Source organism: Triticum aestivum, chromosome 5D, assembly GCF_018294505.1.
Source record: "Triticum aestivum cultivar Chinese Spring chromosome 5D, IWGSC CS RefSeq v2.1, whole genome shotgun sequence".
In the NCBI taxonomy this organism is placed as follows: domain Eukaryota; kingdom Viridiplantae; phylum Streptophyta; class Magnoliopsida; order Poales; family Poaceae; genus Triticum; species Triticum aestivum.
Window position 1 is genome coordinate 294,319,310 of NC_057808.1, and position 63,532 is coordinate 294,382,841.

The 63,532-nt window shown below is 45.1% G+C and overlaps 3 protein-coding genes and 2 pseudogenes across 5 annotated transcripts; 1 reads left to right on the forward strand and 4 right to left on the reverse strand.

Moving 5' to 3' along the window:
- Positions 1-14,305: 14,305 nt before the first annotated feature.
- LOC123121278 (uncharacterized) lies at positions 14,306-15,675 on the forward strand. 2 transcript variants are annotated; one of them, XM_044541182.1, is made up of 2 exons: positions 14,306-14,808; positions 14,880-15,675. In XM_044541182.1, the coding sequence occupies exons 1-2, from the start codon at positions 14,656-14,658 to the stop codon at positions 15,537-15,539; spliced, it is 813 nt and encodes a 270-aa protein (XP_044397117.1). In that variant the 5' UTR covers positions 14,306-14,655; the 3' UTR covers positions 15,540-15,675. The 2 variants fall into 2 exon arrangements, with proteins under 2 accessions (XP_044397117.1, XP_044397118.1); XM_044541183.1 differs by having other exon boundaries at positions 14,329-14,826; positions 14,925-15,675.
- Positions 15,676-16,606: 931 nt separating this feature from the next.
- LOC123121279 (ras-related protein RABA1f) lies at positions 16,607-19,375 on the reverse strand. Its single transcript, XM_044541184.1, has 2 exons — positions 18,976-19,375; positions 16,607-17,549 (listed from the first exon to the last, which is right to left on the reverse strand). Exons 1-2 carry the CDS (start codon positions 19,191-19,193, stop codon positions 17,117-17,119), a joined length of 651 nt encoding a protein of 216 aa, XP_044397119.1. The 5' UTR covers positions 19,194-19,375; the 3' UTR covers positions 16,607-17,116.
- A 2,074-nt stretch (positions 19,376-21,449) lies between these two features.
- On the reverse strand, positions 21,450-25,223 carry LOC123121280 (pentatricopeptide repeat-containing protein At4g02750). 2 transcript variants are annotated; one of them, XR_006459651.1, is made up of 3 exons: positions 23,736-25,223; positions 22,290-23,441; positions 21,450-22,105 (listed from the first exon to the last, which is right to left on the reverse strand). XR_006459651.1 is itself a non-coding variant. In XM_044541185.1 (2 exons), exons 1-2 carry the CDS (start codon positions 25,179-25,181, stop codon positions 22,635-22,637), a joined length of 2,253 nt encoding a protein of 750 aa, XP_044397120.1. In that variant the 5' UTR covers positions 25,182-25,223; the 3' UTR covers positions 21,450-22,634. The 2 variants fall into 2 exon arrangements, 1 of the variants encoding a protein (XP_044397120.1); XM_044541185.1 differs by having other exon boundaries at positions 21,450-23,441.
- A 1,297-nt stretch (positions 25,224-26,520) lies between these two features.
- Positions 26,521-48,439, reverse strand: LOC123124706 (probable flavin-containing monooxygenase 1; annotated as a pseudogene).
- A 3,728-nt stretch (positions 48,440-52,167) lies between these two features.
- Positions 52,168-55,024, reverse strand: LOC123124707 (probable flavin-containing monooxygenase 1; annotated as a pseudogene).
- Positions 55,025-63,532: the final 8,508 nt, after the last annotated feature.

Consider the following 63,532-nt stretch of genomic DNA (forward strand, 5'->3'; position numbering starts at 1 on the left):
AGCTCTCGGTGGTTGCAGCTCGGCCGGCAATTTGCATCTCGTGTGGAGAGCATCTTGCCGGAGCGCACTTCGGCTCATACTCCGGCTGTGTGCGGTATTAGCTCGCCAGCGGCCAGGGATAGCGACAGTCGGCGGGGATCAACGGGGAAGCGAGGGGGATGTAACACGAAGTCAACACAGAAAAAAAAACAAAAGGATAAAGTGGGGTCGCACTAGCTTTTGGCCATATGATGCCCCTGATCGAACGCCCCGCGTGCGTCCGGCTGAAAGTTCGGCCGGCGCGCCGGGCGTAAATGTTTACCCTGTTTGATTCATACGACAGCAATTCATAGGATTTTTTTTCTTAGAATAGATTTGCACTATATTCGATAGGAAAATTCCCATCCTGTCCCACCTCTTATTTAGAGTTCTACATTTTTCTTGTGTACAGTCAAACATCCATAGAATCATATAGTAGTGAGTATGGCATGACATTTCATTTTTGTTTTTTCCTTGTTTCTGTGTTACAGAAATTCTGCGAATCAAAGAGGCGCTCACATTTGCTTTAAATTCGGCAGGACCGAACTGTTGAAAAAATGTCAATTTGGGCAACACTCACTCACTGTCTCCAATTCCACCCAACATGCTATCTTGGCCTCTAGGAAGTGTACGTACGCACATACGAGTACCAGCCTAGAGCATCTCCCACAGTGAATGCCTGTGCCTCTGCCTGCGCGTACCATGCAGTACCTGGGCCTCGCCCGTTTCACACGCTATAGCCCCAGGGACTGGCCCCGGTACCCTGCCTTGCCACGAATTTAACTTTCTCGCGTCAGCTCGTCACGTGAAATCGTGTACACCAGTACTGCATACCGTGTCTTTGCTTTGCTTGTGCTTGATGGTTCTTGCAGGCCTCTGCAGCTGCACCATACCTCGCACTCGCAGGCAGCAGCCGCACTCCACCGTACAACTTTCACATTCCCTAGCTTCACATCGATTCCAGCTTTTACCAGCGAAATGGACATACGATTCGAAGTAGTACTACTCATCTGCGCAAGATACGGCTGAGTTTGACTCGTTTTCACAGTGGATTCATTGCAGCAATACCGAACTTGGTTTGCAAAATGCATGCTTTCGTGTCTTTTTTTCCTTCAAGAAGCAACAAGGGGGAGAAAGAAAAAGGAAGTGGATGGACGAGGACAAGATGAGGCAGCAGGCATGGAAAGAGAAGCTGAACCAGGGTCATCACTTTTCTCTGACTCTGTTTCTCTCCGGTCTCAACCCGCGTCGCTTCAAGCTTCTGTAGCTTTTCGCAGCAGAAGTGAGAGACGGATGGATGGACCTGTCCTGGCCCTGGCTGCGCCGCGCGTGCCTGTGTGCCTCTGTCTTTCACGTGAGCTAGCTGGGTCTCTACCTCCACAACAGTGCAGTCGAGTGACTGACATCGTAAGCGAGTGATCAACCATGCCAAGAAGATTACCCGGATCACACACACGATCCAGCTTTGAATATTTCTATGAAAAAATATAGGCCAAAACCGGAGCCAATCAGCAATAATCCAAACTCCCAATCAGCAAATCAATTTGTGAGTGAGCGGGTACATCCAGCAGGACGGGAAGGGAAAGTGAGGGCTACTCCTGCTCCTCCCTCGAAGTCCTACATGTAGCTACAGCATGCAGGCAACAGATGGCGTGGGATGTGACTGTGCAATCTGACGAGGATAACGAGACGGATTGGGAGTTCCCTCTCCCTTGGATTGCATCTCCTTGAGTAGGCGAGCGCGCGATTGCATCTACTGGTTCTTGCCATGCATGTGATTTGACCTCGACGTGCCAAATGGGCGGCGGGTCACTGTGACCGGTGGACCAACAGGAGGAAGAAGGGCATGGCTTTCGCGGTGATACACTGATACCCTCCGGCCCCTTTTGAGATTCTCGACCGAAAGGGAACGTATCCAAGGCAGCAAGCAATCGAAGAGACCGGGGTCCGGGCGTCTAGCCCATTTGGAAATACTGAAGTCATGCCAGATTGCTAGTGCCAAATGATCAAATAGCTTCTGGCACAGGTGAGACATATTGTAGAGAGTGCTGCCAAATCAAAAACAGATGGAACCGAAGCTCCTACGTGCTCCGATGCCAAATGCATTGATAGAATAAAAAATGTTACCTCTTTCCTAACTTCGGCTACTTTCTCCCTTCTGCAATTTTGGAAGACGATATTTTCTATGTTAATTGTGTCAGCGTTTCGACCCACTCTGCATATATTTGGCAATAGTTTTTTTAAGAAACTTTCAATTTATTCATTTTCAATCATGCCAGTACAAAAAAATAACAGAAGTAATAAAAATTACAACCATGCCCGTGGACCACCTAGCGACGACTACAATCACTGGAGCGAACCGAAGGTGTGCCGTCGTCATCGCACCTCCGTCACCGGAGCCGGGCAAACCTTATTGTAGTACACAGTCAAGAAGTCATCGTGCTAAGGTCCTATAGGACCAACGCACCAGGGTAGTAACCATCGCCGATGAAGAAAGTTGTCGATCAGAAGATCAAACCTGTAAACACCTGAAAGAAGACCGGATCCAAACAGATCCGCCGAAGACCAGCACCGACCAAATTCCACGAGATCCGACGAAGACATACCTTCACACGTCCTGCGACGATGCTAGACGCACCATCAGGACGGGGATAGAACATGAGAGACATTATTCCTACTAAGGAATATCACTGCCGCCATACAGCCCAAACCAAGACGTTGAACCTAACAAAAACGAGAACCGGATCGCACCCGCCGGCAGAGGGCGAGGGTGGGTGGGTGGGGGGGGGGGGATCCTCTGCACCTCCATGGCCTAGAGACCATCAAAGATGGAGCGGACCAGCGGCAGCACCGATGGCAATAGCTACATTAAGGAGAACGAATTGGCACCAGTGCCAAATTCTAACAACATCACAATTTTGGCAGCATCACGTTGTGGATGCCCTAATCTTTCTGACCATCGACATTTAATATGCAACAAATAGAGTACATTGGAATGAAGCCATGAGAATGCAAAATGATGATAACATATTGGAGCCTACAACAACAATTCATACATGTAAATTTATCGCATTTTTCTTTCAAGTTTTTACTTCCTTCGGACGGAATTAGCTGATGCTTATATATCTAGACAGAGAGAACACATTTCTGTACGAAAAAAATCGTGCCGGCAATTTTTGATGAACCGAGCGTTGCAAAACAAACAAATTCAACATTCCACGCCCCATCGTTTTTTTTTCAAGAACTAGTAAACGTCTATAGCCGACAGGGCTGGGCGGTGGGCCAAAAAATAGGGCAAAGCCTGTCTCTCTCCTTTTAAGTCAAAATCATTAGTTAAGTGTTAACCACTGCAAAGATCACTCGCATGTTCTCACGTGCTGCTGACAAGAGGCGCACTATATATACGTCACTTGTCGTAACTTGAGAGGTTTTTTATCGCAAATTCGTTTACCCAAAATGTTTTACCCCTTAAGCCATGCGTCCAAATCTCGAAATGTTTTCACCGTTGGATTTCTTGTGTCGAGATTTTGAAACTAGAACCTATGTTTATAGGTTTAAAAAAATCACAAAAAATGGAAGAAAAACCTGAAGCCGAAAGCACGTTCTTTTTCTTTCACTTTTTCCTCTTTTCAAGAAGCACAACCGTACTTCTCGCGGAAACAAATATTGTATATGCTACCATGAGAATCAAATTTATGCTTATTATGAAAGCATATTTTTTCCTTTTTCAAGAAGCACAGTTATGCTTTTCACGGAAGCAAATCTATGCTTCTCATGAAGGAAAACACTTCAGTCCCGCCGGCTGATTTGCTCAGGGAATCGGCCTTGCACGCTGTCGTTCGATCAAGTGTGATAGGACAATGTGGCTAGATGGTCCCATCGCTTCTGGAAACATCGCGCACAACCAATCCATCCTTTATCCTCACCTAGTCAGAGCACCACTTCACCTCAATCTAGTTCCGTACGTGTTCTCTTCCTCAAAATTACGGTGTGGCGTTTCAAGCTTCCTATCTGTTGCACGAAGGTTTTTTTGTAACATCAGTCATGTTGCACAACTTTCTTCCGTAACGCCATATGAAGGTGAAAAAAAATAATGCCATATGAAGGTACCAAAAAAAATCGCAACATTACCACTATTGAAAGTAATTCTGCAACAATACCTTTGTTGCGAAAGTTTTCTACAACAAAACATTTGTTGCCGAGATTTTTGTAACAAGACCTCTATTGCAAGATTTTTGCAACAGCAGCTCTGTTGCAAAGGTGAAAGACGGCACCCTCACACACGATGGGTCGCATCCGACGGCTCGTGAGGCGCGTAGCATGCCCCTTTCATGAAAGCACATATTTTAAGTTCCAACACTAAGTGCCCCTCATTAGCGCATACGGTGCTACAGATTGCGCTGAAGCGCTCACGTACAAGCTACATGGGCCGACCCAGCTTAGCTCCCTACTAATTCTCCCTTCACGCAAGAGCACCAAATCCTATTTTGCGGCCCTTAGCACTAAATACAGGCTATTCCACAAACTGACTCACACCACTCTTCATCCTTGACTCGGCTCATTTACTTTTTTCTTCTCATTTTCTCTATACGCTCAAAGCTGGGACCTCCTATATGCCGCTTGATGCGGCAAACTGGCGGCCATTCACACAGGAGGCGGCTGGCCCATTCACTGTTCTTCGCGAGATGAAAATATCAAAAAAAGAAGAGTGCGCTAAGAAATCGAACAAGTGACCTGCGAGTGATGCACGCAATGCACAAGCCACCGCGATACGTGAGGTATTGTGAAAAATTTGCAGCACAAATGTAAAAGAAACTACCGGCACCGGCAAAAAATAAAAACAGTTCACGTAATAATCCCATACATTAAGTTGGCGAGGGATCAAACACAAGACCTCCTGCCAAGGAATCGCATCCATAGCCAGTTTAGTAACTGAGATTTTGTGTGTAAAATGGCAGCCAGGCGTATATTGATTATAGAAAATGCAGTAGATTAAAACTTTTTAAAAACAATTCAAACATCTTTGAAACACTATACTTTTCAAAACGCAAAATTATTTGGGAAACTAAAATAAAATAAAAACAAATAGGAACCGAATTTGAATACGAGAAAATGTTCAGAAATTATGAACTACTTTTGTAAATGCAACGATATTTTTTAAACAGTATAAAAATAGAAAACGTGAATATTTTCCAAAATTACACAACCCGACCATTTTTTGTACTTGCGAATTAATTTTGAGAATATGAACTTTTTTTAATATATAAACAAATTTGGAAACAGGACCATTTTTGAAATTCACAAACATCTTTTAATTTGTGGACAGAAATTAAACCTGCGAACAATTTTTTGAATTGTGAACAAATATTGAACCATGAAAATGTTTTGAATATGTGGACAAATTTTGAAAACGAAAATATTTTTTGTATTTGTGAACAAATTTGGAAAGTAAGAAGAATTTTTCAAACTCCTGAACGTTTATGAATTTTCTGAACAAAAATTGGAAACAGGAACATCTTTTAATTTGTGGACAAAAAGTTAACCATGCGAACATTTTTTGAATTGTTGACAAATTCTGAAACAAGAAAATGTTTTGAATATGTGAAAGTATTATTTGTATTTGTGAACAAATTTGGAAAGTAAGAAGAAATTTTGAAATTCCTGAACATTTATGAATTTGTAAACAAAAATTGGAAACAGGAACATTTTCTAATTCGTGGACAAAAAGTCAACCATGCGAACATTTTTTGAATTGTGAACAAATTTCGAAACATGAAAATGTTTTGAATATGTGAACAAATTTTGGAAACGAAAATATTTTTTGTATTTGTCAACAAAATTGGAAACTAAGATTTTTGAAATTTCTGAACATTTATGAATTTGTGAACAAAACTTGGAAACAGGAACATTTTTATAAAATTCCAAAATATTTTCCAAATTCGGAACAAAATTTAAAAGGTGAACATTTTTGAATTCCGATTATTTTCTGAAATGAAAAAAACAAATTTTGAAATTCTATTTTTTTGGAATTTCTGAATTTTTTTGAAAACAGGAACATTTTCTGTAAAGTGAAAAATAAATTTGAGAATGGGAACAATCTTTAGTTTTCTGAACAGTTTTTAGAAAAGAAAAGTAATTTTCAGAAATGAAAATGAAAAGAAAAATAAAAAAAAGTAAAAAGTAAAGGAAATGAACAGGAAAAAGAAAAAAGAGTGAAATGGAAAAAATAAACAGGAAAAAACTAAAAAAGTAATAGTGGAACAAAATAGAAAAAAAACCGGTCCAAAAACCTTCTAGAAGTTTCCCAAAACCCTAAAAAACCTGCTGGAAACCTCTAGAAGGTTCCCAAACCCGTAATGCTGGAAACGCTTAAATGGACTGGCCCAATTGGAATGAGAGCTCGATTCTCCTGTGCGAACCAGCGACATTTTGAGGCAGAATGCGGCGAATATGGTTTTCCCTCAAAGCTTGTCGCCCACGTTAAAGAGTTGATGGTGCAGGTGTGCAGCCCGGTTTAGGGAAGCTTTTAGTAGCTTCCAAGCCGGTTTTCTTTTCTGTTTTTATGAGGTTTTTCTTCTAGTTTTTCTTTCTTTCTTTGCTTTTTATTTCCTTTTTATGTTTATCTATTTTCATTTTTACCAGTATTTCTAAAACACGCAAATTTTGTTTTCAAATGTGCGATATTTTTCAAATGATTGATTTTTTCCATTTCACGAACTTTTTCCAAATTTATGATTTTTTTTCCAAATCCACAAACATTTTTAAAAGGTTTTAAGAAGTTTTCTTCAAATTTTTGAACATTTTTCTGAACTTGTGACTTTTTCAAATTTGTGAACTGTTTTAAAACTCATGATATTTTTTATTCATGAACATTTTATCAAATCTATGAACCTTTTAAAATTTTACCAAAATTCATGATTTTTTAAAAAAATGTATGTACTTTTTTCAAATAGATTTTTTCAAAAGAGTCAATGCTCATCGGCCAATCGGTCAAAGGTCATCTGGTGGCCAATCAACCATTAGCCGATTGATCGCAGGAGGGACCGAAGATGGCCGGTCAAAGTGATCTATCCTATTTGTTTGGCCAGAACTAGAGCGTGATGCATGAGCGCTAGTTGCTACAACTGGTGCTGAAGGCACTAAATAGGAGTACTCCGCATGTGCTCCTATTTCTGAGATCACGTGTGTCAATTTTTTATTAGAACCTAAGTCAAGTTTCATTATTTTTTATAAACCATTTACCAGAGATCTAAAACTTGGCTCTGATACCAACAGTAACACCCGAGATTTCTACCAACCCTGAAGGTGCTACCACACTAACAAAATTCTACAAATTCTAGAAAAAAACTTGAAATTTCGGCAAAGTTTCCTTTGTTTCTTGGACATCGATGACATGCAGTTTAGATATATTATAACTAAGTAACAATTTTAAGTTCGCATATCCAAGCACGCAATTAAAAGTATCACACGACTCAACAAAAAATCAAGATGAAGTTCTCCAAACATCCACATGCTCACACTAGACAAAAGTATCCATGCTAGGTAACAAAGAAGTTTCTAAATGATAGCTATGAAATAATAGCAACTATATGATGTGATGTATTCGTGTGATGGTGAACTACTCCTGCCCTTACATGTCATTGCTTCGAATACCTGAAAACCAAATACAAACCAAGCGAAACAGAAAACAAGTGTGAGTATGGATATACTTAGCAAAATACAATTATTGCTGAAACATTAATATGTAATTTCAGAAAGGGGGCTCAAAATAAGTGGTAAACTCCAAACATGACCATAAAACCTTGGTCAACTGAATTATCTCAAATGGGACTCTCCAGAATAGACACATATCCTGTCGTTCTCTCATCGAAGACTGAAGCAGACATAGCGGACCCACCACAACGGCGGAGACCGGAAGGGTCGACATATGCCTAAACTAAACGCTGAATGACATGGCGGACCCTTCACAGCGGTAATTACCGGAAGAATCGACCGATGCCCACACTGAACTCTGAATGACAAGGCGGACTGTCCACAACGGTAATTTACCGGGAGAGTCGACCAAGTCCTGAACTGAACTACGAAAGTTGACCACATGGCTTAAGAAACTGACTTGCAAATGAAGAAACCTCTAAGCAGCCAAACAAAAAAACGAGGACCAATGATGACAACAAAGGATAAGAAAAGCCCATCATGTACTTGCCTCTAATTCAATGGAGTAGAACCACGCGTTGGCTCAACTCCGGACTGAGCAACACCAAAACCTGAGAAAAGGCAACCACCTTAGTGGCCGGAACGTTGTTGGCAGCGACGACGTGACCGGGACGAGATGGGATGGGGACCGACGACAATGCGGCAAGGGCAGCAGCAAGGACGAGTGCCCTAGGCTGCGGCGGCGGCTATGAGGGTTTGGGCGTGGATGCTCTGTTTTGGGCGTGAGGCCTAGGATAAAAGAGGTTTTATTTTTTCCCTTCTCCCTGGTGCTCTTATCCGTACCTGAGTTGGACTTCTACTCTTCTTTTTTTTCGAAATTATCCAAGGGCAAGAATTACCTGATTCGCTAAATATTCACTCGAGCTCCATTTTGGACAAGTATATACATATTTTGGGGCCGCTCAACGAGGCAAACTCAACCGCGGTCTCAAATCTCACGTCCGGTGTTTGGTTAAAAAGTCAGTGTTTTGGTCAACCCTCCGAACTTGCCAAAATTTATATTACGAAATCATGGGATATTACAAAGGGTTACCCCTTACAATGGTTACTTTTTATCTTCTCAGGTGTTACCAAGTGGGACACTGCATGTGCGCTACTAGTGCAACCTGCAAGTTCATGTTTTATTTACGAAGATTCATTTTCTGAAAACATTTTATCTCTTGAAATGTACGTCCAAATCACGAAATGTTTTTATCATTGGATTTATCGTGTCAAGATTTACGAAACTAGATCATATATTAATAAGCTTCGATGTTCCGTTATTGCTTTATATATAAAGCGGGGCGAAAGCCTCGAGAGTAATAAGTTTCGACAATTTTTTTCACGAAACAAACTAGGAATCCGAAAAAAGAAAACTGTAATAAAATAGAAACTGAAAAAAGCAAAAAAAAAGACAAATAAACAAACCGTAAAATAGACAGAAAACTAGAAACGAAAGCACGGTCGTGCCTTTTCACTTTCTTTAGGAAGCACACATGTTTTTTTTCTTTTTTTGAAAGCGTAGTTGTGCTCCTCACGGAAGCACAGACTGTATTTTTCCATTTTCATGAAGCACAATTATGTTTTCTCGTGAAAGCACAAACCGTGCTTTTCTGTTTTGGGGGGAATCATAATTGTGCTTTCCCCTTTCAAAAAGCATAGTTGTGCTTTTTTGGGGGAGCACGGGTTGTGCTTCTTGCATAAGCACAAGGGTGCCTCTCATGGAAGCACGGGTTTTGCTTCTCACGGAAGCACTACTGCGCATCTCACAGAGAAGCACCACTTTCCACAAAAAGTTCCATAAAAACGTAGAAATAAGCAGTCAAAAACCCAAAAACATGCTGAAAGAAAAAAAAGAAACCCCGAAGAGGCGCCAGAGCGACATGTGGGGGCGTCTGGGCACACCACTTGGCGCGCTCCAGGGCAAGGAAACTTACCGCTATGGTTGCCCCAAGTGTGGGGCACGATGCCCAATTTTCCTTCGTTCATTTTCTTTCTTTCTTTCTTTTGACTCTTTTATGTTACTTTTTTTACTTTTAAAAATATTCATGAATCACGAATGCAAAAAAATATAGAGGATTTCAAATGTTCATGAATTGATAAAAAATATTTGAATTGTTCACAAACTCTAAAAATGCTCACAATTTTGTAAAGAAAATGCTAGTGATTTCAAAAACTATTCACGAATTCAAAAAATGTTAGTGAATTCAAAAAACCTTCAAGAATACAAAACATATTCGCGTTTTTGAAGAAAAAAATCATAATTTAAAAAATATATGCCAATTCAGAAAATGTTCTTTAATTTGAAAAAGTGTTCATGAATTCAAAAAATGTATCTGGTTTCGAAAATTGTTCAGGTATTCAAAAATGTTCATGAATTATAAAAAATGTTCTACAATTTTAAAAAATGTTCAAGTTTTATGAACATATAAACGTATTTTAAAAACAAGTCACGAATGAAAAGAATGGTCATGATTTTAAAAAAGAGTTCATGATTTTAAAAAAACATTCGCGGACATGGAAAAAAACTTCAAGAATCTGAATAGAGGTTCATAGATTAAAACAGATAAAATATCAAAGAAAAAAGAAAAGAAAAAAGAAAGGAAAAAAATAACAAACCGGTTCAGGGAAGGTACTAGAACCTTCCAAACCCGGAATGGGCCAACCCATACAGAGGACGAGGTGCATGATCCGAGGAGCGTAGGCGTTTGATCGCTATTCCCGGGCCTTCAGTTAGTCGCCCGGGTGGTTTATTTCCATGTGAATTTAAATATAATGTTCATGAATTTGAAATGTTCACAAATTTCAGAAGTTTTATCAATTGGAAAAATATTAGGGATTTGAAATTTTTTGTGGATTTTAAAAAATCCATGAAATGAAAAATAACCCACAAATTTCAAAAAGTTCATGTTTTTGAAAAAAGTACATGTATTAGAAAAAAGTTCAAGAATTTGAACAAATCAATAACTTTGAAAAAAAATCATAAATATGAAATAAAAAATGATCAAGGAACACAAAATTACTAGCGAACCGATTTTTTTTGCAAATTTGAAAAATATTCTTGAATTTTAGAAAAATGTTCACTAATTTGAAAAGAAACACGAATAAGATTATTTTTCACATACTTGTAAAAAAGTTCCCAAATGTAAAGAAATTTCATCATTTGAAAAAAGTTCACGAATTTGAAAACATGTTCACAAATTTAAAAACGAAAAAGGGAAAGAAAAACAAAAAACAAAAAGGGCAAACAGAAAACTGAAAAAACCAAATAGAAAACTGAAGACAAAAAGGAAAGAAAAGGAAAATGAAAAACTCATTTGGGACCTTCTTGAAGCTTCCTAAAACTATCAAAAAGGGAAGCCAGATGGGCCGGCCCATCCAACACTGATTGCTTGCATCGTGGTCACTCGCTAGCGAATGTTTGGAGTGTTAAGCGCTGAATAGGAAACAAGTGCAACTACTATGAAGTCGGAGAAAAGAATGGGATCTCCTATTTAGCTGAAATCATCACTTAAGGGGTGCCCCTTGGCGTAGATTCTCACGTTGCCAAAGCAAAGGGAGCGAGGAACAGTGCCTCTACCTTAGTCGGAGAGCCATTGGATAAAAAAGCCAAGCACCCAGATCGACCTAAGTATTGTAGCACGCGAAGTGTTCATATGGTCCTGTTTAGATAACTGTTAAATGGTACTGTTCATATCACTGTTTGGTGATCCTGTTTCATCAGATCTTTGTGGGGTCGTTCTTGATCAAACGAGCGAAAGATGTGGAAAGGTAGATGCATTGTTCCTCTTTGCCTTCCCTTCGGCAAGGCAGAGAACCCACAACATTTGCAAAGGTCAACCCATCTTGCCTGGTGCTAACAAGTGACGCATTGCATGCATGCCACTTCTGGCAACCTGGCGAGTTTTTCTGTTTTTTCACCGATTCATTTTTTCAGAACATTTTTATCTCTGTGCATCCAAACCACGACCCATTTTCATTGTTGGATATCTCGCATCAATATTTTTGAAACTAGATCCCATGTTAACAGGTTTCAACGATTTTTTTTCATGAAAAAAGGGGAAAGGGGGGAAATCACAAAAAAACAAAAAAGGAGACTAAAAATCAAAAACCAAGGAAAAAGATCAACAACTTAAAAAAACAAAGCAAAAAAATACAGAACCCAAAAGCACATATGCACTTTTTCACTTTTTTGTGGAAGCACAACTGAAAGGGAAACAAACTCGTGTTTCTCGTGGAAGCACATTCTGTGCTTTCCTTTTCGGGGAAGCACTGTTTTACTTTTAGTGGAAAACTGGAAACACAGACAGGTCTTCTCAAGGAAGCATGTCAATATTGTTCCCTTTTTGAGAAGCAAATCTATGCTACTCGTAGCTAGGCAATCTAGATGTAAAGGATTTTCAAATCCTTCATGTAAACCATGATTGATGTTAGCAGGTTGTGCTTCTGTTGAAACTACAAGTTGTTCTCTTTATGAAAACACATGTTGTGCTTTAAAAAAAAATAGAACTAGGAAAAACATGAAAAATCGAAAAGCCAAAAACCCTAAGAAAAGCAAATAAAACACAGAAACGTGCAGAAAAAAATGAAACCCCCGATAGTGCATCAAGCGCGTGACACGTGGAAGCGGCTAGGCGCACCATTTGGTTCAGTCCCGTGGCTAAGTGATCTCCGCGAGTGCCCTCCAAAAGATACCCCTTAATTAATTGCTCCCTATTTAGCACGCAGGGCGATGCAAAGCGAGCAAACACACATTCTATTGGGTAGGCCCAATTACCCGCTTGGCAATTTTCTTTTTGGTTTGGCATGAAGCAGTCTACTAGATTAGTTTTTCAATTTCGCGAAAATACTAGACTAGTTTTGAGGTGTTTTCCCCCTAAAAAACACGACTACAATAATTCTAAAATTGTTCACGAATCCCAAACATGTGCATGATTTTTTTTGATGAATTCAAAAAATGTTTGCAAATTCCAAAATTTGTTCTCAAATTTGAAAAATCTTCATATATTCATATTTTTTTCCTTAAAATTCAAAAAATATTCACGAGTTCCAAAAATGTTCTCAAATTTAAGAAAACATCCGTGAATGTCAAATTTGTTCCCTAATGTAAAAAATGATCTAAAATTTAAAATAAAAAACAAAAAGGAAATAAAGAATGAAAAAAGGAAACCAAAAGAAAGAAAACACATAGAAAAAGAAAACCCCGGTTATAGAACCTTCCTAAAACTGGTGGGAAAAAGGCACGTGAAAAATCCAAATATTGGTCGGCCCATATGCGATCGATCGGGAGGAGGGGGTGCACGTTTGCTCACTATGCTCCGACCCACGTGATAAAGAGTACTATTAAAGAGGAGTCGTAGTCTTTTCTAGTTCACTATGCTCCGACCCACGCGCTAAACACAACTTGAGAAGCTCGTCATGGGAGGGAACGATATGGATGGCAAGGAGGTGGCCTATGACGGGAAGGGCAAGGAGGCCACCTCTGACAGGAAGCGCAAGGAGGTTGCCTCGGGCAAGAAGGGCAAACTGCTGAGGCTCGCGGCCGACATCCCCCCGAAGAGGATTAAGAAATACGGCTATTACGAGGAGAACACCGGCCCAACACAGTTCTACAAGACTGTCTTCGGACCTAAATTGGAGATTCTGCAGCTGCCCCCTGGCTTGAGCAAGTACCTCGTCCCCGGCCCAGAGCTATTCAGGCTGACGACGAACAACAAATGCTCTTGGAAGGTCACCACCAGGATAATTGGCGGTACACTCGCCCTTGATAAGGGTTGGGCCGACTTCTATTTAGCCCACGAGATCGGGATCATGTGTCTTCTCATCTTGAAGCTTGGGAGCCCTGCGAACTTGCAGGTCCGAGTCTTCAGTGACGCAGGCATTGAGGTGGTGGCAAAGTGCGGGCCACACCCTAAAGCATTCGATATGGATTTTGAAGGTGCTATTGAGGGTGCTGCTGGTGCTGAAGGTGGTGTTGTGGGTCTTGCTGCTACAGAGGGTGGTGCTGATGGTGCTCAGGATGGGATCACTGCTATCTTTGCTATGTTAATCCAGTTTGAAGACTGTGGTACTATTGTGATGTTAGCCTGTTTGAACTACTATGGTTATGCATTTATGCTTATCCTATGGTTTAGCTTATGGTTATGGTTTATGCTATGATTATGGTTACCGCTATGTATGCTGCTGCTGTGTGCCCATGTATTGGTAACCTCACCACTCCTAGAAGAGGTTACTACATCATTTGAGTTGTATGTAACCAAACAGCAGCTCTTTGCATCTCGGTAGAATATGCAGGCAACCAAACACAGGTTCCGGTGTTGCTGCTCGGGCAGATTGAAGAGCTTGCAGACAAACAAACAATATGCAAAACTTAATTTTTGACCTGTATTCACTTAGCCAGACTGAGTTGGGCTACAGATGCAAAGTGCCCAAGATAGGTGCAGGTAACCAAACACACCTTGTTCCACTTGGCTTGTGGTTCACCTAAAAAAAAACTTGGCTTGTGGATGTACGCATGTTCCTTAAGAACGGATTGTTCTGTGTAATCCTTGAGTGCAAGCAAACGCCTCTCACTTGAGTGCAGGCCGTGCTGATAGCTTGTCGGATTCAGGTTTCAAAATAACAAAAATGGCCATTATTTCTCAAGTTTATTTCCAGGTATTTCTTTGAAGCAACCTGTACAAACACATTTGTTTCATTTAATTAGCTGGAAATCCGCAAGCAACCGGCGAATTGAAAGCGAGCGTGCGTGCATTATTACAACACAATTTGGCAGGGATCACACACAACCCTAAGCAAATGGAAGTACAATTAGTTGTACAATCTCGTGCCATCATCATGGATAAAATCAGATTTTTATAAGCAAGAGAAATGTGCATGCCAAAGAGGGATCACAAGACTAGAAGAGAAGAGAGAAGAACACGTACACATGCTGACCGCTAGGCGATGGAGATGATTCACAAGGGATCCTTGGACTTGGTGCTGGTCCCTTGTGGGCTTGCGATCATGCTCGGCTACCACCTCCTCCTCCTCTACCGCATCCTTCGCCATCCGCACACCACGGTCATCGGCTACGAGAACCACAACAAGCTCGCCTGGGTACAACGCATGGTGCAGGTGGAGGATCTCTTGTTGTTGATCCTGTTTAATTTTTTCTTTTCTGTGATCAGTGCTGGTTCTTCTGGCTGATAGCCGCGGTTCATGCCTGCCCGCAGACGACGGCGCCGGAGGAGGCGGCCCTGGCGCTGAGCGTGATCTCCGACAGCATCTCGGCGTCCACCACGCTGGCGTCGCTCTGCATCGCGCTGGGCTCGCTGATCGGCGCGTGGGTGAGCAGCAACGCCTCGCCCTCGGCGCCGCTCACGGCCGGCGGCGACGGCGGCGCCAGCCAGCCGGCGACGACGGGGATGGCGTCGGCCAAGTTCACGTCGCTCCTCGTCTGCTTCCTGGCCTCCTTCGCCTGCTTCATCCAGTCCGCGGGGCACTACGTGCACGCCAGCTTCCTCATGTCCGCGCTGGGGTTGGACGCGCCGGCGAGCCACGTGCAGCGCGCGGTGATCCTGGGCGGCAACTTCTGGGCGCTGGGGCTCCGGGCGCTCTACTTCGCCACGGCGCTGCTCATGTGGGTGTTCGGCCCGGTGGCCATGCTCGCCTGCTCCGTGCTCACGGTGGCCGTGCTGCACCTGCTCGACACCAGCTCCATGCCGCTCCACCACCACCAGTTCGTGGACAGAACGAGCGTCGCCGGGGGAGCCAGAGCGGCCAGCGCTCCGAACCCGGGGCTCCATAGCGCGGTCGCGGTGTTCTCGCCGGCACCGTATCTCAGGTGACGGAGGAGAGAGTTTCTGGTGTATGATGTTCAAAGATTTTCTTATCTTGGCTAAAATGAGTATGAAGCTATCTTGATAGGTTTCTGAATTGGAAAGAAAAAAAAATCGATACATTTGCTCGATGCTTCACAAGCCATTGCTTTTCAGTTGATGGGAGTTAACAGAGGGTGACGTGGTTGCCATGTTTTTTTAGCTAGAGTTGATGTCAAGCCTCAAGATCATCTAAACTTCAGAAAATATTGGTTAAACCAGACAAATCGAGGGTATCGAAAGGATGTGACTAGGCTACTGACAACCTCAGTAGAATCATGCTGCAAAGCATTTCAAACAACAATTTAAACCTCAGTAGGATCTTGTTGTAAAGTATTTCAAACAACAATTTAAATGTTTTCTTTTCTTTTGAAACAGTCTTGTTAGGTTGGTCATGCTCTGCTCGTTGCATTTCACTGGTTAAATTTTGACAAAGAACATTGCATCGACACCCCTCATCAACCGTACTCCACCAAGTTTAACAAATGCTATTATCTTGGTTATATTAGCATTAAACACAAGAAATCATTGAAATAGTCCATGGAAAATCTGCTGCAACTAGACTGCAAACTATTCATTTAAAGACGCCAACCACTTCCTGCATACCATCAACTTCCAGGATCCAATACATTGACAAAAACCTTTACAGTTCTGAAATTTGCTGATGTACTAGGAATTACCAAAAGGTCAAAAATAGATCTTCTAAGCCCACCTAACAGACTAGCAATTTTGCATGGCAATATGCAACATGATTCCATAGTTGCCAACAAGAACAAACTCTAGCTGTTTTTTAACCCTCTATCAAGGTAGTTTAGAAAGTAAAATACTCCCATCTAAATAAGAGATTTTGAACTATATATAAATCCGGAAAGTAAAATAAATAAGTACTTCTTTAAACAGTAGCATAGTGAATACTATAGGCATAAAATGGTACCACCTCTGTAACTTTTTATAAGACGTGTTTAGAGTCCATGACAGTGTCAAAAAACGTCTTATATTAAGTTACAGAGGCAGTAGCATACGAAAACATAGGGTCATAAGAAGCATGGATCTTCAATGCAAATTCTGTACATCTGGGAAGGAAGATACACAATATAACAGTGTAAAACTGGCTACCAGTTACAGATGACATTTACCAAGTAGACATAACCTATTGTGATACAGAAGATACAGTATAATCTCTGAGGGCTACATAGTACACATCCATTCAGCAGGAAAGCCAAGAGAAGTAATGAACCATAGCTCCCATTACAACCTTTATCAGGTTAGGCTGCGCAGTGAAATGTTGAGAGGATTCTTGTGTCAATTGAGGTGGGACAATACAGCAGCAAAGAAACCATAAAAGGCAACCACAAAATCACTGACATTCCAAAGTTAGCATGGCCCCCCTTATCAACCTGGGGTTAAATCTTGATATCTAAACGAAATTCTTGGTGCACCGGTATAATCTCACAAACAACCAGGTTAGGAGGCAAAAAGGATGTCATATTTGCAGTTACCCATATAATCAGGTGAGCATATGGTCCCTCTTCACAAGCAAAACGAATTTAGGATGAACAGCACCCTGCCTTTTTCACAGCAGAGACATCATCCTTGCCACCAACGTTGATGGTTTGTCCTCTCGGTGGAGCAGCAGGGTCATCGCCTATGTCGAGGGCCTTCTTGCTGACTACACGATAGATCTGAGTCAGAACCTCAGTGAAGGCAGTCTCAACGTTCATGGCCTCCAGTGCAGATGTTTCCATAAAGAAGGTGCTTTCCCTCTCAGCGAAGGCCTTGGCATCGTCCACTGATACAGCCCTAAGGTGGCGTAGATCAGCTTTGTTGCCGACAAGCATGATGACGATATTTGCATCTGTGTGATCCCGGAGCTCCTTCAACCACCTCTCCACATTCTCAAAGGTCACATGGCGTGTCACATCGTACACGACAAGCGCACCAACAGCCCCTCGATAGTATGCACTTGTAATTGCCCGATACCTACGGAGAAAGGAAAGAGAACACATTAAAATCCATGCTACAGCAGAACCAAAATATCGAGAATTGATGTAGATTGTGCTTGTGAAACTGGTGTTAGGTTGAGAGCTAATTGAGTAAACCATGTTGGAACAGGTTATACAGACCAAATTCAGCAAAATCCCTACAGCAGAGTGCACATACTTGTCAAACACACGCGAGCCTCTGTGCACGTCAAGAGCAAGTATTTGTCTGTAAACATCAACTGAATAATCTATGCATGAACAAAGGAATATTCTTAGCAGCAACATACTTTTTGGACAACAAGTAGGGGAATTAAATAATTGATCTATCGCTGGACAGCAGATAAGCAGCGTTTCCTTTAGAGCCAGGTTTGCAAATACATGGTTCTCACATCCCTCTTACAGATGTTGCAGCTTGCACTATATCAGTTTTTATATCCAAAAATGCCAGGTGGACGATAGGATTTAAGTAACATCGGTTCACATATCTATACATCATTATCATATATGACAAAACAAACATCACTTATTCCAATAATGATTTCACATAGAATTTGCTGACAGCAACCAAAATATTGAGAATTGATGTGGGAATTATGCTGGTGAAACTGGTGACAGATTGAGAGCTGATTGACTAAGGCATGTTAGAAATGTCATACAGAACATTCTCGATAAATCCCTAGAGCAGACTGAACATGTGGCCCTCCTTGCCACATCAAGTGCAACTATTTGTCTGTAAACATCAACTGAATAATCTATGCATGAGCAAATGAATATATCCTTAGCAGCAAGATGCTTTATGGACAACAATTAGGGGAATTAAATAGTCGATCTATAGCTGGACAAACAGATAAGCAGCGTTTCATTTAGAGCTAGGTTTACAGATGTTGCAGCTTGCACTATCACAGTTTCTTTATATCCAATGCCAGGTGGACGATAGGATTTAAGTAACATGGGCTCACATATCTACACATCATTATCAAATAGTATTATGACAAAACAAACATCACGTATTCCAATAACGATGTCACATAGAATTTGTTGACAGCGATGGTTAGAGTTAAATTAGAATATGGGTCCGGGCAATATAAAATGGTTTGTTCTTCCAGAGAGAACAAGGTACCCCTGATTTAGTAACATTTATTGAGACCAATGAAAATCGAGGATTGTACAGAACAACATGCATAAGGAAGGTCACCGTTGCCCTGTTTCTGCCCAATGCGAAATGTGATGCGATGAGAACTAGGAGAATGGGCATACAATAACAGAATACAATAAGTAGTGTTGCTCTCATTCTTAATACGATACGCCATTTTCCATTAATCGTGACTATGGTTGAGCAAGATGAATCTGCCAGCCTAGAATGGATCATTTGGTCGTGTTTTTTCTATCTACCAAACAAACTCAACCAACCAACAGATGTATACCTCTCCTGCCCTGCCGTGTCCCAGATCTGGGCCTTGACGACCTTGTCGTCGACCCGGATGCTCCTGGTGGCGAACTCGACGCCGATGGTGGACTTGGACTCGAGGCTGAACTCGTTGCGGGTGAAGCGGGAGAGGAGGTTGGACTTGCCGACCCCGGAGTCGCCGATGAGCACGACCTTGAAGAGGTAGTCGTAGTCGTCCTCCGCCCTGTAGGCCATGGCCGACCCGACCCGACCCGACGACGGCCCCCTTCCTTCCTGGCGGAGGCGGGCGGGGAGGCGCTTCCTGGGGCGGTCGTCGAGGAAGGGAAGGGAAGGGAGAGGAGGAGCGGAGCGGGGCGCGCGCGGTGGCGTATATGAGAGGCCCGGGGGGAAGAGAGGTGGGGAGAACGTTGTGGGGAGCGAGGCGACAGAAAATAGAAAGAGGACGGGTGCGCGCCGCGCTGTCCCGTCTCGTGTGTCGTCTCTCTGTCACGTTTGTTGTTGTTTGGCTCGCTGCCTCGCTGGCCGACGGGAGCTTGTTTTGCTAACCAACCAACCCAACCAACACATGCGCCCGTAGGCGCCGCGAGCACATGGTCTTCTTCCAGCACTCCACACGAAGGAAACCTCGGCTTTTGTCTTTGTCAGGCAATTCCACACCCCATGCTTGGGCAGGGCAGCTGGGATCATGGCTGGCTGCGTTGTTTGCATGTGATTCACGCCCTTCCTCATGTGGAATGAGTGAGTTTGGATCATCAAATCGCTCCGCCTGCCTAGGCTATTTAAATCCGACCGACATCACCCCAAACCCTACCCTTCCCATCACTTTCTCTGACCATCCCAGCTCGCCCGTCGTCACAATGGCCAGGACCTCTCGTGCCAGGTGGAGGCGGCTGTCACCACAGCACTGCACCGGAATGGTGAGGTCCAGGTCGCGGAGGCCTGGCGCCAGGCCCACATTCCGACAGGCCAAGCTCCGAACTCTCTAGAACAGAGCTTAGACGACTCGCAGATGGAAGAGGCGGGGGAGGTGTTGTAGGCACCCGAGTTGGTGTCCGGGTTCACCCTGTTGCACACGAAGCAACACTACAACCGGATTCTGACGGAGGCGAAGGAGGAGCAACAAGTGCCACCGGCGTCCTTGTTCCGTGTGTTGTAGGAGGAGCGGCGGTACAACCTATCGCTCGAGGAGCATCAGCTGACGGAGAACTAGCTCTCAACAGAGCGGGCGTTCAAAGATGTCGTTGCAGCCATGGTCGTGGCGAACCAGGGCATCGTCGACCGTGCATAGCGGCTAAATCATCCACGGCGAGCGTGGCAGCTCCGCATCAGCTGGCGGAGAACTAGCTCTCGGCGGAGCGAGAGTCCAAAGATGTCGTTGCAGCCATGGTCGTGGCGGACCAGGGCATCGTCGACCGTGCATAGCGCCTAAATCATCCACGACGAGCGTGGCAGCTCCGCATCAACAAGGCGGAGTGCACCCGCCTCTTCGACGTGCTGGAGGCGGAAGCCAACAACCCACCAGACCAACACGACAAATTTACCAACGCCGGCAGATCCACCTTATTTTATTTAGGACATTTTGACCAACGCCGGCAGATCCACCTTATTTTATTTAGGACATTTTGCTATGTAAAAGAAATTTGGAAAATGAATGCAAAATCCGATGTCCTAGACATTTGGTCAGATGATCTCGGTCCTTATCACTGTCTATGACACATTCGAATGTGTCTGCAGACGTTTGATGATATCCAAACATGTTCACGGACATTTTATGATGATCCGCGGAGTTATCCTTAGAATGATGAATTGAGCACGGCCAGAATACATTCTTCGCACTATCGGCACACCGATTCCACCCCTCATCTCTAAAGATAGAGTAGCTTCATTGTGAACTCTACAAGCTCTCCCTGAAACCATTGCAGTTGGCTTTCCTTCCTTCCACACGTGCCCCTTTTGTGCAGAGCAAACGAACCACTTGGTCCTTTGCTTGAGCACGGGTTGAGGCGTTGATTGTTGGTCTTTTCCTCTACCAAGACGTATGCATGCATCTTCTTTTGGCATGCTACTATCATCTACTCACTCCGTAAACTAATATAAAAACGTTTAGATCACTATTTCAGTAATCTAAACACTCTTACATTAGTTTACAGAGGGAGTACTTATGTTCAGAGGGAGGTTTCTTGTGGAATGTTCCAGTCTTTTTATTTGTGATGTGATGATGACACCAAATACACCCCAGAAAACTCAGAGATGACGCGATTTCATGTGTTGAAGCTTCTAAAAGAGCGAGTTGCCTTGCCATGAGGAGAATTGTCCTTGAGACGGATGCAAACAAAAAATGTTGCACATCAAAATTCAGAATATTACTTGCACATTGGCACAAACTCAACCATCATTTCTGAAGAAGGTGTGTTTGGTTCAAGTTCAGATCGGCCCTACCAAAATCTGGCTACCTTGACAAAAAAAAGTAGAACGGGCAAGGTGCATGGGTATGCCAAAAATTTGGTAACTGTACCAGAGACCAAAAAAAATTCATCCATGGTTGAGTACTAGATTTCCATCCTTTGTGTGGACGAAGAAAACATAAGTCCATTTCCGTACTAGATTTTTGCAAGTCCATTTTTCCTAGTGTATGCTTGGTAAGGATGAATGGATGATGCTAGCTAGGTCACCAGCGTCATGCGTGCGTGCGTGCATGTTTCTGTTTACTGTAGGTAAACATCTTGCAACCCGTCTATAAAAAATTGGGCATCGAAACTCTTTCCAGCCTTGTTTTCCCACACGAACCTTCTGATTTGGCAGAATATATTGCAAGCAAGAAAACTTGGATTAGCAGAAATATAAATGCAGATTCCACAGATCCATCCAGGCATGAACTGAAGGCAACCACCGCCTTGAGAACACAACTGAGCCGGCCTGCTCCTTGCTGCTTGCATTGCTGATAGCAACTCGATTAGTTGTCATGATACATTTCAGATCATATTTCTTGCAGCTCAGTCAGCAATGCGTCAACTATCCATGTAATGTAAGACTATGGAACATACCCTTCTTCTGCCATGGTTATTCTGACTGAACTGACATAGCAAAATGTCTCCATGGCTGCTTTCAGTACTGGATACAGAATAATAATCCATTGCGGGTTCATCCTGTAGAGGGCTCGAAACAAAGTAGTGAGAACGTAGTTCTTGATCGACTACATATGGAAACTATTACGGTACATGTTTTTTTTCAGTACTGGTCAAATACGGAAACTATTACGGTACATGTTTTTTCAGTACTGGTCACCTAAACTGGCATGTTACGCTGTTAGCAAGTTATCATGGATCATACCTTGATGTCCAAAGTCCTTCCAACCGACACATGCATAGCTAAAACCTTGTCCACATATTACTGTTGATCAAGGCTTCCATCACATGAGATAGGAAATATTTTCTTTGTGGATTCTCCTTCCCATCTCAGCACACGTGATTGAAATGCAAGGCCACATGTAGACCAACAAACATATTCCTTAGAGCAGTACTTCAGTAGTAGGCCTAGTGGATGGATGGCCAGACCCAGACACCCAGTCATCACAATCCCTATTAATTTGTGTTTGCATCTTGCATTGCATGGTCATTGTTTGCTGTCAACTGTAAATTCCGTCAGGAATACTTCACACCAGATTCTACTCTGCAGTCACCAGTAATCACCACAAGAACAAGAACCATCTCTGAAGTGGTGAAAGCGGTTAGAATCCCGCAGGATGATCAGCCTGCCCTCAATTGCAGAGATATACTTGAAAGCATTGTGACAATCTCCGCATACTCTGAGGTTTTTGATCACTCGGATAGGCCTCCCAACAGGAATATTTAGAATACCATAAGCAACAGCAAGCTTCTCGCTATGATACTTTAGCATGTGTTCCTTCTCTTCGTCCTCCACATCATGCAAAACCATTTCTGTAGCTGACACATAGCCAGCTTTCTTAATCCTCATGTCAAGGTCTTCCAGGAAAGCATATATCTTTTCCTTTTCGGGGTGCACACAGTCACCAACCGAGAAAGTGTGTACTTTGTTTTGTACTTCCATCCAACTGAATCCAGGCACTTTTTTCACACCGCGATCCTCCATCATAACTCTCATCTTCCCCACATCACGCCATTTGCCAGAAGATGCATATATATTTGAAAGCAAGACATACATGCCAGCATTTTCAGGCTCCAACTCAAATATTTTCTCAGCTGCACTCTTGCCTAGTTCGGAATTGCGGTGGATCCTACTCGCACCAAGCAATGCACCCCACATGGTAGCGTCTGGCTCAAATGGCATGTCCTTCATAAGGCCCTGTGCTTCATCTAATCGACCAGCTCGTCCAAGCAAGTCTATCATACAAGTATAATGTTCAGGCTTCGCTGTCACACCGAAATCATGGTGCATCGAATAAAAGTATGAAATGCCTTTCTCGACCAAGCCAGAATGACTACAAGCTGCAAGTACTCCAACCTGAAAGTCAAAATCAACTGAAAACCTTAAGAAGAGCACAAGTATGAGTTCTTTGCTCTTACAGACTAGCTAAACTAGGTCAATTCTCTGAAGACTTTTGTTGTAAAAGCTCTACCAAAAGCAAGTGAACTTGGTGGAGATCTAATAAAATACTAGTGACCAATAAAAAAATCTACACAATTGAGCAGAAGTATCATTATAGACGAATTGGTTAGTTAGCAGCACTAATTCCCCATAAAGCAACTTTTCCAACAAATAGTCTTAGAAACAAAGTTCAAGGAAGAACATTCTTACTAGAGTAATATCATCTGGCTTGGTTGATGTCGCTCTCATCATATCGAACACCTCAAGTGCTTCCTTGCCAAAACCGTGACGTGCATAACCGGCGATCACAGTATTCCAAGAAACTGCATCCCTGTCCTCCATCTGCTCAAATGCATTTCGAGCATCCTCCATGTTTCCACATTTGAAGTACATAGCTAAGAGCGCATTCCCAACAAACCTACCCAACCCGTATCCAGCTTTAATCAACCTCCCATGCAGCTGCATTCCACACTCGAGTGCAGCAATGTCAGCACATGTGCTCAACAAACAAGCGAATGCTGACCTATTCACCCACTCACCGCACTGCCCCATTTTGATGAACAGCTGTAGGGTTTCCTCACTGAAACCACCTTGTGCGTATGCAGCCAACATTGCAGCCCAAGAGACTGCATCTTTCTGTGGCATCATGTCAAAAACTGCCCTTGCCTCATCCAACATCCCTGCCTGAGCATACCCTGTCAACATTGTGTTCCATGACGCCACATTCCTGCAAGGCATGATGTCAAACAGCTCCTTTGCTTTCTCCATCATCCTCCGCTGGACATAAGCTGCCACCATTGCATTCCATGACACTGGGTTCCTCTCAGGCATGGCATCAAACACCATCCGGGCATCCTCCAGCATTCCATTTTGCGCATACCCAGAAACTACTGCTGTCCATGTGAACACATCACGCACAGGTGCCATGTCGAACATCCTTCTTGCCTCCACCATATCCCCTCCCCTGGCATAACCTGAGACCATGGTGTTCCAGGAAACAACATCTCTTTGTGGCATCCTATCGAAAAGCTCCTGTGCTTCTGCCATCCGACCCAACTGCGCATACCCAGCCATCAAGGCGTTCCAAGAAATGGCATCCCACTCTGTCCTTGAATTAAACAACTCCCTTGCTTCTTGGACCCGTCCATTCCGGACATAAGCTGCAAGCATGCCGTTCCATGAGACAGCATCCTTCTCCGGAGCAAGATCGAAGTACTTCCGCGCAAGAGAGACAAGTCCATGGTTGGCATGAGACGAGATCATGACGTTGTATGTCACAGAGTCCTTCACCGGCATTTCGTCGAACAGGCTACGGGCGTCAGTGAGGGACGATGAGACTGCCAGCGCATGGAGGAGAGTGTTGTAGGAGAATGTGTCCGGGCGTGGGATGGAGCGGAAGAGAGAGAGCGCGACAGGGAGGCGTCCATTGGAGGCATACCCGGCGAGCATGGCGTTGTAGGTGGAGGTGGAGCGGCTGGGCATGGCGTCAAATAGGCGCTCGGCCTCGCCGACGCGGCCGGCGCGCATGTGGACCGTGATGGCCTTGTTGCGCCGGATCACATCCGCGTCGAGCTTTCCGGAGCAGGCTTCTCCGGCGGCTGGGGGGCGGTGGCTTCTCTGCCGCACGGCGGCGCGAAGATGGCGCGAAGGGAGCATCTGCTCTTATTTTATTTTGAAGTGTTGTGCGTTTCGTTTAGCATCGCGTCGCACACGCAGACCCTTCTATATCTTTCAAAAGAAAAAATGCAGCCTCCTTACAGCAAACCTAGCAGATTCGATGTCGAAATGGAAAAACTCTAGCAAATCCCTTTTTTTTAGGGTAAGCAAATCCCTTTTTACATAGTACTATCTTCGTTCCTAAATATTTGTTTTTTAAGATTTCAAATGGATTACCACGTACGGATGTATATAGACATATTTTAGAGCGTAGATTCACTCATTTTGCTCCGTATGTAGTTACTTATTAAAATCTCTAGAAAGACAAATATTTAGGAACGGAGGGAGGGAGTAGTATAGTACGCAGATGCTGATACACAAGCATATACATTCACCATGTGAACGCACATATGCACATAATTCTCTTGTGAGCATCTTCGAGAGATTGAGCCGACACATCATCCTGATATTAATGAAGTCGTCACAGACGTCTTCATAGTCAACGGGATGTCTCCTCTCACTGAACGGACATCGTTAAAAAGGCTGAAATAAATTCAGAAAAATGCGAGCACCAATGCCAAGTCTAGAACTTAAACTGTAATGAGCTGATTCCAGCACAAAGAACTTAACCATCTAAGTTAGGATAAGTTGGCAACTTCCTTCAAAAAAATAAATATTTGAGACGATAATTTCTTTTTTGAAACATAGTACTACATGCATAGTCATCCATAAGAATGCACAAACTTACACCCTGTCCCTATGAGCACATCCGAAAGGTTGAGCCAACAAATTTTAAGATTGACGAAGTTACCGCAGACACTTTATAGTTGACGGGCACGCCATACCGTTGAACGAATATCGCCGAAAAGCCTCGAATAAATCCAGGAAAATAGACCACCTGTGTCAACTAAGGACTTGAACTCGGAGGATTGGTTTCACCACAAGGAACCTAGCCATCTGAGCTATGCTCATTTTGTGAGGTGGATTTTTTTAGTTAAGGGGATTAGACCCCATATAACACATCCACGATTTCTTAAAATTATTGTTTTTATCCTTATATTGTTTCCATTTCTTCCAACTTTTACTCTACGAGGAGCAAGTCTAAGGATAAATGAGGAGCTGCTCGCCTCCGACAATAATGGCCGATTTGCTCCCCTCATCTTTGCCCTTGTTCCATGTCAACGTCGGAAGAGCTGCATGGTCCGTCAAGGCCCGCACCTTGGGGTCGGGAGTCCCTAGGTGGGGTCGGGGTCGGGTCGCGAGATGTATGGATGGATAGATACAAATACAAATTAAACATTCGCAAAACATAATTGAACTATTTGAGTTACTCCGCCGGTTAGATGCCACCGTAATCTACGAGCCCGTAAGGAAGCACCCAATCTGCCAGGACTCCATTTTTCCTCTTGTGATCAATCCCCATGTCTTAACACAACTGATCGTTGCACACGATGTGGACTGGTGCAACACATGACCGACGGTAGTGGCCGGAAGCGTACCGTTTCAAGTACTTATCCCACTCGTCTATCACTAGTAGAAAAAGGGTCAAATGTCAAGCACATTAGTGCCGGTTTGCTTTTGAGCTGGCACTAATGTGTGCATTAGTGCCGGTTCCAACGGCTAGCCGGCCGCTCCCATTAGTACCGGTTTGTGGCCGACCTTTAGCACCGGTTCGTGCCACGGACCGGTACTAAAGTGAGTGGTGGCAGGATGTTGTCAGTCCGGGGCCCCTCCAGCACCTTTAGTACCGGTTCGTGGCACGAACCGGTGCTAAAGGTCGTCCTACATAAACCATTCTTCCACCCGAGCTCGCTCTGTTCTTCCCCTTTCCCCTCTCCTCTCTGTTCTTCCCCTCTTCCTCTCGAGCTCATCACACATTTTGCCCAAAATTTGTCAAGATTTGAAGGCCCCCATCCATTCAAATGATCACAAAGGTTAGAAACTTTGTCCTTTCATCTCTCATTGCTAGATTAGCTCTTGCAATGCTTTGTATAGTGATTAATTTATGAGTTTAGTAATTTGGGAGGAAATATATGTGCTAGTATTTGATTTATATGCAATCTGAGGTCAAAAATAACACTTAGTTTGCATATGTAGGTGTGGTTTACTTAGTGCCTTCTAAATCTCCGTCGTAACCACAGTCGATCGCCCGCACCGTTCCGTCGCCGGCACCACCTTGTGGTGAGCCTCTTGTTCATGAATGTTTTACATTACCAAATTGATGTTTGTGTGATTTGGATATATAGTTACTCGTATAATTATCTTACCCGTACGTTGTTTGTTATACATAGTGCCATGGTTTTGATATCCGTCCCCGTCGGCCCTCGTCCTTGTTATGATTCGGATGTGGTATATTCTCTTTTAAAACTAGTTGTTGCATTTCGTGTTTATGACAAATTATGCCCATCAAGTTGACATAGATATTTTTGTCTAGGAGGTTTGTGTACCGGAAATTCCAACCGACCCTATTGTCGAGAGGTTAAATTTAGTTGAAAGAAAAAACGAGTATTTGATGAAAAGAATTGAGGGGGAGAAGATGGAATTGGAGTTGCATGTTGCCGATGTCGTCGATGATCACAAGATCAAGATGGAGAAAATGCGCTTGAAGATTAGAAAGATTAGAAAATATGCCATTGATAGTGAGGCTTGGTATCATTATGCTGTTGGATCAATTGTTACCTTAGTTGCGATCTTGATCGCATTTGTTGTTGCATTTAAATTCTTTAGTTAGAGAGTTATTTGTTTGTTGCATTTAAGTCTTGTATGAACTTTATGTATGAACTTGTATTAATTTGGTCTTTTCGGTGTTGTGTAATGAAGATGAGCCGACAATGGATGTACGATGACCGATGCTCTCCCGAGTTCATTAATGGCGTGCAAACTTTTCCGCTTGCGGCTGAGGCAAACAAGCGGGCGGATGGTTTTATGCCTTGTCCATGTTTAGTCTGTAAGAATGATCACAATTACTCTACGTCAAGAACCATTCACGTCCACCTGTTTAAGTCCGGTTTCATGCCCCACTATAATGTTTGGACTAAGCACGGAGAAAGAGGGGTTATGATGGAAGACAATGAAGAAGAAGAGGACGACGACAGCTATCCTGGCCATGGGTTCCCTGAATACGATGATACAACAATGGGGGAAGAAGCTGAGCCGGCAATGCGGGAAGAAGCTGAAGAAGAGGCATCAGATGAGCCCGCTGATGATCTAGGTCGGGCCATTACCGATGCAAAGAGAAACTGCACAAGTGATTTGGAGAAGAAGAAGTTGCAGCGCATGTTAGAGGATCACAAGAAATTGTTGTACCCGAATTGCGAAGCTAACAAGAAAAAGTTGGGCACCACACTGGAATTGCTGCAATGGAAGGCAGAGAATGGTGTATCTGACAAGGGATTTGGAAAGTTGCTGGTAATGATAAAGAATATGCTTCCAAAGGACAACGAATTGCCCGAGAGTACGTATGAAGCAAAGAAGGTTGTCTGCCCTCTAGGGTTAGAGGTGCAGAAGATACATGCATGCCCTAATGACTGCATCCTCTACCGCGGTGAGTACGAGGATTTGAACGCTTGCCCGGTATGCGGTGCATTGCGCTATAAGATCTGGCGCGATGACCCTGGTGATGTCGAGGGCGAGCGCCCCAGGAAGAAGATTCCTGTCAAGGTGATGTGGTATGCTCCTATAATACTACGGTTGAAACGTTTGTTCCAAAACAAAGAGCATGCCAAGGCGATGCGATGGCACAGAGAAGACCGTAAGAAAGACGAAAAGTTGAGAGTACCCGCTGACGGGTCGCAGTGGAGAAAAATCAAGAGAAAGTACGGGAAGGAGTTTGCAGATGACGCAAGGAACGTATGGTTTGGTCTAAGCGCAGATGGCATTAATCCTTTTGGGGAGCAGAGCAGCAACCATAGCACCTGGCCTGTGACTCTATGTTTGTATAACCTTCCTCCTTGGTTGTGCATGAAGCGGAAGTTCATTATGATGCCAGTGCTCATCCAAGGCCCTAAGCAACCCGGCAACGACATTGATGTGTACCTAAGGCCATTAGTTGAAGAACTCTTACAGCTGTGGAATGGAACAGGTGTACGTGCGTGGGATGAGCACATGGGGGAAGAATTTGACCTAAAGGCCGTGCTGTTCGTGACCATCAATGATTGGCCTGCTCTCAGTAACCTTTCAGGATAGACAAACAAGGGATACGGCGCATGCACGCACTGTTTGGATGATACCGACAGTATATATTTGGACAACTGTAGGAAGAATGTGTACCTGGGACATCGTCGAATTCTTCCGAGCAGGCATCCCGTAAGAAAGAAAGGCAAGCATTTCAAAGGTGAGGCGGATCACCGGACGAAGCCTCGCCACCATACTGGTGCTGATGTACATGATATGGTCAAGGATTTGAAGGTAGTCTTTCGAAAGGGTCCTGGCGAACAACCTGTTCCGAATGACGATGACGGACGCGCACCCATGTGGAAGAAGAAATCTATATTTTGGGACCTGGCCTATTAGAAAGACCTAGAGGTCCGCTCTGCAATCGACGTCATGCACGTGACGAAGAATCTTTGCGTGACCCTGCTTGGCTTCTTGGGCGTGTATGGGAAGACAAAAGATACACCTGAGGCACGGGAGGACCAGCAACGTATGCATGGAAAAGACGGCATACATCAGGGTCATGCCAGCTACGCTCTTACCAAAGAAGAGAAGGAAATCTTCTTTGAATGCCTGCTCAGTATTAAGGTACCGTCTGACTTCTCATCGAATATAAAGGGAATAATAAACATGGTAGAGAAAAAGTTCCAGAACCTAAAGTCTCATGACTGCCACGTGATTATGACGCAACTGCTTCCGGTTGCATTGAGGGGGCTTCTACCGGATAACGTTCGATTAGCCATTGTGAAGCTATGTGCATTCCTCAATGCAATCTGTCAGAAGGTAATCGAGCCAGAAATCATACCAAGGTTAGAGAATGATTTGGTGCAATGTCTTGTCGGTTTCGAGTTGGTGTTCCCACCATCCTTCTTGAACATCATGACGCACGTCCTAGTTCACCTATGCGAAGAGATTAACGTTTTGGGTCCTGTATTTCTACACAATATGTTCCCCTTTAGGCCAGAAGGAAGCATCTCCAAGGGCCATGAAAATGAGGAGGTCATTGAGTTTTGTATTGACTTTATTCCTGACCTTAAGCCGATTGGTGTTCCTGAATCGCGGCATAAGGGCAGACTGGATGGAAAAGGCACGCTAGGAGGGAATCAAATAATATGTATGGACGGACATTCTCTCACTGAAGCACACTACACAGTTCTACAGAATTCCGCCTTGGTGGCTCCGTATATGGACGAACACAAGAATTTTCTACGCTCCAAACACCCGGAGCGGTCTGATGACTGGATTACACGTGAACAAACCAGGAGTTTCGCCGGCTGGTTGCAGACACGTACCATGCATGACGCCTCTATTGAAGATGACCTGTACTCGCTGTCCCAGTTACCATCTTCGAATATAATGACTTTCAAAGGGTACGAGATAAATGGTAATACATTTTACACGATCGCCCAAGATAAGAAGAGCACCAACCAAAACAGTGGTGTCCGCTTTGATGCAACAACCAAGACGGGAAAGGAAACATATTATGGTTACATAGAGGAGATATGGGAACTTGACTATGGACGTGGTTTGAAGGTCACTTTGTTTCGGTGCAAATGGGTCAATATGACACGAGGCGGGGTAACGGAAGACCCGCAGTATGGAATGACAACAGTGGATCTCAACAATCTTGCGTATGCAGACGAACCATTCGTCCTAGCTAATGATGTGGCACAGGTTTTCTATGTGAAGGATATGTCTACCAAGCCGAGAAAAAGAAAAGATAAGGAAGCGAATGCATCATACGATGAGCCAAAGCGCCACATAGTTCTTTCTGGGAAGAGAAACATCGTGGGAGTGGATGACAAGACAGACATGTCAGAAGATTATGAAAAGTTTGATGAAATTGCTCCATTCAGAGTGAATATTGACCCGAGCATCCAGTTAAATGATGAAGATTTTCCATGGCTACGGCGCAAAGGGACACACGCGAAGAAAAAGTTTCACACCCAAAGATCTGGGATGTGATCGGCTTCACTATCATCACTTTCTTCTGTGTTTCACACCTAGGAGGGAATCTCTATAATAGTTAGGGTAGTTATGTGTTTTGGCATTTGAAACGCAAAGAAATTTTATGTGTAAACAAATTCTTTCATGCATTTACTGATTTTTTCAGCTAAATGACCCTGAAATTGAAAAGCATTTCAAATGAACTCAGAAAAGGTTGAAAGTTGGCATGGTATTATAATTTCACCCACATGGCATGTGCAAAAAAGTAGAGAGGGTTACCGCAAAAACTGGATGCACTTCGTGTACAAAATGGACAATCTCTTTCGAAGTATCAGGATTTCGGACGAAAACTCATCCGTTACAAAGGCATTTCATTTTTTAAATAACCTAAGCATTACCAAATTGAATATAATGATAAAACACACTAATATTAAACATAAGAAAAAAGAATCACTGAAAAATCTATTTTCAAAGTTAAGTGATTCACAAACTAGTGATTCACACAAATTTCAAATAATTCAAAATGTAAACTATTCAAATTTGTAAACTACCGGCACTAATATAGAAAGTTTGTAATTTTTTGTACCTAAAGCAAAAATATTCACAAAGAAACTCTAAATACAGCAAAAAACAACTCAAAAATAAATAAAACAAAATAAATAAAGCAAAAAAATAAGAAAATAAAAAAGCCCGCCTACTGGGCCAAAGCGGCCTGCATACGACTAGAAACCCAACCTGTTGTTGGGCCAGGATGCAGGCCCGCAAAGGCCCAATAGGCCCACAGGGCAGCACAGAACAGGTAGGCCCAGAAGGCCTGCAATAGAGAGGAGCTCGAGACAGCTGCCACGGCGGGGCTTATAAGCAGGTGCGGGCGCCCTTCGGCTAGCGAGGTGGGACTAAACTTGCCCGCACCGCACCTGCGCCACCGCACCCCTTTAGTACCGGGTCGTGGCTCCAACCGGTACTAAAGGGGGGTCTTTAGTACCAGTTGGTGCCACCACCCGGTACTAAAGGTGTGCGCTTCCCGCCGCTTCGCCTGGCCAAAACAGACCTTTAGTACCGGTTGGTGGCTCCAACCGGTACTAAAGGTGGGTTCTATATAAGAAAAACACTTCAAAAAAATTCGGCAGTTCGTTCTCCCTCTGCTTCTTCTCCTCTGCCCCGTCGCCGCCCCCGTCGCCGTCCCCGTCGCCGTCCGTCGCCGTCCCCTCTGCCTCCCCGTCTCGTCGTCTCGCCGTCCCGTCGCCCGCGCTGTGAGCCCCTCTCCCCGGCCCCTCTCCTCCCTCCAATCGAAGCCGCCGCGCCGCCGGCGCCGTAGGGTGCACACGCGCACGCGCGCGCACACACACACACATGCACACACACACACACAGGCACACAGAAACACACACACGATTCTGTTTTTTCTGTTTTTATACAAATGTTTTAGATGAATGAATTAATTAATTAGATTAATGTCAAATAGTGTATAGAAATGTTAGAAATTTTAGAAATGTTAGTTTTAGCTAGATGAATTCGATTAATTTCAAATTGTTATAGAAATGTTAGAAATGTTAGTTTTTAGTTTTCTTATAATTTTAGTTATAGAAATGTTAGCAATTTTTATGTTTTTTAGTTATAGAAATATTAGAAATGTTATAGAAATGTTAGTTATATATATAGAAATGTTAGAAATTTTAGAATTAGTTTTAGCTAGATGAATTGGATTAATGTCAAATTGTTAGACGATGATCGATGTTTTTTTAGTTTCTTATAATTTTAGTTATCACAATCCAATCATTAAAAAAATGTTACTTTTTGCGGGCATATAGTATTTGTTCTCGACGATGCCCGACCCGCATCCTCGCCGTCGACCCGTTTGCGACGACGTCCGGCTGACCCATGTCCGGGACTGGGCTCCGCCGGGCTGGCACTGGGAGGTGCTACCTGGAGGGGCGCGCCGCTTGGTGAGGAACCCGGCCTCGGGTCCCGTCGTCGACCCTGATCTCCTTTGGTGGCGTTCGCGTGGGCCACATTCGGTGCAGAGGGAGCCGGCCCCGCCGGAGGTGGTGCGTCACCGTGTCAGGGAGGAGGACGAACACGTCCATCGCTACATGGCTGCTATGGACGTCAGGTTCTCCAATACCTGGCAGGTTCTTTGGGCAGATGACCGGAGATATGATCCTGTGATGGTTCCTTGTCTTTGGATGTCCACCGCCCGCGCCTCAGGAACCGCGAGTGGCCTAATTCTTCTATAGTATTCGATCTTTATTAGCTACCTAGCTAGTGATGTATTCGAGATTATATATTATTCGAGACGATGTATTCGAGATTATATATTATTCGAGACGATGCATATTATGTACTATATGATTCAGTTTTTCCTTATTGATTGCATCCATGCATCGTAATTTGAATACTAAATTGTTTTATATTTCTTCTGTATTAGTTAAACAAAGCTATGGCGGACAATACCGGCAGAGAGGGAGAAGAGGCCCTGTTCGAGATCATACGCAGCCCTAACAGGCCAGATGATCTGAATGAAGCAAATGACGGCTCCCAATATCTGAACAATACCGGGGAGGGTGATGATAAGATATTCGATCTCGACGACCGAGCTGATGAAGTCATGAACTATGATTATGATTATGATGATGCAGACAATGATTATGATGACGAATACAATGTTGATCTTAAAATAACAAAGACTACTGGCGAGGTATATTTATATAAGCAGGCATCTAGTGATCATCACATGTTTTTTTATTTGAAGATATATTAACGAATCGATCTTTCTTCTTTCAGCCCTCTGGATCGAGCAAATCTGCTTCTACAGACAGCAGGACAAAGCGCGGCCCGGGCAAAAAGTTGAAGGAGGGTGTAAAGTACAACATCGATTCCATCAAAGCTAGTGGCGAACCCCTCACGCCTAAGAACATTGCGAACAAGTTCGTTCGTTAGTGCGGAGTTCTTGTGAAGGACCAACTCCCGATCTCCATTCAAGAATGGAAAGAGCCAAAAACTAAACGCCCAGATGTTACTTGGGTCGACGACAGAGCAAAACAAAAGCTTTGGGAATCTCTGATGGAACATTTCACCCTACCAGATTATTTCACTGATGTAGATATGCAGAAAGTCAAGGACGCTGCTCTTAAGAAGATGGCAATTGCATTCAACACCCACAAGAAAATTGTATGGGCCAACTACCTCGCTGCAGAAAGGAAGACTCCAGAATTCAAGGGAACACTGGAGAAGCAAAGAGAACACTGGCCCGCTTTCATGAAATTCAAGGAATTAGAATTATCTAAGGAACGGTCGAGAAAAAACAAGGCCAATGCCGCAAAAAAGACGCAGTTCCATAGGCTGGGTCCAGGTGGCTACGCTGTAGCACTACCTAAGTGGGATAAGTCTGAGCAAGAGATGGAGGATGCAGGGGTCACTCCGGTTACTAGGAACTGGCCCCCAGGTGCAGAACTTAGTTCTATGCGCATGGGGGGGCGTTGGACCCGAAGACAGGCGACGTTTCGAAGAAGGTAAGTCTAAAAGGAGCAGAACAAAAGTTACTTGACGCAATAGAAGCTGCTCGAAAGGGGGTGTTCACGCCCAACAGAGAGAACGACGAGCTTACGTGCGCCCTGGGAAATCCTGAACACCCGGGAAGAACACGAGGCAAGGGCGTTATTCCCTGGTATGAGGGCTTTTCGGAATGGAACGCCGACTACAGGACCCGTGCAAGAAAGAAGATGGAGGAGGAGAAGAAGAGGAAGCTGGAGGAGGAGCAGAGGAAGCAGGACGCGGAACGCCTTCAAGGCCTAGAAGCAAGGCACGCGGACTTGGCACTCAAATTCCAGCAGCAGCAGCAGCAGATCGACTCACTTAGCTAGGAAAGGGGGTCTCAGCAGCGGCAGCAGCAAGCGTTGGTTCCGCCCCGGGCGACGCACTGCTGGATACATATTCTGTGGATGACATCATAGAGAACACTAACTGTGAGCTACACTTCAAAATGAAGAACATATCCATGAAGGTGGCGGACGCCGTTGCTTTTATAATTACCCCCGAAGCAACCTTCCATTGCGCCCCGATTCCAGCGGGCTATGCTCGTGTCTTGGTTGATGAGGTGGTGGACCCATATTTGGGGCTACAGCTTGACATTCCTGGAGGTGACGACGAGCACACACTGGGAGAGGCCATACATCGTATCATCCTATGGAGAAAGGATTGCATCGTCTTTCGAAGTCCACCGACACCGCATCTACCGACTCCTCCTCGAAGTCCGCCATCGAGTCAGCAGACTCCCGCTCCTCCAAGTCCACGAACGCATGAGCCGACTCCTCCTCGAAGTCCGCCACCATGTCAGCAGACTCCCGCTCCTCCAAGTCCACGAACGTGTGAGCATACTCCTGCTTCAAGTCCGGCACAATGTCGGGCCACTCCTCCTGTTTCAAGTCCGACACCGTGTCAGGCCACACCTCCTGCTTCAAGTCCGGCACAGCGTCAGGCCAGTCCTCCTGCTCCAACTCAGCCACGTCAGCCGTCTCCGCCGCCTCAGCAATCGCAGAAGAGACACGCCACAGCTATGGTGCGTAGCGGTACGAGTCGAGGTAGTACAGGAAGTACAGGTGGAGACAAGCGATATAAATATGGTCCAAGCCTTGCTCCTCTTCCTCAGAGGCCTTATGACATGACTGAGGAGCAAAACGATGCCATAGTGCGGGCCCAAGTGGACGCCCATTTTGGACCGAAACCGGCACCGCCGCCGAGGGAGAAAGTGCCTGAGGAAAAGATTGACCACTTCATTCATATGGCTAGACCACTAGCTCCCAAGCCTGTTGACTCAGACTATGAGCGCCAAATCAGGAAGGCACATCGAGCACGACTACAGAAAGAAGCGAGCTCGAGCTTGAGCCAACAAGCAGCTGTCAAAAAATGCGGGAAAACCGTTCCCCAGCTGGGAGAACAGGCGGCACAATCGACCCCCCCGCTTGTTGTGCCAACAACACATGAGAGTACGCGCGCCCAATATTATTGTGGGAAAACCGTTTACGTTCCCGAGCTGGGCGATGTGGTAATAACCGAGGAGCATATAAAGCAGGCTGGAATGCTCAAGATCACTGTTGGACAACTCCTCGATATCGAGCCCATGTCTCCGCTTAGAGAGGAGGAAATAAAACGGAAATATGTCCGGGGCCAACCTTTGGTCGAGCCCGAGGAGGTCAAGAACCTCCCAACGAGAATGTATGAATTGCATGATTGGTACATGAAAATTACCAAGATTTCCAATCGAGAGTCCCTCATGGTGCAAGTCGAGGAAGATCATTACTTCAATCAGAAAGCTCTGTCCGTTGAGTATTCAGAACTATTTCAGTTATTCAATCAAGATGCACTCGACAAATCTATCGTCAGTTGCTATTGTCTGTAAGTGATTTCTTTCTGTAATTTAAATCTCAAGCTAGCTCTAGTGCTCATTGATTGATCATTAATTACCTGTAATTATATATCCTCACTATATATTCTTTTCTGTGGTATTATGCAGGATGAAGATGTATGAAATGAAAAAAGCTGGACGCTATGGCATTGGGTTCATTGACCCAAATACCGTTAATGAATACACATGGAAATTGGAATGGTGTAGACAAGATGTAGAGAAATGCATGGTAGAGTTCTTGAAGCGCCTCAATAGCAATGAAGATATACTACTTCCTTACAACTTCGAGTGAGTCACACTGTCTTGTACTACAAATTCTGTTTTTGCTTAGTAGCTAGATGTTAATAAGTGTATAGGGTTTAGGGTTATAGTTGATTAGTGTTATGCACATGCCCTCTTAATTTATACATGCAAACGTATGCGTATGCAGCTTCCACTGGATCTTGTTAGACATTAAAGTTGACGAAGGAAAAGTTGAAGTACTGGACTCACTACTTAAAAAAGATAGTGACTACATCATCGTGAAGGGGATAGTCGACATGTTATTTCAATCATTATTAACTATATCTCGGCCTATTTAGTTCGTCATTTCCTGATATGAACTATTTTTAATAACCCCTTTATTAATTTTCTTTGCCGGCGGGCAGGGCTTGGGCAAAGTACATCAAGGTGACTCCAGGAAAATGACGACAAAAGCTATGTTGGTATCGACCCAAGGTAAGTAATTAAGTAGTACTAGCTAGCTAGCTACCATCTCTTTAATTCTTGTTTCAATACCATTAATTAATTAACATGCTTGATTAATTATTATCTGATTAAATTCTATTCTCGTAAAGGCCCTGAAGCAGGCGCCGGGGACTGAAGTGTGTGCATACTACGTTTGCGAGAACATTCGCATGACGGCGTCCGAAAGGAGCAGATCTGATAGACAGGACTGGGTACGTTTGCCAGAACACTATTCACAAATCTTACATGATTGTCGATATCTAGTCACACAACTAATACACATGCATATTGATCTCCTTCTTAACAGTTCAAAGAGGTGCGGGACCAGCTCCTACCAGAGGAGCGCATACGAGCACTTCAAGAGGAAATAGCGGGATTCTTGCTCGACCAGGTCATAGATCCCAAAGGAGAATACTATTACCCGCTACCGCCCCCATGAACCACTTGTCATCGTGCTCCGAAGGCACCAATGCAACATGTAGGAGAAATTGTATATATATACATGTGTATGTGTGAATAATTAATGGTGGTTGTGAGACATTCGATTATATATATATGATCGGTTCTACGAGAAAATCTATTTATATATATGCATAACGTGTACAATATGTAGTATCGTAAAATACCAGCAAATAAAAAAGGATTAAATGGAAAACACAAAATTAATGGAAAAATAAAAATTAAAACCAAACCTCGCCAAACATTTAGTACCGGTTGGTGCTACCAACCGGTACTAATGGTCTACCAGCACCCGGACCTGGCTCGTGCCACGTGGTGGCACTTTAGCGCCGGTTCGTGCCGAACCGGTAGTAAAAGGGGGGGGCTTTAGTCTCCACTCTTTAGTGCCGGTTGCAGAACCGGCACTAAAGGCCCTTACGAACCGGCGCTAAAGCCCGGTTCTGCACTAGTGTATGTTCTCCTCCATACATCTTATGTTAGGAAAATGGAAGGTCCCACCAAGGAAGTGCGCCAACCATATCGACTGTAGCTCGAAGGCGTGCAGGTTTGACACGTTCTCGCAGTAGCCGATGATAGCTAGTTGGGGGATCCTCGGATGGACACACTGCCTGCATGTATCGATCAAAATAGCCATTAGTCGTAACCCACTCCCATGCATTTAGAGCATCTCCAACAGCCGCGCTAAACAAGCGCCACGTCGTAAATTTAGCCATTTTAGCGCGCGCGCAACCGGTAGAGTGGCTTCAGCGGGCGTGCAATAACCGCGCGCGCGGCATATGAAGTTGGACGCGCGGTCCGAATCGCCAACTCACGCTGTGTATTTGGGACGCCCGCTTCCGCGCGCGGCACACACGAGCGTTCGCGCCGCACTCTCTCCTCCCCGCCACCTTCGCCCCACGCGCGCTGGCGCCGGCGAACTTGACCCGATGGACGGACGCGCCGGCACCCCGCTCACCCCATCCTACAGCCGCGACACCTCCACCGCCGCCCGGCGCCATGGCCGCCATGGGAGGCATGAGTTTTGCTTCTCTCATGGGAGGCATGGGTGCACCTCCGGCGCCATGGGCGGAATGTCTTCCGGTGTGCCTCACACACCTTCCCATGAAGATACCGTTGAAGATCTTGCCAACACCGTCCGAGCTTCACGTGATGCGGTGCGCGACAATGATGATGAGGAGGAGGAAGAATCATCTTCGGAGGAGGAAGAATCGTCTTCCGAAGATGAGGATGAAGACAAGGACGAGGCTTGATGTGTCTTTCGTTTGTGTCATGAACTTGGTTTGCATTTTGAATTTGGTTGGATGAACTTGTGGGCATGAACTTTTATTCATCAACTTGTTTGTGTGAAATTTATATGCCATTTTCATTTTATTTTGAATGTTTGAAATTCATTTTGTGTCTAAAATGCAATATATGGCAATGCCCCGACGAGTCGCGCGCGCTGCATTTTTTCGCGCTGTTGGAGTGGCGCGCGCGTGCTGCATTTGAGCGCGGCTGTTGGAGCCAGCGCTGCCGGCCGCGTAAAACCGGGCGAAGAGCGCGCCAGAAAGTGGTTTTTAGCGCGCGGCGCGTTGGGCGGTTGTTGGAGATGCTCTTAAAGCTTTGCATGCATGCATGTACAAAAAGTTTGTGATTTTTCTTTGTGTTCAACCTGAAATGTGGAACGATGCTGGACGGTGAGCCTGCTACGATGTCTCTGAACATGGGTGATGCGAACATCTCCCTCATCTTTTGGTCACCTCTGTATCCGGTGGCAAATATCACCACGTCGCTCTTTGTTACCGGCGACTATTCGCCTTCTACGACCAGGCCTTGTCTGCGGAAGTTAACTTCCTTTGCTTTCTTGAGAACGACGCTCCCTTGATCGACATTATGGTACTCCCTTCGTTTCATAACGTAGTGCTTATAGATTTTTAAAAAAGTCAAATTTTACAAACTTTAACCAAGTTTATGGAGAAAAACATTTACATTTAGAATGCCAAAATATATATTATTAAATTCATCGTAAGATGTCTTTTCATATTTTATATATTTGACATTGTATATATAAATAGTTTTCTCTATAACTTGGTCAAAGTTTGTAAAGTTTGACTATATTTTTTTTTTATAAAAACTACATTATGGAACGGAGGGAGTAGAACTTATCGTGGGTAGTGACACAACCAGGCATGAGCTCATAGCATCGAAGAAGCTGTGGTCTGGTACCATCCCGTGCTTCTTCATGGGCACAACCCATCTATAGTAGCTGTCAAATATTACATACAGTTAAGAACATTAGAGTAATTATTGTGGTGCGTATGTACGATTGTCTGCATCTATATTGTGTTAGTTAAAAACTAATTATCATGGTCTCGCTGGATTAGTTAGTTATATGGCCATTACCAAGGGTGATAATAACGTGGCCAGAAGGCCAAAGAGCAGCCCCTCCCCTGGCTTGTGAATTAGAGCATGGTTAATAGTATAGCCAGCTGCTGGCTATAAGCCAATGCCATGTCATCTAGAGCTTATTTTATAGCCAACATGTACAATAATAGATTAAAAGAGTGTACTACTTTTGTATTATGTGGCCCACCTTTCATTCTCACAAAGTGCCTAGAAGCACGTGCTAGAGCTGGCTCTTCACGAAGAGCCCGCTTACCTTCTCTTTCCTTTTCTCTTTCCTCCAACTAAACAGAAATATACTAGTTTATTCTTTATAGCCCGCTGACTCAGCTCTATTGTACTTGCTTTTAGAAGTTGAGAAAAGCGATTGAGATAGAAGAAACCAATCGGGACATCCCATGCGTTGTAGCCACGGATGATCCATTGCTTCGTACGACATATCACTGTGCATGGATACGCCGGGCCTGCTCAAACATACAAGTTTTTGTGGATTCTAAAAATATATAATCATATTGTTCCAATTATTACTACAAGCGAAGAATTAATAGATAGTGGCTGGGCAGAATATTTTACCATTCACATTTGCGCAATCTGTGGCGATGTCGAGAGCAGACTTTTGGTAACCGATGACGGTGACGAGCTTGCCTTTGATGAGTTCGATGGCCTTTGCATTGTCCATGTTGGAGTAATCCATGGAGTGGATCACGGTGCCATCGAAGGCCTCTGGCCCTTTCCCCGGCGGGAAAGTGGAAACGCTGGGCATGCCACTGAACCGTCCGACACATAGAACCACAAAGTCGGCCTCGTGGATCTACAATTGTGCTTATGCATGGCATGCATCAATCATGAAAGCCTATCAAACTTTCAGGTAGATTTTACAGTGATGGTGTTCGCACATGAACACGTCACCGTGTACCCTCGACGCCGGGGGTGATGCACCGCAGCTCACGTCGAAGGAGACCCGGCCGGAAGCGCGGTACGCAAGCAATCCAGCGGGTGCTTTTGAAGACCCGAAACCCCACACGCCCGGGAAGGACCCCGTCGGGGCGCGCGGCGGCTATGGGCTTCCCTAGGTCGACTTGATCGCCCCTAGGGCCTCGAGGTTCGTCGCCCTGCAATAAGAAGAACAGACGAAGAATGAGGAAGAAGAAGAACTAGGATTAAGGAGAAAAGATAAAAGATAAAAAAGTGTTTGATGATTTGTTCGATTGTGTGTTGTTCAATCGGCCGTCACCCCTTAGATATATAAGAGGCGGCTGGACTTCCCGTGCAAGGAAAAGGTTTGGATTCACGTCCAAAACCTAATCAAATTCGGATTGGTTTTATCCGAACTTTCCAAAACTATTCGGTCTAAAACTGGCTGCATCTTGCGGGTCTTTTTTATGGTGGTAAACGACTTCGGATGGAAACGAGTCCAAAAGCAATCTTGACCGTTTCGATGAGGCGAACAAATTTCATGTTGAACTTTTTCATAAGAGGTCATCTCGAGGGTCAAATTGGTCGCGCAAAACAGCTAATTATTCACGCAGCTCGTCAGACATACTCACACATGTTTGTGGTTCTGGGCGTCATATTTTGCACACTGGAGGGTCACGCTGTGCGGGCTCTAACTTTTGCATACGACCTCGGATTGGGATGATCTTTATATCAAAATCGATTGTTTCGACGATACGCACAACTTTCATGTTGAAACTTTCTCCATTTGAAGCCATCTTAATTGGGTTTACAGCCATTCATTAATCTGGTGTCGACATGAGCATCTCTGAACTTGTCATAACTTTTACATCGGAGCTCCGTTTTAGACCATCTTCATATTCATCTTCATCTTCTCGAAGAGAGTCATCTCATGGTGACTTTCAATAGTAAGTTTGAATTAATCTTGACATAGCTTCAAGCCACTCTTTATAAACGTGCCACTTTTGAGCGTCAACACATGCCCCCCCTGTTTTTCGTCAAAGCTAGCGTGCCGAAAAATAACTTGTACCAAGTTTGTTCTAAGGACGATGTCAACACTCCATCGGCCATTTATATGTTCTTAGGATGATAAGTATATATCGGTCATGTCTTGTGTGAACTTTCTGATGCAAACTTGGGTGAAACCTTCTCAGCTTCATTAACAATCCGGTGATAAAGTTCCACAGATATGTATCTCAAGGTCATCCTCCGAACCATATTGTTCACTATTTTTCTAGGATTTTGTAGATAATCAACAATAAACTTTCTCCAATCCTTACTTTCGCCTGCATAAAAATTTCATTAGTGTCCGAATCTGCGGACTTCGGTTCGGCCTTACCTATGTTGACGAGACTAAGCATCAGCTATTGAGAGAAATGCAATACAACATGATTAACATAGTAGCCGGATGTTTGCTGTGCCAATTCTTTCGAATTGTCATGTCTAAATACATGAACAATTTTAAAGCAAACCAAGGTAAATTTTGCATCTAGACATACCCCAAGATAAACTATAAGTGATTCGTCAAAACATTAATAACCCTTGGATATTTGTTGCACTACTCATAACGAATCACTGAAAGCCTCAATATGTATAGCACCTATAGCAAGTAAAAAGATTCAATCCGAATAACAATGCATATTCGGCTTTGATTAATCGTGCATAAAAATATTCTAAGCGGCATGAGGCTTCAAAAATAGTGTCATAAGGAGATATATAAACAACACCAACACTTTGGCCATTGCTACGAATTGAACCATCAAAACATAATCTCCAGAGTACTAGAGAGACAAGGCTAACATCAATATTATGCATGTCATTAATCCGATGTTCAGTAATAAAATCAGCTATGATTTGGCCTCTTATAGACTCAAAGATGCATAAGCCAAATCATATCCAAACAAAGTATAATCCCACTAGCCAATTCTGCAACTATGAATTGGTCTATGCACCATGTATTCAATGACATCAGTCATGATGTCTCAACTCCATTCAAATATAAATATAAATTACCATGAGCACGTACCTTGTCTCGCTCTCCAATCGAACTAAGGACGATGTTAGAATACTACACCGGCCATGCATTGACATACTCTTAGGACGATAGATAACTATCGGCCATTACCATGTAAACTTCGCTCAAAGCACATATGGCCGAAACAAACAAATTAAATGACAAATCAAGTATGTCGGCCCATTGGATCAGCAACAAACTTGGAGCTAATCAAATGTATAGTGACTTGGTAATACCCTTTCATGATGTAAGAAATTATATTGCATCCATGAATTAAAATAAGCCCATTGAGGGTTACCAATCATACCTGATGACGAATTCCATGGCAAAGGCGTTAGTGGCATAGTTGAAGAATATTGATAATGTGTAGACCGAAGATGCTGAAACCTTCGGCTTGGTCCTTCATAGTTTTCACTCTTTTCCTTCTTCACCTTTACCGCACTTCTTATAATGGAAGCTTGCACATAATTCTTATTTTGAGCACTTCCTTTGGGAACCCATGCCATGTTCCTTTCTTCAAGTTCTTGTGCACTAAGTTTTTGTAATTTCTTCTTTTGCCAATATGATAAGACGAGTGGACATCTCGACTATGATTCTTTTTTGACCAATGGCAATTCCTTTTTGGCCTTATGCACTCTCAACTTCTTTTCTTCAGATTTGGCACTTTGAATCTCAATAATTGGTTTCTTTGTCTCATTGCCTTTAGTAGCCAATGTCAACACTTTAATTGGCTCTTTTTCACTTGAGATCAAATCTAAAGTTGCACTATTACGACCATCTCTTTTAACACGGTAAACTTGCTTGACCATCTCTTTCTTCTTCCTTGAGCTCTGGACCGATTCCTTATGATTGAAACGGTCTTTAACATGTGATTGTTCAAATGTTGATCTTCTCGGGGCTGCATAATATTGGTGAGATGGTCTAAAATAAGATGGAGAATGTGCCCTTGTATCATACCTGTCCCATGATGGATATGATTCTATATGAGCATAGGGAGGCATCCACGACATTGGTATTGGCGGACCAAAATAAGGATATGAATATGTTGCATTAAAATTCTCACTTTGCCAATACCGATCCTCATATTTGCGCCTTGGAGGTGATCTTGGATTCTTTGCATGATTTGGCCGATAAGCATTCTTCTCTTCAGTCTTCTTTTGATATTTTTCCAATAGTTCAGCGAAGGTGATTTTTGATCTCTTACACTTGCGCTTATTTCGGCCTTTATTTTCTTTTGGTTTGCTTTCATCGATCGTTGGATTCGCTTGCTGCCCCCCAGTCCTTGGCGTCTCTATTGTAGCTTCGATGGAACTCTCGTCCTCAAGATTATGTTCATTATACTCTTCAACAACTTCTTTACTTGAAAGCTTGATCCCATCACCTGCAGTTTTTACCCTCTCTTTAAATGGATCGGCTTGAAGCAGCCGATGCAAAAATTTTTTGCCACCGGGACCAATCGGAATAGACTGGTCATCTCTTGGTGTTTCAACAAACTTCAATCGTCCTTTTTCAATGGCCGATTTAACTATTTGACAAAACATGTTGCAATCCTCAAAATTATGCTTGGACGAATCATGTAACTTACAATACGTTCGTCCTTGGATTGATGGCTTAACATGGTGATCAAGAATTGTAATGTAATTATTTTTCAGTAACAAATCAAATATTTGATCATACATGCTTGAATTGAAGGTATACTTCTTGTTTTCTAGCCGATCTTGTTGTGTGAACGGCTTTGGAGATAAGCAAACGAATGGTTCAGATTTGGAATCTCCCCATTCGGCTATGCATTGTATTTTTCACTCTATCTCCGATGTCTTTGGATACGACATTATATTAGCATCGGTTTTCTCAATAGAATTTAACCTTGGCTTTAAATTTCTGAAATGAAGATATTTAGAACATACATGTCTCAGTTGAGACCAAGTGCAAGCCACGTATGAAATAAGCAAAGCTACCCAACTAGATATGAACTTAAGATAAAGCAACGGGGAAAGCTTTGGCTGTAACAATAAGTCCTTATCGGTCTTTATAAATGGCGCAATGGGTTGACCGATATGTTCCATAACAATTTTATTGCTAACAAGTAAATTACCCTTCTTCATTGGTCTTTCAAAATTACTTAAGAGGATTTTTCTGATGGATGCATCAACAATAAAGTTTTGACCAAATCTGAAAATAGGTAAATTACTTGCTAAACATACCTCTTCAAATATGTCGGGAGAGCATGATGGTGGTGTGGCTTGAACAATCTTGCTTCATCTTTGGGTGGCTCCCCAATGCCTCTTCATCATCTTTTTCTTTATTCTGTGCATCATTACCTTGAAGATCCTTATCAGCCGAACTTTGTTTGGCTACTTGCTCTTGTCCTTGAGGCTTGTCAATTTCTACGGCACGGAACTCATAGGGCAGGAAGTAGGTTCCATTAACTTCAGAAAAATCAAGCATGGTTGTTTTGCTATGCTTGCCATGCCCTTTCTCAATAATGCTTGCCTCTTTGGATTTGATGGATTCGGAATATATACTACTTGATTCGGCTTTTTCAACCGAAGCACTTTCAAGTTCCGAATCATCCTTCTTTTTATTGATACTACCAATTGGCAAAGCTTCTTTTATCTGAGCCAATTCTTTTTCTATTTGTTTCTGGCGGCGAGCGGCAAAGTTGGCTTTAAGCTTTTTCTCAATTTCAGCCCACTCCGGATACGATTGCCCCCCAATGCTTTTAGATTCTTTCGGCAATGACACACGGGTGTTGCCGAAATTTTGCAATAGTGTAGGGGGTGTATAATATGATGTAGTACTAGGTGAAGGCATATGCATTGTTGTAAAACCCATATTTTTTCGCCAATTTTATCAATTGGCAAAGATGCATCTTCTTGCAAAACTCTAGCTTTTATTGCGGCATAATCAGGAAATAGGCCATTTTCATGTTGTTCAAGGCAAAGAGCACTAATCCTCTTATTTTGGGCTAAACTCTTCAATGCAGCCACCACTACCTCATCTTCTATAATATTGGGCACAACCGCTCCTGTAAAATTTACATTCATTCGGCTATGACCAGGAAGGTCGTAAGCCGAATTATGAACATCTACAGTTGTGTATGGTGCTGAAAAATTATTGCCATGAGGTGTAGCATATGACGGTTGGGAATAACTGGCCGAATAGCTAGTAGTACCATGGCCAATTCTCTCATTCATCGGCATGGTTGGATTAGTATATTGAACATTACTTGCCGATGAATAAAAGGGTGAAACACTTTCTTCCATGGCATTGGAAATCCTAACATGAGGTGTTTCAAATTTATTAACCAAACTCACCATGTTGTTCATCGGCATAACAATTTGTGGGGTTGCCGATGCATGAGAGTTGGGATACATATGGTGCATGTTACTAGTATCATAAAAAGTTGAAGCATGTAAATTCCGTTGAATCGGCCTATGCACGTAATTAGATGCATGATAGAACAAACTAGGGCTGGCCGATAGAGTATACTCATTAAACGATCTAGTAACACCATATGAATTATTTGCATCTACAGTAGGGAATTGGGTATTCATATTACCTTTGTAGATTGCAAACCCTAGATGACGATCTCTTCATAGCAAGAACGGGCTGGAGACCGTTCAAAGTTCTGATCCCCAGCGGAGTCGTCAAAAAGTTTGTTCGCACACGAACACGTCACCGTGTACCCTCGACGCCGGGGGTGATGCACCACAGCTCACGTCGAAGGAGACCCGGCCGGAAGCGCGGTACGCAAGCAATCCAGCGGGTGCTTTTGAAGACCCGAAACCCCACACGCCCGGGAAGGACCCCGTCGGGGCGCGCGGCGGCTATGGACTTCCCTAGGTCGACCTGATCGCCCCTAGGGCCTCGAAGTTCGTCGGCCTGCAATAAGAAGAACAGACGAAGAACGATGAAGAGGAAGAACTAGGGTTAAGGAGAAAAGATAAAAGATAAAAAAGTGGTAGATGATTTGTTCGATTGTGTGTTGTTCAATCGGCCGTCACCCCTTAGATATATAAGAGGCGGCTGGACTTCCCGTGCAAGGAAAAGGTTTGGATTCACGTCCAAAACCTAATCAAATTCGGATTGGTTTTATCCGAACTTTCCAAAACTGTTCGGTCTAAAACTGGCTGCACCTTGCGGGTCTTTTTTGTGGTGGTAAACGACCTCGGATGGAAACGAGTCCAAAAGCAATCTTGACCGTTTCGACGAGGCGAACAAATTTCATGTTGAACGTGTTTTCATCAGAGGTCATCTCGAGGGTCAAATCGATCTCGCAAAACAGCTAATTATTCACGCAGCTCATCAGACATACTCACACATGTGTGTGGTTCCGGGCGTCATATTTTGCACACTGGAGGGTCTAACTTTTGCATACGACCTCGGATTGGGACGATCTTTATATCAAATCGATCGTTTCGACGAGACGCACAACTTTCATGTTGAAACTTTCTTCATTTAAAGCCATCTTAAAAGGTTTCCAGCCATTCTTTAATCTGGTGTCGACATGAGCATCTCTGAACTTGTCATAACTTTTACATTCGAGCTCCGCTTTAGACCATCTTCATATTCATTCATCTTCATTTTCTCGAAGAGAATCATCTCATGGTGACTTTCAATAGTAAGTTTGAATTAATCTTGACATAGCTTCAAGCCACTCTTTTTAAACGTGTCACTTTTGAGCGTCAACAGATGGAAGCTTTGTAATTACTCACCTCAACGTCGTCCCCGCGCTGCACCGTGAGCCGCCACTCGCCGCGACCGCTGCCGAAGGCCTCGCCGTTGCCGGCCCACTGATCCCACGCCATCATCTCCTCCTCGTTGGCGGCGCCGGTGTACTCCAGGGCGGCGACCCGGCTGCCGAACCTGATGCACTCTAGCACGCCGGAGTGGCGCGCGTACGAGCGCAGGTACTCGGTGACCTGTTTATGACCCGGGTACAAATCCGACACTCCCGGCGGCCATGGGAAGTCCGTGAACTGGTAGTATGGCCGTGGTGTTTGAAGGCGCGTTGAGGCGAGCGTGTGCGCCCACACGCCGCCGATGGCGTCCGCTTCGGCCTCGAACAGGACAGGCCGGAAGCCGTGCTCCAACGCGTGCTTGCAGGCGGTGAGGCCACTCACGCCGGCTCCGATGATGGCCACCCTCTTCTTCTCCATGGAATTGGAAGCCACGTAGCAGCTCTTGTCCTTTTGTTTGCTCTTAGCCTAGTGACTAGTGTATGACTATCTTGGCATTTATTTATTTCTGAGAAGTGGGGATCTAATATAATGCGGTTGGCCTGGACTTGCCTTGACCCAGTCAGAGTAACCATTTTATCCCTTTTCTTTATCTGCCCACTCTTTCTCTTCTTGCGAAGCTCGTCGTCAAAGTTGGAGCGCTGTCGGCGTTGGCGCATGTGACCGTCTGTTTGGCATGAGCTGTGATGGCGCCAGTGTTGCTGTTTGTGGGATGACTTCGTTGGTGGTGCTCTACAGTGAAGTCGGTGTCGCTTGTTCGATAAGGCAACCGGTCATGACGATGACGGCTGCGATCCCTCGACGTGTTCTTTTCTTTTATGCGACTCCATAGTCTCCATGTCGGTGTCCAGGTCGGCCGGTGGTGCCCATGTTATGTGGATCAGGTTGTATCGATTTTAGCTCGGTTTCCCGCATATTAATTGTGCATTATTCAATCTCTTCTTAATCAATGAAAATGGTAAGGCTTTTGTCTTGTTTAGAAAAACATGAGAGCTCTTGGCTCCTCTCCCTCTCGCCTTCGGCGGCCTCGCCAGTTAGAGCAAGTACGGGTTAGGAGGTTGGCTTGTTCTTGTATATATTAGGTCCAAGATAATTCTAAGTTTGTGTTTCCCTCGAGGGCGTCTGGTGTTATGTCGTGTAGGAGCTTTAATCCAACTTAAAGGAGCAGCGACCAGAGGTCTTCTTCCATGACAGATGAAGATGTGTGCGGATCCAGGCAGAGCTCCCCCAATAAGCTTCAGACTCTGTTGTGATATTTATTTGACAATATCCAGCCGAGGGTACCGCATGTGTCAAAGATATGGATGGTGCGCACGAGGAGATTTACCCATATTCAGGCCCTCGAATCAAAGTAAACCCTACTTCCTGCTTGTCGGTATTGATGATATAGTCTTGTATGAGAACTAAGGTTTGTGTCTACGAAGGTTCGATCCAAGGTTGTATAGGGGTATACGCCTCAGGTTATGGATGTAAGAATGGGCGTCTATCAGGGATACTCGTCACACCTTATATAGTCAGCTGTGGACAGATTTACAGAGCCCTAAGTTGGTTGGTAGATGCCTAAAATAAACAAGACCTAGCTAGAAACGTAGCAAAGTCCTTGCCTTGTGCCCTAAGGTGACGATGTGCCCTGCATCGCGGTGGACTTCAAGTTGCGGGCTTGGGCCACCCTACGGTTGTTGGGTATGTTCTTTCCTTCATGAATACACCACGGGGGCATAACATTGTTAGTAGCCCTCAAGCTCTTCTAGTTCTCGGTTGCTGATCCTTTGACTTCTCTTCGTTCGAACTATGGTTCAAGGTTGTCATGGGACTGAGTGTGCCTCGTCGTTGATCGACAGACTAGCCTTGATGAACTTTGAAGTACCTAAAATAAAATAGTTAAGGAACTTTAGGTCTGAACGATATCTGCTTGGAAAAGCGGAGAAGATCGTAACCGTTATGTGAGTACAAGTAAATTGTGTTGATTTCTTATCTTATTTTTATTCGACAAAAGTCAGCTTATGGCCGATGTAGGGCATGTCATGAATTCAAACAGAAATCCTGCAAAGTATCTAGAATGGAAACTGATCATGTTGCTAGCTAGAGTCCGTAAGAGGGATACCTTGAAAATTATCGTCTTAACCAGAATAAACTCAAAGTGCTTCTTGATCAGAACCGTTGACGTTTAATCCTATATATACTCGCAGAAGAGCGGGCATAATTGTTTCCCTTCACAACAGAGCTATCCAGGATCGCTGCAGATCTCTCATGGGATGCCACAGATGGTTTTGCGAATAGGCAGAACTGTTCCCGTACTTTTAGAGTGATACTCCATATGTCCAACTACGCCAGAGTGATTTTGCTACCGCAGGGTGATGCCTTGGTACTCACATAACTATGAGGGCATGTACATTAGTTGAGACACCTTAGAATCTATAACAGTCCTCCACGTCAACTATAGGCAGTACTAGTAAAAATATCCTCTAGATTAGATTGTCTATAGCACCCATGAAATTAGGATCTGAAAACTAATCTGGGCATCATGGGATATGGCGGTTGTGCGAAGAAACGGCAGATTAGTGACAGCCTGATCCTACAATAGGGAAAAGGCCTATCACTAAGTAGTGATGTTTTTGGGACCAAGCCGTCTGCCAAATTACAGACACCCTCGTTCTCTTTCCTTATTCTCTCTCTTCCACCTAATAAAAATTCTCATCTAGCATGCGTTATAGACGGCTGAGTGGATGCCGTCGTACATGCCCTGAGATCGACTCCGAAGTTTGCATGTCGTTAGAGTAAGTTGCTCTAGTGAGCTAATTGTCGTCAAGGTGATGCCCTGACATCCACAGTAGGTTGAGAATACAACAATGCCATCATTTTAATTTGTGGGTAAAAATGATTTTATTTATTAGCTAGGTTGCTTCCATGATAACATACTAGTATGCAAGGGAATAGTCTCCCGATGTTATAGCTTAAGGATATAACAATACCATCGTTTTTAAGGCGTAGGGTGACTGAATCGGTGAAGTGGAAAGTTGATATTGTATCAGATCTCTCAATTGTAGGCAGTAGGAACCATTTTTGTGACCCTAAAGAGAAGCCGAAGTGGCAGCCTCCTCAAGAAGGAAGTCTGGAGATGAATGTAGATGCTAGTTTTCTTCTCAGCTCGGAATCCGGGGCTCGTTCGCTATGACCATACAGGTGCCTTGATCAGAGGACAAGCAATTTAGTACGGAAGAGCTGCAAGTGCGCTGATCATGGATGCTTTTGCTGCCGGACATGGCTCAAAGTTGCATGTGATCTTGGCATCAGAAACATAATTTTTGAGACGGATGCTATTGAAGTTGTCAGGCTGTGGAGGACGAGGATGGATGGAAGATCGGAGATAGCATCAATTCTTCATGAGATCAAAGAGCTTAGCAGCAATCTAGCTTCTTTCCAGTTCAATTTTGTTGGGCATGAAGCTAATATTGGGGCACATGCACCTTTGTGCTAAGCAGGCATCTGTTAGTAGGCGTAGATGTTTATGGATCAACTATATTTTTAGTTTTTTACTTTCTTTGTTTATAATATAAGATGTTTTTGCAAGCTAGTTTAGCTTAAAAAACATTTTATATTATGGGACTGAGGGAGTAATTGATTGCATGTGGAAAGAGTAATGGTACTGTTTAATTAATGAAGCTCTTGATTTGAAAAAAAAGTTCGACGAGGCAACTCGATCCGAAATACAAAATACTAGTTCAGTAGACCAGTATGTGGATAAAGAATGATTATATTTATTGGCTGGGCTGCTTCCACGTAATCCATGGTTGGCTCGCCGGCAAAACACGACCATGACAGGTCAACATAATCCATGGTTGGCTCGCCCGGCAAAATGGTTTTAAAAATACTCCCTCCGTTCCTAAATATTTGTCTTTCTAGCCATCTCAAATGGACTATGTATGTAGACATATTTTAAAGTGTAGATTCACTCATTTTGCTTCGTATGTAGTCATTTATTGAAATATCTAAAAAGACAATTATTTAGGAACGGAGGGAGTATTTAACTATTTTATTTCATCTTTCAATTCGGATGCGCATGCTCTCAGGTTCATAGTTGTATTTTCGGCTATGGGTAGTCTTCAAAGCTGCGGCTTAAGAATATAACAATTCCATCATTTAAGCCAACTCAACGAGAAACATGTCGCTGGACTAGCCTTTGGTGAATAAGCACGATTTTATTTATTAGCTGGGCTACTTCCACGACAACAATAAAGTATGCAAAGGGATAATCTTTCAATGTTGCAGCAGCCACCGCTAGTTTGACGCAGTTCGTCAGAAATACAAACAATTGGTTATTATTCTAGTTCCTCAGATTGACACCTGCATAATCTACAGGTTCATAGGGAATCAGCCAGTCAGCCAGAAATCCCTTCTTCCTCCTAGGCTCACAGCCCATGTCCTTGCACAGCTGGTCGTTGTGCCAGATACCGATAGAAGCAACGCAAGATCGACGGAAGTAGTCGCCCGAGTAGCGTTTCATGTATGCCTCCCATTCCTTCACATTTTCCTCCATTGATCTTATGGCAGGCAAACAAAATCCCCCATCAAGGAAATGCGCCAGCCATTTGGACCGTATCTCCGAGGTGTGTAGATCTCCCATGCTCTCAGAGTAGCCAACGATTGCTAGCTGAGGAATCCTGGGGTGAACGCATAGCCTGTCACATTCCGTAAGAACTATGGTTAGTTAATTGTGCTGCATTGATATAGTACGTATCAACTAGTTCAGTTGACTAAAATGAAAGGGAAAGGGTTGAAAGGAACCTGTAGAGAGGGACCGCAGTAGCTGGCGTGCCAACAACGATCTCTCTGAACAGAGGTGAGGTGAACAACTCTCTGAGCTTCTGATCCCCATTGTACCCGGTCGCAAAGATCACGACGTCGCTCTTGATCGGCGCGGGCTCGCCTTGTACAATGACACCTTCCTTGCAGAAGCTAAATTCGTTTGCTTTCTTGAGGATAATGCTTCCCTGCTCCACCTTGTCGTAGAATTTGTCCGGCATTATTGCAATCAGCCATGAGCTGAGAGCTTGGAAGAAGCTGTGTTCCGGCACCATGCCATGCTTCCTCATGGGCACCGCCCACATGTAGTAGCTCTCCACAAACTTTGACAGTATCCATCTCTGATCAAATTAAATTAATGCATAAAAAAGAGCCCTTGGGAGCTATTTTATATTCCCTCCGTCCCAAAATAAGTGACTCAAGGAAGACTATATAAAGAAATACAGTGGCCATTATATACGTACCAAGGGTGACAAGAAGGTAGCCAAAGGCTAAGGAGCAGCCCCTCTCCTGGCTTGTGAACTAGTAGTTCGGACAAGCGATTGAAGCACAAGAAAGGAACGGGGACACCCCAAGCATAGAAGTCAGGGATGATCCATCTCTTTGTCCGAACAATCATTGTACAAGGATGTGTCGAACCATTCACATTTGCGCACTCTGTGGCGATGTCGAGAGCAGACTTTTGGTAGCCGACGACGGTGACGAGCTTGCCTTTGATGAGCTCAGTGGCTTTTGCATCGTTCATGTTGGAGTAATCCATGGAGTGGATCACCGTGCCATTAAAGGCCTCTGGCCCTTTCGCCGGTGGGAAAGTTGGAATGTTTGGGATGCCGCTGTACCGTCCAACGCATAGCACTACAAAGTCGGCCACGGGTATCTATATGCCACAAAAGGTCAACGTTAGGCAAACCGTTGAGTCTAGCCACATTTTTTTTCAGAAAAGGATATAATTTAGTATTAGGGAAAACATATATGCATGTTTAGAGTATCTTCAACGATTCCATATCCATAAAGTTATAGTATCTAGTGTAAGAAAAGTTGGGCAAAAATAATGCTCCAATAAATCGAGATCTCATATAATCTGCCCAACTTCCTGTACATTTAGGAGAAGTTGACCCGTAACACTTTCCATAAAGTGTCAGCACATCACCGCCATGCCCACTGTGCCGCCGCTGACCACCGCCATCCGTTGCCCACTGATCCAAATTGCTTTTTCGGCCGCAGAACTGGGGTATGGTGCTTGAGGCTTGGAAGACCATGCCGTTTCGCTCAAGCCAGAGCATCCAGAAGCACGACTGTGCCAAAATCCCCGTCGCGGCTACTTTGGAAGGTTTCGCTGGGCAGCAGGCCACCATTCCGCACGCTCAAGGTAGTTTGGCGCTCGTTAACCTAGACCGCATATTTCCAGGATCGATGTCCCAACGGCCACCATTTATTTTTACCGCTAGGTTTGCTATGTTTCATATGGCGAGAATGTGGTACACTATTATTCTCATATATTCTAATTTTATTTTTGATGATTTCATTGTTATAAATTTCCGCGGCAACGGGTGGTTTATCCGTTTTAATTTGCATCTGGTTCCCCGCAATTTTTTTTTTTTGCATCTGGTTGCTTTGCGTTTCTAGTTTCAGCTTTGCTTTTGACTACAACGTGGATGGCACAAGGAACAAAAATAAAGCATAGTGGCACGCGAACGATCGAGAATGCCTCGTCTTGGAGGTGAGGTACCAAATTTGAACTTAGATAGTGATCTTGCTCAAACCTCGACGTCGTCCCCGTGCTGCACGGTGATGCGCCACTCGCCTCGACCGCTGCCGAACGCCTCGCCGTTGCCGGCCCACTGCTCCCACGCCATCATCTCCTCCTCGTTGACGGCGCCGGAGTACTCCAGAGCGGTGACCCGGCTGCCGTACCTGACGCACTCTAGCACGCCGAAGTGGCGCGCGTAGGAGCGCAGGTACTCCATGACCTGGTCGTGGCTCGGGTACAATTCCGGCACCTCCGGCGGCCACGGGAAGTCCGTGAACTCGTACTGCGGCCGTGGGGTCTGCAGGCGCGTCGAGGCGAGCGTGTGCGCCCACACGCCGCCGATGGCGTCCGCCTCGGCCTCGAACACGACGGGCCGGAAGCCGCGCTCAAGCACGTGCTTGCACGCCGTGAGGCCGCTCATGCCGGCGCCGACGATGGCCACCCTTTGCATCTCCATGGGACGTCTTGCTTTTTCTTGCTGAGGCGTGAATCACGCTTTGCTAGTGTGCTATGCTATGACCATCTTGGCATTTGTTTCGGAGAGTTGTGGAGAACTAATATAGGCTAAGAGCATCTCCAACAGCCGCGCTAAACAAGCGCCGTGCTGCAAATTTTACCATTTTAGCGCGCGTAACCTGTAGACAAGCTCCAGCGGGCGCACAATAACCGCGCGCGCGGCATATGTAGTTGCACACACGAGCGCTCGCGCCGCACTCTCTCCTTCCCGCCACCTTCGCCCCGCGCGCGCCGGCGCCGGCACCCTGCTCACCCCATCCTACAGCCGCGACCCCTACCCCCGCCGCCGCCGCCGGAAACCCTAGCGCGGGAAGCGTTGGCTTCGCCACCGCCGGAGCTCCTCCGAGCATCGGCCTCGCGTGCGGCCTCTTCATGCCGCCGCGGATGACCACGACGGCGGGTGGCGTCGCGCCGGCGCCGTCCCGTGCCGCCGCCGCCCCCTCGAAGCTCCCCAATGCGGCGCGGCCGAAGAAGGGCAAGACATCCGCGAAGAAGAACAAGGCGGCGGACGGCTCCGGCACCTCGAAGGCGAGGAGAAAGAAGCTTGCAGGGCATGTGACCGGCGCGGCGGCTACCGAAGCGCCGGCGAGCTCACTCGTTGAGCCGGCCGCCGACGCGCACAACGTGTTCGACGATATGCCCCAAAGGTAGAAATTTTTTCCAACTTTTCTTTTCTTGTTATTTTTTGAATGCATCCATAATTCCATATAGATAGCTTATTTGCATTGTTCTACATATTTTGTAGTGTCAACGATGATGCATACATGTCAACTATGGGTGTTGGCTCCAACAATTTGCATTGGTCTTAAGCCAATGACATGCATTTTGAAGACCATGAGTTCGAGGTGGACGAGGATGGTGAGGGCATTGTCGACGCGCCGAAAGGAAGAGCCGGCAATTACACCAACGCCGATGACATCTTACTATGCAATACTTGGTTGCAAATGTCGAGGGATCCATCCGTTGGAGGTGATCAAAGTAGAGATGCTTATTGGGGGCGGAAGTAGAGATGCTTATTGGGGGCGGATGAAAGAACACTTTGATGTTCGCAACGTGAGTGGAATTGACCGCTCCGAGAGATCACTTCGGTCCCGGTGGTCGACAATCAACTCGGATTGTCAAAGGTGGGCGGCCTGTCAAAAAGCGGTTGACAAGTTGAACCCAAGTGGCACAAATGAGGACGATAGAGTAAGTGGCATTTCATACATGTTCATCATACTTGTTGTTGGTGTTCGAAGTGCTAACTTGCTTTGTTTTCATGTAGTACCACATTGCACAAAACTTGTTCAAAGAAGAGGAGAGGAAAACCAAGAAGGGGAAGATCAAGAAAGGAAGGATCTTTACCTTGCCTCATTGCCATGAAGTGTTGAAGGATGATGAGAAATGGAAGAAGCGTGAAGATTTGGATGATTTGCATTTGAGCAACAAACGCAAGCGAACAATTGAGTTGAATGATGATGATGATGAGGAGGATGATGCATCAAGTGATGACGGCAAGAGAAGCCCCACACCCAACTCGGTTTCATACTCGAAGCCAAAACGACCAGATGGGTGCAAGAAAGACAAAACAGAAAAGAAGAAGAGGAAAGGAGATGATGAGCTCAAAAATGCTATGGAAGCTATTGTGAAGGCAAGAAAAGAAGCCAACGAGGTGAGGAAAATGGCAAGGAACCAAGATGCCGCGGCCGAGGAGAGGAGGGTGGCGGCCGAGGAGAGGAAGGTGGCTTTGGAGGAGAGGAAGGTGAGCAATGAGGAGCGAACTAAATTGTTGGAATGGGAGAAGCAGTTGTTCTTCTTGGACACATCTAACCTCAATGAGGCGCAAAAGGAGTTTGTCAATCTTTCCCGTGAAGAAGTCTTGATCCAAAAAAGAGCCATGATTCGCGCAATGGGTGGCGGTGGCCTTGGCACAATGGGAGGCATGGGTGGCTTCGGAGGTACCGTGGGCGGTTTAGGTGCCATGGGTAGCTTTGGAGCTACCATGGAGACCATGGCAGGCATGGGTGGCTTTGGAGCACCCCCCGACGCTATGGCCGCCATGGGAGGCATGAGTTTTGCTTATCTCATGGGAGGCATGGGTGCACCTCCGGCCGCCATGGGCGGAATGTCTTCCGATGTGCCTCCTCACACGCATTCCCATGAAGATGCCGTTGAAGATCTTGCCAACACCGTCGGAGCTTCACGTGATGCGGTGCGCGATGAGGTGGAGGAGGAAGAATCATCTTCGGAGGAGGAAGAATCGTCTTCCGAAGATGAGGACGAAGACGAGGACGAGGCTTGAGATGTGTTTTTCGTTTGTGTCATGAACTTGGTTTGCATTTTGAACTTGGTTAGATAAACTTGTGGGCATGATTTTGAATCCATGAGCATGAACTTTTATTAATCAACTTGTTTGTGTGAAATTTATATGTCATGTTCATTGTATTTTGAATGTTTGAAATTCATTTTGTGTCCAAAATGCAATATATGCAATGCCCCGGCAAGTCACGCGCGCTGCATTTTTTACGCGCTGCTGGAGCGGCGTGCGCGCTGCATTTTAGCGCGGCTGTTGGAGCCACCGCTGCAGGCCGCGCAAAACCAGGCGAAGCGCGCACGGCAAATTAGTTTTTAGCGCGCGGCGCGTTAGACGGCTATTGGAGATGCTCTAAGCTTGTGGCTGATCCTGGCCTTCTGGACCTTGTCGCCTTTTCTTTTGCGTCTAGGGATCGATCGGAAGTCGGAACCCAAGCGCCATCAGCCGGTCACGTCCGACGCTGCGCTAGAACCTAACGGAACTACGAATGCGCACGGATTAAGCATTCTTCTAAGTTGTTTACTCGACGAGGAGTCTATGGGGCGATGCCAGGTGCTGTCCCCGGTGATGACAAGGCTCTGTCCGTGTGGAAGATGCTAGGGACCGGATTGAGATTTTCACCAGCTGGTTGTGGTTCTCTTTGTAAAAGCAAGGGGCCAGTTTTGTTTTGTTAGCTGTGTGAATGTTCCTTCAAAATGTTGTGCCCTTTTGCTTCATGCATCGAACAACAGCTCGTCCTCCCGCATGTTGAAGTTTTCTTCTCTACCTTTCTTCTTCGGATCGCGGGCTGTATCATCCGGATCATCTCGTCATCGTCGCCCTCCTCCTCCCTCGCCTCTGGTTGCTGCTCTTCAGCTGCCCAATGTTGTTCTTGCTGTGTGCCATCGCCGGTCTGGGTGTAGGACTGCTACTGCTAGTAGTTCCCGGATTGGGTGGGATCCGAGTCTTCCACATGACCATCCTCATAGGTCATAGCCCCTCCTCCTCCCTCGCCTCTGTCGTGGATGATGTCGAGCATCACCATGTCCACGTCGTACGCCGGCTCCCCCGATTTAGGCATTGCAGTGAACAACTCGTGGGCATCCATTTGCTCCCCGCCCGCTGTCCGCGCCCGGAGGAGCTGAGGCGAAGAATACTAGAAGAGCGGCGTTGTGTTAACGTCAACGATGTAAGGCACCATACTGGCGGGGGATCCGAGCTGCTTGGCGGCGTAGTAGTACGGAGTCTTGTAAGTCTCTGGCCACGACGCCGTCTGTACTCTGGGCGCGCCTGTCTGGCGGCGTCCGCCACGGCCGCGCCGACCGCCTCGTCCGCCACGACCTCCACGCCCATCGCCACCACCAGGCCCACCGGTGGCCAACCACTTCTTGAGCTTCTCCTCCTTTGCGTCCTTCACTTTGACACGACGAGTTTGTCGCGTCTTCGAGCTGATCTTCCGAGCGAGCGTGATGCTCGGATCCTTCGGCATGTCCGCCGGTGTAACACCCCCAGTGATTAGCTACAGTGAACCCATGGTAATTATGCCATGTCATCATACTTTACTAAGCCAAATTGTCACTTGATAAAAACCAAATTCAAATTCAATTTTCAAATGCAAGTCAATTAATTACATCTTCAAACTTGCAAGCAAAATAGTTCATAATTTTGTAAATAATCCATATGTAATTAAGGTTAAGAAAAAAAACATCACCAAAAACCCCAAATTGCCCCTGGAAATTAAAAGAGGACCAAATAGCACCATTTTAGCCTCATTTAAGTGCAAACATAATTTGAATGAATTCCAATAGCCCCCAAACTTTTTGTGGTAGCCCAAAATATCACCTTATATTTATGTGACGCTTTTCACCATTTACAAAAATCATCTGGTGGTTCTACTTAATACAAAACAGAAAGAGTTGAAGAAACAGAAAAAGAAAAAGAGCAAAGGGGCACTATGCACTTGGCCCAGCCGTGGCTACAGTGCGGCCCAGCCCACCAGAGCTTGCCTTTCCCCTACCTCCCGTCACGCCCTGGAAAGGCCGCGCAATGCCCACCGAGCACTCGGCTCCGCGCACTGTAGCGTTGCGGGAGCGGATAAGAGTGCCCCATGGCCTCTAGGGTTTCCCCTGCACTCGCTCCACCTCGCAGTCCTCCCCGTCGCACCCCCACGCTCACTCTCCCTTGCTCAACCGCTCGCAGCCGCACGGCCATCGCCTCGCCGTCTTCCTCTTCATGGCCAGGAGCCATCCCGAGCCGCGCGAGCATGTCCAGGAGCTCCACCAGGCTCCTCCACGTCGTCTCCGCCCTCAAGTTCGAGCAGGAAAGCCATCAAGCACCGCCATCGACCCGTCTTCCTCCGTGTTGGTCATCAGACGCCGTCGTTCGATTTGCCGCCTCCGAGCCGTCCTCGAGCCCGCTATGCACCCCTGCAGGCTCTCTGTGAGCTCTCCTTCCTTTCCCCCCTCTCTTCTGCTTCACGCGCGTCCCTTAGCTACTCGCCGCCATTGCCGCCGCTCGCCACGCCGTCGCGGCCACTGCCCGGAAAGCTCGCGCCAGTGCACGCAGTCGAGCTCATGGAGCTCCCAGGCACCCAGCGCGCTCACCAGCTGCTCCCCACATGACCTTTGTGCTTGATCCCGAGCACCCCGTGCTCCGACCGCCGCCATTGTTGTCACCGCGGTCGCTGCAGACGTCCCCCGCTCGAACCGGTGCCATAGATCGACGTGCAATCCTGTGCGTGTTCGAACGCCACCGGTCGCGCGTCAAATGGACGCCGGAGCGCCGTTTCCGGGCATCACCGCCACCTCGGGTGGTCGCCGCCGGCGTGCCACCGCATTTGAACGCCGGTGGGTCGCTGCCATGCGGGACCCCATGGCTCGGTTTAATTAGCCCCTAACCCGGCTACTAACTACCCACTGACTGGTGGGTCCGCCTACTGTAGCATTAGGATTAGCTCTAGTTAACAACCTTAGTTAATTTAATGGCTCGCTGACAGCTCGGCCCCACCATCTAATTAGTCTAATTAGGTTTAAATAAAACTTGTTTAGCCCATAACCTATGATAGGTGGGACCCAACCACTGTTCTAGTGGATAAGGTCTGGCCCAGTCAACAATTGACTGTTGACCTGGGCCCATTGTCAGCCTCTGTTGCAAATAACTGGGTACACTTCAGTGTACCTCTAGAATTTAGTATTTAACTGAATTTCCAATTAAATTAAATCCAATAATTCTAGAAATTAAACTTTAGAAAAATATATAAAACAAACCATAAGTCAGATGAAAATAATTTATATATGAAAATGACCAGAAAAATAAGACGAACCCGAATATGTCTTTTCCTACCAATCTATTTCCCTAGGGGCATGCGTAGTAGTACTTTTCTTTGAGGGCTAATAAACTTTTGCAATAAGTATATGAGTTCTTTATGACTAATGTGAGTCCATGGATTATACACACTCTTACCTTTCCGCAATTTGCTAGCCTCTACGGTGCCGTGCATTGCCCTTTCTCACCTCGAGATATGGTGCAAACTCGCAGGCGCATCCAAACCCCGTGATATGATACGCTCTATCACACATAAGCCTTATTATATCTTCCTCAAAACAGCCACCATACCTACCTATTATGGCCTTTCCATAGCCATTCTGAAATATATTGCCATGCAACTTCCATCGCTTCCGTTTTGATGAGTTGAGCATTCATTGTCATATTGCTTTGCATGATCGTAATGTAGCTAGCATGATATTTCCATGGCTTGTCCGTTTTTTTATATCGTTGTTATGCTAGATCATTGCACATTCTGGTACACTACCAGAGGCATTCATATAGAGTCATATTTTGTTATAGGTATTGAGTTGTAATATTGCGTTGTAAGTAAATAGAAGTGTGATGACTATGAATTTTCATTATTAGAGCATGTCCTAGTGAGGAAAGGATGATGGAGACTATGATTCCCCCACAAGTCGGGACGAGACTCCGGACAAAGAGAGAGAGAAAATATAGAAAAAGAAAAAGGAAGAAAGGAAGAAAAAAAGAAAAAAAAACAAAGAGAGAAGGGGCATGCTAGTTCCACACTTGTGCTTCAAAGTAGCACCATGTTTTTCATATAGAGAGTCCCCTATGTTGCCACCTTCATATACTAGTGGGAATCTTTCATTATAGAATTAGATGCACACCCACTTAGTTTTCATTTTGAGCTTTCATATTATCTTAATACTTTTCTCGTAGTTGCGGATGCTTGCGAGGGGGTTAATCATAAGTAGGAGGTTTGTTCAAGTAAGAACAACACCTAAGCACTGGTCCACCCACATATCAAATTATCAAAGTAGCGAACACGAATCAAACCAACATGATGAAAGTGATATGATGAAATTCCCGTGTACCCTCAAGAACACTTTGCTTATCATAAGAGACCATTTTGGCCCGTCCTTTATCACAAAAGGATTGGGCTACCTTGCTGCACCTTATTTACCGTTACCATTACTTGCTCGTTACGAATTATCTTGCTATCAAACTATCTGTTACTGACTATTTCAGTGCTTGCAGAAAATACCTTGCTGAAAACCACTTGTCATTTCCTTCTGCTCCTCGTTGGGTTCGACACTCTTACTTATCGAAAGGACTACGATTGATCCCCTATACTTGTGCGTCATCAAGGCTCTTTTCTGGCGCCGTTGCTGGGGAGTGAAGCGCTCTTGGTAAGTGGAAATAGGCAAGGAAAAATTATTACTACGTGCTGAAATTTATTGTCATTTGTTACTATGGAGAATCATCCTTTGAGGGGTTTGTTCGGGGTATCTTCACCTCGACCGAAACCATAATTAGTTGCCCCTCAACCTACTGCACTGGTTATGAAATTGTTGGGTATCGTAGCAGAATTTTAAAATTTTCTACGCATCACCAAGATCCATCTATGGAGTTTACTAGCAACGAGAAGGAAGGAGTGCATCTACATACCCTTGTAGATCGCGAGCGGAAGCGTTCAAGAGAACGGGGATGATGGAGTCGTACTCGTCGTGATCCAAATCACCGATGACCGAGCGCCGAACGGACGGCACCTCCGCGTTCAACACACGTACGGAGCAGCAACGTCTCCTCCTACTTGATCCAGCAAGGGGGAAGGAGAGGTTTGATGGAGATCCAGCAGCACGACGGCGTGGTGGTGGAAGTAGCGGGATCCCGGCAGGGCTTCGCCAAGCGCAAGCGGGAGGGAGAGGTGTCACGGGAGGGAGAGGGAGGCGCCAGGGGCTAGGGTACTGCTGCCCTACCTCCCCCCACTATTTATAGGGGTCCTGGGGGGGGGGGCGCCGGCCCCCTGGAGATCCCATCTGAGGGGGGGGGGGCCAAGGGGGTGGCTTGCCCCCCAAGCCAAGTGGGGCGCCCCCCACCCCCAGGGTTTCCAACCCTAGGCGCAGGGGAGGCCCAAGGGGGGCGCACCAGCCCACCAGTGGCTGGTTCCCCTCCCCACTTCAGCCCATGGGGCCCTCCGGGATAGGTGGCCCCACCCGGTGGACCCCTGGTATCCTTCCGGTGGTCCCGGTACAATACCGATAACCCCCGAAACTTTCCCGGTGGCCGAAACTGGACTTCCTATATATAATTCTTCACCTCCGGACCATTCCGGAACTCCTCGTGACATCCGGGATCTCATCCAGGACTCCGAACAACTTTCGGGTTTCCGCATACTAATATCTCTACAACCCTAGCGTCACCGAACCTTAAGTGTGTAGACCCTACGGGTTCGGGAGACACGCAGACATGACCGAGACGACTCTCCGGTCAATAACCAACAGCGGGATCTGGATACCCATGTTGGCTCCCACATGTTCCACGATGATCTCATCGGATGAACCACGATGTCGAGGATTCAATCAATCCCGTATACAATTCCCTTTGTCAATCGGTATGTTACTTGCCCGAGATTCGATCGTCGGTATCCCAATACCTTGTTCAATCTCGTTACCGGCAAGTCTCTTTACTCGTACCGTAATGCATGATCCCGTGGCTAACTCCTTAGTCACATTGAGCTCATTATGATGATGCATTACCGAGTGGGCCCAGAGATACCTCTCCGTCATACGGAGTGACAAATCCCAGTCTCGATCCGTGTCAACCCAACAGACACTTTCAGAGATACCTGTAGTGTACCTTTATAGTCACCCAGTTACGTTGTGACGTTTGGCACACCCAAAGCACTCCTACGGCATCCGGGAGTTACACGATCTCATGGT

Coding starts and splice junctions, on each gene's coding strand:
- LOC123121278 (XM_044541182.1), top strand. CDS start 14,656: ATGGAGATGATTCACAAGGGATCCTTGGACTTGGTGCTGGTCCCTTGT. Junction 14,809..14,879: donor ACCACAACAAGCTCGCCTGG/GTACAACGCATG, acceptor TTCTGTGATCAG/TGCTGGTTCTTCTGGCTGAT.
- LOC123121279 (XM_044541184.1), bottom strand. CDS start 19,193: ATGGCCTACAGGGCGGAGGACGACTACGACTACCTCTTCAAGGTCGTG. Junction 17,550..18,975: donor GACACGGCAGGGCAGGAGAG/GTATACATCTGT, acceptor CTTTCTCCGTAG/GTATCGGGCAATTACAAGTG.
- LOC123121280 (XM_044541185.1), bottom strand. CDS start 25,181: ATGCTCCCTTCGCGCCATCTTCGCGCCGCCGTGCGGCAGAGAAGCCAC. Junction 23,442..23,735: donor AGCCAGATGATATTACTCTA/GTAAGAATGTTC, acceptor TTTGACTTTCAG/GTTGGAGTACTTGCAGCTTG.